This window comes from Canis lupus, chromosome 27 (genome assembly GCF_011100685.1).
Source record: "Canis lupus familiaris isolate Mischka breed German Shepherd chromosome 27, alternate assembly UU_Cfam_GSD_1.0, whole genome shotgun sequence".
Lineage (NCBI taxonomy): Eukaryota > Metazoa > Chordata > Mammalia > Carnivora > Canidae > Canis > Canis lupus.
Window position 1 is genome coordinate 10,927,969 of NC_049248.1, and position 72,089 is coordinate 11,000,057.

At 37.2% G+C, this 72,089-nt stretch overlaps 2 protein-coding genes across 3 annotated transcripts in view; both read right to left on the bottom strand.

Annotated features, from left to right (window-relative positions):
* Nucleotides 1-2,235: 2,235 nt before the first annotated feature.
* On the bottom strand, nt 2,236-31,803 carry LOC100683252 (C-type lectin domain family 9 member A-like). Of its 2 annotated transcripts, XM_038576133.1 has the most exons (8): nt 31,750-31,803; nt 26,554-26,587; nt 21,790-21,886; nt 21,435-21,518; nt 16,152-16,259; nt 15,438-15,589; nt 5,428-5,534; nt 2,236-2,617 (listed from the first exon to the last, which is right to left on the bottom strand). In XM_038576133.1, exons 4-8 carry the CDS (start codon nt 21,502-21,504, stop codon nt 2,497-2,499), a joined length of 558 nt encoding a protein of 185 aa, XP_038432061.1. In that variant the 5' UTR covers nt 21,505-21,518; nt 21,790-21,886; nt 26,554-26,587; nt 31,750-31,803; the 3' UTR covers nt 2,236-2,496. The 2 variants fall into 2 exon arrangements, with proteins under 2 accessions (XP_038432061.1, XP_038432060.1); XM_038576132.1 differs by lacking the exons at nt 26,554-26,587; nt 31,750-31,803 and adding an exon at nt 23,560-26,511 and having other exon boundaries at nt 2,237-2,617.
* Nucleotides 31,804-64,014: 32,211 nt separating this feature from the next.
* KLRA1 (killer cell lectin-like receptor subfamily A, member 1) overlaps nt 64,015-72,089 on the bottom strand; it is an 8,974-nt gene continuing 899 nt past the window's right edge. The window contains 6 exon segments of the mRNA NM_001002986.1: nt 64,015-64,265; nt 64,874-64,980; nt 66,641-66,783; nt 68,589-68,801; nt 70,033-70,122; nt 71,331-71,498. Of these exon segments, the coding sequence (NP_001002986.1) occupies nt 64,103-64,265; nt 64,874-64,980; nt 66,641-66,783; nt 68,589-68,801; nt 70,033-70,122; nt 71,331-71,442 (828 nt within the window). The 5' untranslated portion in view covers nt 71,443-71,498 and the 3' untranslated portion in view covers nt 64,015-64,102.

Consider the following 72,089-nt stretch of genomic DNA (forward strand, 5'->3'; position numbering starts at 1 on the left):
TGTTTGTATGGGAAAAATCTCTCTTTTATTTCTGAAGAATACATTTGCTAGATAGATTGCTCTTATTTGGCATTTTCTCTGCATCATGTTGAATATATCTTCCTGTTTGTTTCTGATCTATAAAGTTTTTGCTGAAAAATCCACCAATAGCCTAATAGGGGTTCCTTCAAAGGAACATATAGGAACAATAACAACAACAACAACAAAAAATAAACTATAGAGCCAATGCAATCCAAACTTCCAATAGCATTATTCACAGAAATAGAGAAAGCAATCCCAAAATTTATATGAAACCACTTAAAACTTAAAATATACAAACCAATCAAGACTGAAGAACAAAACTAAAGGTATCTCAATTCCTGATTTTAAACTATACTACAAAACTAAAATAATTAAAACAATATAGTACTGGCATAATAATAGACAAATGGAACAGAATCAAGAGCCTAGAAATAAACCCATACATACATGGACAACTAATATTGACAACTAAGCTAAGGAAACTCATTGGAAAGAGTTATTATAAGTTATTATAAGTCTCTTCAATGTATGGCGTTGGGAAAACTGAATAACCACAAGCAGGACAGTGAAACTGGACCATATATTATCCTAGTCACAAAAATTAGCTCAAAATATATTAAAGACATAAACATAAGACCTGAAACCATAAAAATCTGTGAAGAAAACATGGAGTAAAAACAACTGACATTGGTCTTGGCAACAGAAGCAAAGATGAGAGTGAACAGAGACAAACCAAGAAATGCCAAGAACTGCCAACAACCACCAGAAGCTAAGGAGAGGAAAGGAAGGATTTACTCAAACAAGTGAAATAAAGAATCTCAAATGGATCATGTTCTTGGTACCTTGATTTTAAGCTTCTAGCCTCCATAACTATTAAAAAATGAATGTATGTTGTTCAAAGCACTCAGGTTATGGCACTTGTCATGACAGCAGAAGGAATAAATATACCACTCATGTAACCAGCACCCAGATTATTATACCCACTATTATCAGCATCTGAGAAATACCCCCTTGGATGTTGTTTCTTTCCAAGGATAACTGTGCACTAATGTAAATACTACTCATTCCCCATTATTATTCCTTTTAGAAAGAAATCCACACTGCAGGAAATTTTGTCCTGATTTCTAATAGGAGAGATTAGACTTACTTGGTATTTAACATTATAAATAAATAGAATCTTATAGGATGAATTATTTTGTCTGATTTCTTTGTTCAAAATTAGGTTTGTGATATCAATCCACAAAGACATGAAGATAGCTTAATTAAAAAAATACCAGAAAGAGATGCTAGCCTCACAAATAATAGGAAATTGTGCATTTAAATGGCACAAGATAACCACTTATGTATTGGTGATGATTTTATGGGCAAAATCAAACAGATTGATAAGATACTGTGTTGGTAAAGAGTACAGAACCAGGAATTCTTGAATGTTACTGTGTGGAGATGATAGATGTACAACTTCTATCGAAATATTTATTAAACTTCAATATACACACCTTGATACAGAAATTGCACTGCTAGAGACTTACACTGTATATATATATGCTTTGTGGTAAATGATCCTGTACTAAATGCTATTCGTTACAACATTTTCCTACAATTTTAAAATTCTAAGACAAACCTAAATATCTATCGGAAATAAAACTGGTAGATAAATTTGATACATCCTTTTAATGTAACATTTTCAGCTGCTTACAAACAGCAACACAGCTCTTTTGGTATTGATATGGAGCAAACTGCAGGGTATGTTTTTAAACAAAAATGTAAAGGAGTAATACTATTGTTTGCAGTTATGTAACATTTTTGTTTGGCAAATAGCATGCATATAGCTGTGCTTTCCTAGAATATCTCTGGAATACAATCTAAACTAGTTACATGTTTGCCTCTGAGAAGGGAACTAGGTGAATAACGAACAAAATAGGTTAAGAGAATTTGTTCATTTTGTATCTCTTATATTTTGAACAATGTGAATGTATTAATTACCTATTTGTATCAAGATCATCTCATTATTTTTTATTTATTTTTTTAAGATTTATTTTTATTTATTTATGATAGACATAGAGAGAGAGAGAGGCAGAGACACAGGCAGAGGGAGAAGCAGGCTCCATGCACCGGGAGCCTGACGCGGGACTCGATCCCGGGACTCCAGGATCGCGCCCTGGGCCAAAGGCAGGCGCCAAACCGCTGAGCCACCCAGGGATCCCCTCATTATTTTTTTAATGTAGAATCTTTTACTCAATCAAAATCAATGTATTTGACTTTCTCTGATTTAATAGTTCTTGAATTCCAAAACAATACATTTATTTTTTTGGATATGTAATTTCCTAAAACCTTTGTGTTTTAACCTTGCTGAGGAAGGTTTGAAAACCCTTAATAAATCATGCATAAAGGACTAATTTGAGTAAATACTCTAAGCTTTCCCCCTAGTAGCTGTTAAAGAATGAAAATATTACAACTTCTATGATAGTAATTATTTTAAGGGACAGTGAACTCCTTTTCACAAATGTAAAGAAACTGTTTACTACAATCAGCAGTAAAAATAGTTGATGACTTGAGATGTCCGCATTTTACATCCAGCAAACTCTGTTGGAAATTCCTGCATCAGAAAATATATTTATTTTAGAAAGTCATCTCAGGCAAAATTTATCACAAATTTAAAACATGTATAATTATTTGAATGGACATACAATGCCTGTGGGAGACATATAGCTGTAAGATTATAAAGTTATTGTAACTAAAACTAATGGAAATGCTGCCAATGGACAATTGGAGAAAGGGAAGAAGTTGAAAGGGTAGTATAGACTGGGATGTATACATGAGTGAGACATGTAAAACTTGAAAAATTCTTCTTCTAAGATTCCTGAAACTTCTAGGAAGTGACCAAATACAATAAAATAATTATGTGACACATTGTAACTGCACATAAAATTTTTTTCAGGTTTCTATGATTCATATTAATGTGCACAGAGTGTGCATTTCCAACACTAGCCTCACTTTGGCATAGAAAGTATTAAATGCATTTAAAACAGGATGTACTTTTCCCCGCTCAGCCTAATGTCTTCCACAACAAACAAATCATTAAAATTTTGTGAAATTGGGCAATGATACTAAGGTATTGGATTTTAAATTTGGGGGCTAAGCTACAGTTCATAGAAAAAAAAATGTTAGAAGTTTTAATTTCCCTCCAAATGTTCATGCATATCTCTGATGGGAAGTAGTAATTTCAAGTAGTAAAATTGTCAGTGAAAAACTCACCAATCTTTTAAAATCTGTTATTATTTGAGTAGTACTTCTTTTTAAAGGATTCCATTAACCTACCTGTTCCTTCATGGTTTTCCTTCTGTATCTTGAAGCATTTTACTCTATAATGATTTCTGGTTATCCTCATCTCCCCACTATCTTATCATTATCTTAAACATTTGGGTGTCCAAAGTTCAGGCCTTCAATTTCCTGAGAATCACTTCCACTCTCTTATTTAACACACTGTCTATGCACTACTCTGTGCAACATCTGCATTCCCAGCATAGACCTCTCACTTGAATTTCATAATCATATATCACAATGGCCTATGTGAAACCCCATATATAGTTAAATGTTTAATATATTTGTTAAATTATACCTAAAACTGAATTCCAAATATGCCATATTAACATTAATATCAGCATCATTCTTACAATTTCTAGACCAAAAACCTTGGAGGCATCCCTGATTGGTCTCTCTCACACATCTTTGAAAGAAGTGTGGAATCTGGCCACTTTATACTAGCACCAACCCTAGCAATCTTCGTCAAGCCACCACATCTCACCTGGATGAGTCCAACACATTCTGAGGTAGGCTCCTGTGTCCCCATATACTCCCTGAACCCTCCCCAAAATAACACACACCATCTAATCTCAACAGAATGTACACAGGGAGTCTCTAAACCAGGAAGCCTTCGCTTTTGTCATTCCTCTGCTCAAAACCCTCTAATAGCTTTGCATTGCCCCCATAAAAAATCCAAGTTCTTAGACTTTTCTCATGTCCTACACGCTCTCACCATCATTGTCTCTCTGACCTACATCTCTTCCTCCTTATTCACTTTGCTCCAGCATCACAGGCCCTCTTGCTATTCCCTCAAGCATGCTAAATACACTCCTACCTCAGAGTCTGCAACAGCTGTGTCTACTGCTAGGATGCTCTCCCATCAGGTAATCCACAGGGCTTGCTCATTCAAGATACTGTGCAAACATCATTTCTCAAGGACTCTGTCTCTGACCATTCCATTTAAAAGAGTGAAATCTCTTCCTCTTACTTTCATATACAAAAGTCCCTATGATATAGCTAACGTAAGAAACTTCCCGACACTCCGTAGTATTTATCTTCTTCTAATGTGCCACGTAATTTACTTGACATATTTGGTTTGTCCTCAGTCATCCCCACCAGCACTATCATGCCTGCATTAGGATGGATTATCTAGGGCAGCCCAGGTGGCCCAGTGGTTTAGCACCGCCTTCAGCCCAGGGCCTGATGGTGGAGACCCGGGATTGAGTCCCACATTGGCTCCCCGCATGGAGCCTGCTTCTCCTTCTGCCTGTGTCTCCGCCTCTCTCTCTCTCTCTCTCTCTCTCTCTCCCTCATAAATAAATAAATAAAATATTTTTTTAAAAAAAAGAATGTATTATCTATAAGAGGAGAATACTGTTGCATGTTTTATATTCATCAATGTAACTTCAATGGCTAGAATAGTGCCTGGCATATTGCAGGCAATCAATAAACAGCATGGTAATTAGCCCATGTCTCTCATACTGCCCGTCATGCTACCTAGATTTAGTTAGATCATTTTCTTCATTTTATAAACTAGTTTCCTGGACATCAACCAACAAATCGATGGGATTTAATCGATGGGAGAGAGGACTGCCATATATTATGTGCACTTGGGTGAAATAATAGCATAAAAGACACTAAGTGACCACATAAGATTACTAAAGGATGTATTGGAAAATGCTCTTTTTTTTTTTTTTTTTAGTTCCTAAATGATACCAAATAAAGAGGTACAAGTTTCACTGACAGAGACATCTGGGTTTAGATACAACTTTTCTTTCCTTGTTATATTTTTACCATTTCCTGCAAGCATACCAGTGAACATACCAGTATCAGAGAACATACAAGAGAAGGATACAAAAACAAAATATCACTTTACTGTTTGCAAGGACCTTCCATTAAAGAACATGAGAATAAATAATGCTCTTTAGGTCTCTTTGAGGCCTGAGATTTGCATTTGATTGCCTATCTAAGAAGCGATATCAAGTGGAATTAAAGATATTCATTCCCTAAGTCCCCTAAAATCCTTTCTTCTTCTTGACCTATAATCTACCAGGCAGTTCCTGAGGACGAAAGGGAGTGAGAAAACTGTGAAATGAAACTTACACCCTCTGAGATAGATGTGTGCCATCCAGCCATTGCCAGGGGTACTTAGCTCCTGCTTTAAATAATCCAATCCAATAATTGTATTTTATTTTTGATTGAATGAAGCGCTGTGGGAAAATTAGAATTATTAGTAATATTCATAGCAGTAATCAAGGATTCATGAATACTGGATATTTTTATCTTCAAATGCTGGTATGCTAAATGGAGGAGGCAAACTACTTTCTCCATGGTGTAGAGAAGAAATGGAAGTGGAAAGGACAAAATCACTCAACTTTTTATGACTGAATGAAAGATATCCAGAAAGGGATATGATGGCCTTAAAAGAATCTCCACCTATGATAAACTAGATAGGTAAATATGATTCCACTAAACCTAGAACTTCTCTCTCCCTCAAATAAAGTGAAAAAACAAGGTTCAATCTGGAGATATCTGCAATAATCTGAAGGACAGATATTTCTGTAAAACAATAAGAAAATTATCCAATAAGAAAAAATGGACAAAACATAAGATCATATTTCAAATAAATAAAGCATATTGCTAATAAATTTTGAAAGATTCTAAGAGAATCTTAGATCAGGAAAATGCAAATCAAAACCACAAGGATAGGGGATCCCTGGATGGCTCAGCAGTTTAGTGCCTGCCTTCTGCCCAGGGTGTGTCCTGGAGTCCTGGGATCAAGTCTCACATCAGGCTCCCTGCATGGAGCTTGCTTCTCTCTCTGCCTATGTCTCTGTCTCTCTGTCTCTCTCTCTCTCTCTGTGTCTCTCATGAATAAATAAATAAAATCTTTTTTAAAAACCCACAAGGATATATTTTACAACTAAAGCAATTATAGTGAAAGGGTTATGGGGAAAGGAGATAAAATGAGTGGGAAAAATCAGAGAGAGTGACAAAACATGAAAGACTAATTCTGGGAAACAAACAAAGGGTAGTGGAAGGGGAGGTGGGCAGGGGGATGGGGTGACTGGGTGACGGGCACTGAAGGGAGAACTTGACGGGATGAGCACTGGATTATACTATATGTTGGAAAATCAAACTCCAATAAAAAATATACCCCCAAAAAGCCATTATTTAGTTCATCTGTTTTTTATAGGTAAAAGTGATTAATTTATATTACTATTTCAATAAGAATTTTATTTTATTTCTTTTTTAAAAACAGGCAGAGGGAGAAGCGGGCTTCATTCAGGGAGCCTGACACAGGACTCAATCCCAGGTCTCCAGGATCAGGCCCTGGACTGCAGGCAGCACTAAACTGCTGAGCCACGCAGGCTGCCCATAAGAATTTTATAAACAAGAGAACCTAAAGGTTGGGTTTTTGGAGGGTAGTTTTTTTCTTGGTTTCTTTGCTTTTTTTGTTTGTTGGTTTTTTATGTAAGCTCTACACTCAACATGGGGCTTAAACTCTCAACTCTTGAGATCAAGTCATCAGTCATGCTCCACTGACTAAGCCAGCAGGTACCCTCGAATGTTGTGGAGATTTTTTGTTTTTTGTTTTTTCCAAACATAGAGCTTTTAATTCATTCTTCATAAGATACTACTAGAAGTAGCATTGCTAGGACAAAATAGTGTAACTAAAATTCAGTGCCTAAATGGAATCTTTAGAGGGAAATCTACAGAATCAAATCAATTGACTTTATGGTCCTAAACTTTATAAGGAATGGCACATATGATTTAGATTGTCTATTCTAGAAAAGAGATGCTTCCTCTGTCATTCTGGATTGTAAGTAAAATAAAAATCCATTAAAAAAATCAATCCAGCTATATTCAATATCTACTTTCATTCTTTTTCCTATGGCTATTCATGAAAGTACAATGTGAATTACCTCTTTAGATTGCTCACACCATTGAAGGAAGTTTTTCTTTGCCCTGTATTAGCTCTGAGAAGTTATATAGCGAACCATCTAATATATATTAAAATGTGATGGTGTAACACACACAATAAAAAGACTGAAAATCAGTCCATGGCACACACAGCAGAGCAATTTCTCTTGTTCATTGTTTAAAACAATGAATCTTGAGGGGCAAGATGGCAGGAGAGTAGGGTCCCCAAATCACCTGTCTCCACCAAATTACCTAGAAAACCTTCAAATTATCCTGAAAATCTATTAATTCGGCCTGAGAATTAAAGAGAGAACACCTGGAATGCTACAGTGAGAAGAGTTCGCGCTTCTATCAAGGTAGGAAGACGGGGAAAAAGAAATAAAGAAACAAAAGGCCTCCAAGGGGGAGGGGCCCCGCGAGGAGCCGGGCTGAGGCCGGGGCGAGTGTCCCCAGGACAGGAGAGCCCCGTCCCGGAGACGCAGGAGCTGCACCGACCTTCCCGGGCGGAAAGGGGCTCCAGGGAGGTGGAGCAGGACCCAGGAGGGCGGGGATGCCCTCGGGTTCCCTGGGACAGTAACAGACACCTGCGCCCCGGGAGAGTGCGCCGAGCTCCCTAAGGGCTGCAGCGCGGGCGGCGGGACCCGGCGGGACCCGGAGCAGCTCTGAGGGGCTCGGGGGCGGCTCCGCGGAGGGGGCTGCGGGGCGGGAGCAGCTCCGGGGACTCGGGGGCGGCTCCGCGGAGGAGGCTGCGGGGCGGGAGCAGCTCGGGGGCGGCTCCGCGGAGGGGGCTGCGGGGCGGGAGCAGCTGGGGGGGCTCGGGGACGGCTCCGCGGAGGGGGCTGCGGGGCGGGAGCAGCTGGGGGGGCTCGGGGACGGCTCCGCGGAGGGGGCTGCGGGGCGGGAGCAGCTCGGGGGCGGCTCCGCGGAGGGGGCTGCGGGGCGGGAGCAGCTCGGGGGCTCGGGGGCGGCTCCGCGGAGGGGGCTGCGGGGCGGGAGCGCGAATCCACCAGCGCAGGCTCCGGAGCACAGGGCGCCGGGACACAGCCCAGGATCCGGCCTCCCCGGGACAGGCAGAGGCCTGGAGGGCTCAGGACAGCGAGGACGCTCCTGCCCCGAGCTGAACAGATGAGCGGCCCCGCCCGGAGCCTCCAGGCCCTGCAGACGGAGAGCTCCGGAGCTACTGCGGGGGCTGAATCCAGGGCTCCAGAGCTGGCCCCGCCACTGGGGTTGTTCCTCCTGGGGCCTCACGGGGTAAACAACCCCCACTGAGCCCTGCACCAGGCAGGGGCACAGCAGCTCCACCAAGTGCTAACACCTGAAAATCAGGACAACAGACCCCTCCCGCAGAAGACCAGCTGGACGGACAAGTTCCAGGGGAAGTCAAGGGACTTAAAGTATACAGAATCAGAAGATACTCCCCCGTGGTTCTTTTTTTCTTTTTTTCTTTTTTTGTTGTTGTTTTGTTTTGTCTGTTTTGCTTTTTGATTTGTTTCCTTCCCCCACCCCTTTTTTTCCTTTCTTTCTTTTTCTTTCTCTTTTTCTCCTTTTTTAAATTTTTTTTCTTCCTTTTTTTCCCTCCTTCTCTTTTCTTTCCTTCTTTCTCTCCTCTCTTTTTCCCCCTTTCCCAATACAACTTGCTTTTGGCCACTCTGTACTGAGCAAAATGACTACAAGGAAAACCTCACCTCAAAAGAAAGAATCAGGAACAGTCCTCTCTCCCACAGAGTTACAAAATCTGGATTACAATTCAATGTCAGAAAGCCAATTCAGAAGCACTATTATACAGCTACTGGTGGCTCTAGATAAAAGCATAAAGGACTCAAGAGACTTCATGACTGCAGAATTTAGAGCTAATCAGGCAGAAATTAAAAATCAATTCAATGAGATGCAATCCAAACTAGAAGTCCTAACGACAAGGGTTAATGAGGTGGAAGAACGAGTGAGTGACATAGAAGACAAGTTGATAGCAAAGAGGGAAACTGATGAAAAAAGAGACAAACAATTAAAAGACCATGAAGATAGATTAAGGGAAATAAATGAGAGCCTGAGGAAGAAAAACCTACGTTTAATTGGTGTTCCTGAGGGCGCCGAAAGGGCCAGAGGGCCAGAATATGTATTTGAACAAATTCTAGCTGAAAACTTTCCTAATCTGGGGAGGGAAAAAGGCATTCAGATCCAGGAAATAGAGAGATTCCCCCCTAAAATCAATAAAAACCGTTCAACACCTCGACATTTAATACTGAAGCTTGCAAATTCCAAAGATAAAGAGAAGATCCTTAAACCAGCAAGAGACAAGAAATCCCTGACTTTTATGGGGAGGAGTATTAGGGTAACAGCAGACCTCTCCACAGAGGCCTGGCAGGCCAGAAAGGACTGGCAGGATATATTCAGGGTCCTAAATGAGAAGAACATGCAACCAAGAATACTTTATCCAGCAAGGCTCTCATTCAAAATGGAAGGAGAGATAAAGAGCTTCCAAGACAGGCAGCAACTGAAAGAATATGTGACCTCCAAACCAGCTCTGCAAGAAATTTTAAGGGGGACTCTTAAAATTCCCATTTAAGAAGAAGTTCAGTGAAACAATCCACAAAAACAAGGACTGAATAGATATCATGATGACACTAAACTCATATCTTTCAATAGTAACTTTGAACGTGAACGGGCTTAATGACCCCATCAAAAGGCAGAGGATTTCAGACGGGATAAAAAAAGCAGGACCCATCTATTTGCTGTCTACAAGAGACTTATTTTAGACAGAAGGACACCTACTGCCTGAAAATAAGAGGTTGGAGAACCATTTACCATTCGAATGGTCCTCAAAAGAAAGCAGGGGTAGCCATCCTTATATCAGATAAACTAAAATTTACCCCGAAGACTGTAGTGAGAGATGAAGAGGGACACTATATCATTCTTGAAGGATCTATCCAAAAGAGGACTTAAAATCCTCAATATATATGCCCCGAATGTGGGAGCTGCCAAATATATAAATCAATTATTAACCAAAGTGAAGAAATACTTAGATAATAATACACTTATACTTGGTGACTTCAATCTAGCTCTTTCTATACTCGATAGGTCTTCTAAGCACAACATCTCCAAAGAAACGAGAGCTTTAAATGATACACTGGACCAGATGGATTTCACAGATATCTACAGAACTTTACATCCAAACTCAACTGAATACACATTCTTCTCAAGTGCACATAGAACTTTCCCCAGAATAGACCACATACTGGGACACAAATCGGGTCTCAACTGATACCAAAAGATTGGGATCGTCCCCTGCATATTCTCAGACCATAATGCCTTGAAATTAGAACTAAATCACAACAAGAAGTTTGGAAGGAACTCAAACACGTGGAGGTTAAGGAAAATCCTGCTAAAAGATAAAAGGGTCAACCAGAATATTAAGGAAGAATTAAAAAGATTCGTGGAAATTAATGAGAATGAAGATACAACCGTTCAAAATCTTTGGGATGCAGCAAAAGCAGTCCTAAGGGGGAAATACATCGCAATACAAGCATCCATTCAAAAACTGGAAAGAACTCAAATACAAAAGCTAACCTTACACATAAAGGAGCTAGAGAAAAAACAGCAAATAGATCCTACACCCAGCAGAAGAAGGGAGTTAATAAAGATTTGAGCAGAACTCAACGAAATCGAGACCAGAGGAACTGTGGAACAGATCAACAGAACCAGGAGTTGGTTCTTTGACAGAATTAATAAGATAGATAAACCATTAGCCAGCCTTATTAAAAAGAAGAGAGAGAAGACTCAAATTAATAAAATCATGAATGAGAAAGGAGAGATCACTACCAACACCAAGGAAATACCAACGATTTTAAAAACATATGAACAGCTATACGCCAATAAATTAGGCAATCTAGAAGAAATCGACGCATTCCTGGAAAGCCAAAAACTACCAAAACTGGAACAGGAAGAAATAGAAAACCTGCACAGGCCAATAACCAGGGAGGAAATTGAAGCAATCATCAAAAACCTCCCAAGACACAAAAGTCCAGGGCCAGATGGCTTCCCAGGGGAATTCTATCAAACGTTTAAAGAAGAAACCATACCTATTCTACTAAAGCTGTTTGGAAAGATAGAAAGAGATGGAGTACTTCCAAATTCGTTCTAAGAGGCCAGCATCACCTTAATTCCAAAACCAGACAAAGACCCCACCAAAAAGGAGAATTACAGACCAATATCCCTGATGAACATGGATGCAAAAATTCTCAACAAGATACTGGCCAATAGGATCCACAATACATTAAGAAAATTATTCACCATGACCAAGTAGGATTTATCCCCGGGACACATGGCTGGTTCAACACCCGTAAAACAATCAATGTGATTCTTCATATCAGCAAGAGAAAAACCAAGAACCATATGATCCTCTCATTAGATGCAGAGAAAGCATTTTACAAAATACAGCATACCTCTCTGATCAAAACTCTTCACAGTGTAGGGATAGAGGGAACATTCCTCAACATCCTAAAAGCCATCTAAGAAAAGCCCACAGCAAATATCATTCTCAATGGGGAAGCACTGGGAGCCTTTCCCCTAAGATCAGGAACAAGACAGGGATGTCCACTCTCACCACTGCTATTCAACATAGTACTGGAAGTCCTAGCCTCAGCAATCAGACAACAAAAAGACATTAAAGGCATTCACATTGGCAAAGAAGAAGTCAAACTCTCCCTCTTCGCCGATGACATGATACTCTACATAGAAAACCCAAATGTCTCCATCCCAAGATTGCTAGAACTCATACAGCAATTCGGTAGCGTGGTAGGATACAAAATCAATGCCCAGAAATCAGTGGCATTTCTATACACTAACAATGAGACTGAAGAAAGAGAAATTAAGGAGTCAATCCCATTTACAATTGCACCCAAAAGCATGATACCTAGGAATAAACCTCACCAAAGAGGTAAAGGATCTATACCCTCAAAACTATAGAACACTTCTGAAAGAAATTGAGGAAGACACAAAGAGATGGAAAAATATTCCATGCTCATGGATTGGCAGAATTAATATTGTGAAAATGTCAATGTTACCCAGGGCAATTTACACGTTTAATGCAATCCCTATCAAAATACCATGGACTTTCTTCAGAGAGTTAGAACAAATTATTTTAAGATTTGTGTGGAATCAGAAAAGACCCCGAATAGCCAGGGGAATTTTAAAAAAGAAAACCATATCTGGGGATATCACAATGCCAGATTTCAGGTTGTACTACAAAGCTGTGGTCATCAAGACAGTGTGGTACTGGCACAAAAACAGACATATAGATCAATGGAACAGAATAGAGAACCCAGAAATGGACCCTGACCTTTATGGTCAACTAATATTCGATAAAGGAAGAAAGACTATCCATTGGAAGCAAGACAGTCTCTTCAATAGATGGTGCTGGGAAAATTTGACATCCACATGCAGAAGAATGAAACTAGACCACTCTCTTTCACCATACACAAAGATAAACTCAAAGTGGATGAAAGATCTAAATGTGAGACAAGATTCCATCAAAATCCTAGAGAAGAACACAGGCAACACCCTTTTTGAACTCAGCCACAGTAACTTCTTGCAAGATACATCCACGAAGGCAAAAGAAACAAAAGCAAAAATGAACTATTGGGACTTCATCAAGATAAGAAGCTTTTGCACAGCAAAGGATACAGTCAACAAAACTAAAAGACAACCTACAGAATGGGAGAAGATATTTGCAAATGACATATCAGATAAAGGGCTAGTGTCCAAGATCTATAAAGAACTTATTAAACTCAACACCAAAGAAACAAACAATCCAATCATGAAATGGGCAAAAGACATGAAGAGAAATCTCACAGAGGAAGACATAGACATGGCCAACATGCACATGAGAAAATACTCTGCATCACTTGCCATCAGGGAAATACAAATCAAAACCACCATGAGATACCACCTCACACCAGCGAGAATGGGGCAAATTAACAAGGCAAGAAACAACAAATGTTGGAGAGGATGCGGAGAAAAGGGAACCCTCTTACACTGTTGGTGGGAATGTGAACTGGTGCAGCCACTCTGGAAAACTGTGTGGAGGTTCCTCAAACAGTTAAAAATAGACCTGCCCTACGACCCAGCAATTGCACTGTTGGGGATTTACCCCAAAGATACAAATGTAATGAAACGCCGGGACACCTGCACCCCGATGTTTATAGCAGCAATGGCCACGACAGCCAAACTGTGGAAGAAGCCTCGGTGTCCAACGAAAGATGAATGGATAAAGAAGATGTGGTCTATGTATACAATGGAATATTACTCAGCTATTAGAAATGACAAATACCCACCATTTGCTTTGATGTGGATGGAACTGGAGGGTATTATGCTGAGTGAAGTAAGTCAGTCGGAGAATGACAAACATTATATGTTCTCATTCATGTGAGGAATATAAATAATAGTGAAAGGGAATATAAGGGAAGGGAGAAGAAATGTGTGGGAAATATCAGAAAGGGAGACAGAACGTAAAGACTGCTAACTCTGGGAAACAAACTAGGGGTGGTAGAAGGGGAGAAGGGCGGGGGGTGGGAGTGAATGGGTGATGGGCACTGGGGGTTATTCTGTATGTTAGTAAATTGAACACCAATAAAAAATAAATTAAAAAAAAAGAATGAAACTAGACCACTCTCTTTCACCATACACAAAGATAAACTCAAAATGGATGAAAGATCTAAATGTGAGACAAGAGTCCATCAAAATCCTAAAGAACACAGGCAACACCCTTTTTGTACTCGGCCACAGTAACTTCTTGCAAGATACATCCACGAAGGCAAAAGAAACAAAAGCAAAAATGAACTATTGGGACTTCATCAAGATAAGAAGCTTTTGCACAGCAAAGGATACAGTCAACAAAACTAAAAGACAACCTACAGAATGGGAGAAGATATTTGCAAATGACATATCAGATAAAGGGCTAGTTTCCAAGATCTATAAAGAACTATAAAGATCTATAAAGAACTCCAAAGAAACAAACAATTCAATCATGAAATGGGCAAAAGACATGAAGAGAAATCTCACAGAGGAAGACATAGACATGGCCAACATGCACATGAGAAAATGCTCTGCATCACTTGCCATCAGGGAAATACAAATCAAAACCACCATGAGATACCACCTCACACCAGTGAGAATGGGGCAAATTAACAAGGCAGGAAACAACAAATGTTGGAGAGGATGCAGAGAAAAGGGAACCCTCTTACGCTGTTGGTGGGAATGTGAACTGGTGCAGCCACTCTGGAAAACTGTGTGGAGGTTCCTCAAACAGTTAAAAATAGACCTGCCCTACGACTCAGCAATTGCACTGTTGGGGATTTACCCCAAAGATACAAATGCAATGAAACACCAGGACACCTGCACCCCGATGTTTATAGCAGCAATGTCCACAATAGCCAAACTGTGGAAGGAGCCTCAGTGTCCATCGAAAGATGAATGGATAAAGAAGATGTGGTTTATGTATACAATGGAATATTCCTCAGCCATTAGAAATGACAAATACCCACCATTTGCTTCAACGTGGATGGAACTGGAGGGTATCATGCTGAGTGAAGTAAGTCAGTCGGAGAAGGACAAACATTATATGTTCTCATTCATGTGAGGAATATAAATAATAGTGAAAGGGAATATAAGGGAAGGGAGAAGAAATGTGTGGGAAATATCAGAAAGGGAGACAGAACGTAAAGACTGCTAACTCTGGGAAACGAACTAGGGGTGGTAGAAGGGGAGGAGGGCGGGGGGTGGGAGTGATTGGGTGACGGGCACTGGGGGTTATTCTGTATGTTGGTAAATTGAACACCAATAAAAAAGCAAAATAAAATAAAACAATGAATCTTGGGGTGCCTAGGTGACTCAGTCGGTTAAGCATCCAACTCTTGATTGCAGCTAAAGTCTTGGTCTCTGGCTTATGAGTTCGAGCCCCATATGGGCTCTAGACTGATTGGATCCTACTTTAAAAATACATAAATAAATAAAATAGTGGTTCTTCTAGGTCTCTGTTACCCCTGTGTCTCCTCTCGAGAGAAATTTATATCAATTAACAAGTGCTTCAAAATAAAGTGGCCAAATAACATTGGAAGAAAGTTGAAACAATTATCCTAATAAAGACATAAGACTTCTTATAAAGCATTTACTTAAGTTGAATAAAGTAGACATACCTGCTCCTCTTTATTATCAATCTTAATGAGACTAGAATGTAGGCCTTGGCATGACTTCTTACTCCTCTCCCAAGTTTTCTCTTCTTTTGAAAAATAGTAACAGCTTTTTCCACAGCAGTACCAATTTTCTTGAAATGAGTCATAGTCTTTATCTTGAAAACAAAAGCCACAATGGTTCTCAACCACAAGACCACTTAGAGAACTGCCCTTTCCACATATTTCTTGCTTGCTGCAGACCAATGTTCAAAAAATTAGCATTTCCCCCACTTCCCAAAAGTCTAATGTTGGGAAGAGCTCTTTGGCCAAATTGTGGTACCAGGGACTATCTCTGAACAGACTTCAGATCATTGTTATGATTACACTGAGAAATCTTGACTTCTCGAGGACAAATATACTGCAACAACATGGAGTAGATATCCTCCTCGCAGGAAGAAATCCACCAAAGTGAATATACAGATATGGTGTTAATTCCAAGGGATCTATTTTGGGGGAAAATTCATTCACGAACATAAATTACTCAATCAAATCAACATGAGTTTGTGAAAGTCAAGAGTTCATTTAGCTATAATAAAGAAAATAGATTTGATTTTTTAAAAAAGTACCTGACAAAGTACAACAGAAAGTTTTAAAATTATATCTTGAAATGGGACAGAGGGGATAATTCTTTAAAAAGAATCCATCTGTAAACTATCACTGTAGGTATTCAGTACATACCTATGATAGGTGGTAAAATTGAGTGATCTTCAACTTCTACAAAGGAAACATTTTTTTCTTTTGTGTCCTTCATATCTTGCATTGTGTGTCCAGAACACCTCTGAAAAACTTAAATCCATATTATAAAATTAAGGTCATGAATGCCTTTAATAGATCATATTATGCTCACTCTAATTCTAAATGGCATAGTGAATGTTGTTGACTAAATGAAATTACAATCAGACAATGTTAGTCTAAAATGTTTGGGAAATATCAGAAAGGGAGACAGAACGTAAAGACTGCTAACTCTGGGAAACGAACTAGGGGTGGTGGAAGGGGAGAAGGGCGGGGGGTGGGAGTGAATGGGTGACGGGCACTGGGGGTTATTCTGTATGTTAGTAAATTGAACACCAATAAAAAATAAATTAAAAAAAATAAAAAATAAAAATAAAAAAAATAAAATAGTTTGAAGTGTCACAGAATAAAACAGAATTTTACATAAAAATGTAACTTGCTATGTATTATTTTTAAGTATATAAAAGATATAAAACATATAAGCATATAAGTCAGAAAATATAAACTTGAAATAAAACATTAACTAGCTTCTATGCCATCTACTCTTCAAATAAATATATTAAAGTTGGTGAAATTTTGTATTTAGTATTTATTTAGCATTTAGTATTCACATGTAAAGCCAAATACAGTGATTTCGCTCTCCTCTAGGATAAGCTTATAATGGATTCATTGAATTTACATGGAGCAAGAGCTCAGATGGTTCCTTCTAATATGCAAAAGGAAAGTTAAAAATCTCTGAAACATTGGCGCCTGCCTTTGGCCCAGGGCGCGATCCTGGAGACCCGGGATCGAATCCCACATCGGGCTCGGTGCATGGAGCCTGCTTCTCCCTCTGCCTGTGTCTCCGCCTCTCTCTCTCTCTCTCTGTGACTATCATAAATAAAAAAAAAAAAAAAAAAAAAAAAAATCTCTGAAACAGTAGTGTCTTGCCAAAGCTCACAAAAAAATGTAAAAGCATGAAGTATACTGCTTTGTGTGTGAACATTAAAAGAAAAATGCTTTAATTTTGTTACACAACTGAGAAACATAATTTTCAATTCTATTACTGCTCACCATCATTCAACTAAGTTCTATTGGATGTCTCTTTGACAAAATCCAATAATATCAATTGCACAGTCTCTTAATTTACTCAATTGCAATAAATGCAATTACTGCTTCAATTCAGTCACCCATTCCAATGTTCATATATTGGATCTGAATTAAGAAGACATATTAAGACCTCTAGTACCTAAATACTATTATTTCTGTGACTAACCAATTCCCTTGTCCTTTCGTTTCTGTCTATCCAAGGACACAGGGTACAGAACTAATCTTGGAAGGACCTCCAAGAACTTTGCAACATAGTCTTTAAAATAACAACTTAAAATAACCAACTTCATTGGGGCACCTGGCTGATTCAATCTGTAGAGCATGTGACTCTTGATCTCAGGGTCATGAGTTCAAGTCCCACATTGAGTGTGGAGCCCACTTAAAAATTTAAAAAAATTAAAAAAATATGAAAATGCCCAACTTCAAAATACTCTTGTCATTCACCATCTCAACTTCACACAAGCTTCTGAAAGTCAGATTCAAAAGAATCACAAAACTGTACACATATGGTTTAATGCTGACCAACAGTTATCTTTCTCATCACTAGTGCACCTCAACATTACACAGTGTTAATTATATAGTTATTAACACTCTTCTCAATTCAACAGCTATTTCCAGTATTTATACTTTTCCTAAATTTTCTAGTGCACCTCCTTGACTCTCCCTCTCAGATGGCCTCATCTGCTATTTCACAAAGAAACAGTCACTGGTAACTATACATTCCTCCCCAACTTCCTGCTTTTCCTCCTATAAATATACAGGCATCCCTCACTCCATCTCAGAAAAAAAAAAATGCTTCTCGTTGAACAAGTCTGAAACTCTCATCCCTACTGAGGATTTCATCTTCTACTGAATCTTTGGTGATTGTGATCTCCTACTATTATATTTCTCCCTTGAGCGCTCAACATTTTCCTTCTCATGGCTCCCATCTCTTGGATATACTCATCTCCAGTAAATTCTCCCACAAAATTTCCTGTCCTCTTTCATATTTTTTATAACAGAACTGTTTTCCTAACTCTTAGATTAGGGATAGCATAAGATTGTTCATAATACTTCATCCATGAAACACTCTCAACATTACTCTCAGAGCTTCTATTTACTTTTTATTTAGCTGATTTGTTAGCCATCCAGAATTTTAGCTAGTACTTTAACCATTACATTTATCTACTTTTTAAAAAAAAGATTTTAGTTATTTATTTGACAGAGAGGGAGAGAGCATAAGGAGGCAGAGCAGCAGACAGAGACAGAGGGAGAAAGAGAAGAAAAATCCGCCTAAGTAGGAAGCCTGATGTGGGACTCCATCCCAGGACCCTGGGCTCATGACCTGGGCTGAAGGCAGATGCTTAACTGACCAAACCACTCAGATACCCCTTCATTTATCTATGTTGATATTTCATTTCATCCCATCTTTGTACCTCTCTCAAACAGTGTAGCTAAAACTCATTACAATCACCCCCTTGATATTATTAACTCTTTATGTATTTTCTGGAATAATACATTTTATTTTGTTTTTAACTATTTAAGTTTATTTTTAAAAGTATGATGATATACAAGAAATTATGTGATTTTGCTCTTTTTTCATTTCATATTATTTTGCTAAGATTTGTCCACATTGCTGTGTGTCATTGTAGTTTGTTTTGACAAACTACATAAAGTCCATTGGTAAATAAATTGCAGAGACTTCATTTGCTCTGCCATTAATGATCATCTGCATAGTTTTGAGATTTTAGATATGGAGAATGGCACCGCTAAATACAGTCCTGAAGTTGTGCATTTCTGTTCCTGTGCAAGTGTATCTGTTGGATATATACTTAGAGTGAGAAAAATTGACTCATGTTCAGCTTTAGGAGATAATAACAAACTGACAAAGTGCTATGTGAGTTTCTAGTTCCTTTACAATGTATGAGATCATGTAGATCCTTATACTTTTAATACTTGATAATTTTTTTGCTTAGCCATAATTTAAAAAAATAATTTTCTGTATTCACTGCCTCTGCTTCCTAATGTTTGAAGTTTTAGCCATTGCAATCAGGCTTTGACCATACCCACCATTCCACTGAATCTACTTTAGAAAATGTGATTAGTGACCTCTCTCTTGCTAAATTTAATAAAAATAGTGTTGGTGATGGTTTTACTTGATTTTCATCTACTATTTGGAACCCATGACTATCTTTGGCCTCCTTTCCATATGATGCCATAATGTTTTGGATTCCCTCCTACTTATTTAACCAAAGCATCACTGTTTTTCACTGTTTACTCATCTTCCACTTTCTTCTAAATACTGGTTTATCCTAAGGATCATCCTCTCACCCTTGTTCTTCTAGCATAATCTACTCTTCCTGGTTCTACAAGGTAGAACATGGTCTAGCTTATGCTTTCTTCTATTTTTTTTTATCAATACATGTTAGACTAATTGATGAAACCACAATCAATTCATATCTTTACTAGGCATCTCTCGTGATTTCCAGACTTTTAAAACTATCTTATATGTGCTGATGGTTTTACCTACTGCCAAAACTCACTCTAGAAGACTCATACCAATCTAATTCTTCCTGGTCATCTCACTGGTATGCCACAAGCTCCTCACTCTTCACAATTATTACCACACACACACACACACACACCAATTCATACCTGATGTTCCTCTTGTTCTTACTATAACATTTAGTGGAATATATTTGCCAAAGTGCATAGCCTGATGTCAAATGGTATCACTGATTTACTTGTATCCCTTCCACAATCAATAACAGGCATATCCTAACAATTCTACATGTTAAAATTTCTCACATATGGTCCCTATGCTTCATTACTTCTTTCATGACACTAATTCATTCTAAATAATCCTGATTCCTGAAATATCCTCCTATCTGATCCCCCTCACCCACTTTCCAGTCTATTCAGATTGACCTTTCCAAAATTCCTATCTGTTCAGGGGACATGAATCATGTTTTTTCTTTGTGAAAATCTTCCAACAGTTTCTTTTGTTTTTAGAACAAATCTAACATTTCTTAAAATGATATTAAAATTATCATAAATTACATACCGAGCAAAACGTATTTCTAGCTACTTCTTTTATTTTCCCAGAAACCTAATTTTTCTAACACATCATTATGTTCTTTTGTTCATGTTGTTTTTGCCGAGATGACTCTTCTCTACCCTGAGCTTCCTGATTAAGTCCTATCTAGTCTAATATAATAGATAATATCAATTACTATATCCTGGAGGAAAGCTTTCTTGACCTCCACATGGAATATCCAATCCTTATGATATCTTCATACCATTGTCCCAGCACTAATAATATATATTTTAAAAACTGCTCATTTAAAAAAAATCTTCCCTTTAAACTGAGTTCATGAGAGCTGATTTTTAAAATTCTTGTATCTTTAGTTCCATACAGAGTTCCTGAGCCAAAATTATGTTGAATGAATGAACCAAGGAATTAATAAACATCAAGGAAAAGATATTAGAAGTATTGTATACATATTTGTAGAAATTGAGATGAAATATATAGAAAGTGATATACAAAACAGACCAACTTGATATTCCTCCATGATTTAAGCAATATTGTATTATGATAGGGAATGTAATAATCAGGGCAACTGGGTGGCTCAGATAGTTAAGTGTCTGCCTTTGTCTAAGGTCATGATCCCAGGGTCCTGGGGATCAAGCCCCACATCAGGCTCCCTGCTCAGTAGGAAATCTGCTTCTCCCTCTGCCTCTCCCCCAGCTTGTGCTCTCTCTCTCTCACTCTCTTTCAAATAAATAAATAAAATAAAATCTTTTTTAAAAAGGGTGTAGTATTCAAATAAAAATTTTTCCAATTCTCTGATTATATGGAAAACCTCGTTCTATATAAAATATAAGGTTGAATATATATATGTAAGCCTCACTGTACATTTCAGCCAAATTTTGTGCCATTACAACTATTATATACCCTAATTTGTGTAGCATAAAAAATAAGTGTTAGCAAAATAATAAAAATCATCATCATCAATATTATCATTGATACCATCATGATTATTAACATTTCTATAGGACTTTGTGATTTACAAAGGCTCTGAAGAAATTCAGTTTTTATAACATCTCATTTATCATTTTGGCTCATTTTTCTTATAAGAACTGTGTATGCCCAATACTCACACATAGATCCTAAGACTGTGATTGCCAGCAGGAGGAAAAAACATATAACTCCTAGGATTAATGCAACCATATGCCATGGAAATTCTGTACAAATCAGAAAGCAAAATATAGAGTAAATATTGAGCATAGCAAAACCCCTGGAATTAGAACGAAATGGAAATTCATTCTAGAATTTAAAATGAATGTCACTATTCACTGTGATAATAAATCTTACCTTTAATATATCCATTGATATATAAAGAGCCAGACATAAAATATCAAATACATATAGACATGATTATCATGATTTCACTTTTTCTTATCTGACTTCATAATGTTTTCAGAAAACAAGAAAACAACCTGAAAAAACCTTTACCTCTCCTTTTACCCACTGGATGTCTTTTGTCCTGTTTCCTTGAATAGGGTAATTTCAGCTTTGCATATACCAGTCTGTCTTCACTCACTTTTGAAGTCTGCAGGCAAAGAACACAGTTCAAATCCTATGCAATGTTCATAAGGCATAAAAATATTCATCATAAAGTATCAAGGACAGCTAAATAAATGCTAAGCATGATAAACATGATAATCTAAAATAGCAAATTTAAGTAAATATCTCGGAATATTAGGAAGAAAATTGTTTTCAACTTCTCTTTGTAATGCCTTACAACAATGATCCTACACTATTAAATAAAGGTCCATTACTGTTTATGGACATGATATGCTAACTTTCACTGTTTTTTAAAATAATTGAATTCATTGCCAAAATTTTAAAATGTATATTATATTCCAAACTCATCTAAAAATCTAGATTTATACCATCTTTTGAAAAATTATGTTTGATCACTTAGTGTCTGTTTTATGCTCAAAAGGGCAGTATTTTGACAACAAAAAGAGTCACTCCCTCTTTAGTAATACACACGCAAATTTGACAAACACCGTACCCACCACATTGTTGTCAGACCCCATTCATTCATTCACATGAACTTCATAGTCACTGGGTCATGACTCCATTTCAGAGTGTGAGAAAAATGTGGAAATCATGGGGTTCAAGGAAAGGGAGTTTAGGAAGTAATATTAAATGAGGGAGGAATGACTTGTCATTCTAACAACAATGCTGTGCAGTGGTGATCTCTTTTCTATTTGTAGATGGAAGAAAACAGTCTCCAAAACAAGTAATATATATAAATATATATTTAGTTAAAGTATGTATATTATATATATAGCTTATATATGTTTATCCAAATAATGATCCTTCACTTACACTTAACTTATATAAACAATACTTTCCAAAAAATACTTAATAAATTCTCTCCACTAAAATATAAATATGTAGCGATTAAAGAAGAGAAAGCATTTTTCCCAAAAGAAATTTTTGTTAAGTGTAGAAAGACTATATAACTGTTCTTCCTAAATAGATTTGATTCTTGAGTTTTAAAAATATCTAATATTTCATCATTTAATTGCTTTATAACTTCACGAAACTTGATTTGAACCATCACCTAATACATATCTAATATGTAAAGACACTGCCATTTGTTTTTAATAAATATTCTCTCTGCCAAAGTGCCAAATCATAAGGTAAATTTTGTCTCGAGGTCATGTTTTCCTAGGTAGCCAGTTTCTGTTTAGTTGTATTTTAACTGCATATCTGTATAACAAACTAACAAGAAAAGAAATTTGCAAATATAAAACTAGATTTACTTTGATAGAAAATAATCTTATTCTCAAGGCATCAAACTTTTGTATTACATTTAACTGAAAGATAAGAGAATTTAGCCTTTGGATAATTAATTGCTAACTGGTTAGGTAGCACCCATAGAGATAAGGTGGAAAAAAACACAGACTTATGTTGTCTAAAAAAGAATTAAGTATCCCTTAAAATATTTAAAGATTAAAGAAATCATATTCTGCATAGGAAATATTTTGACCCACTCCCATTCTGATCCATTCCTGTCTTCACTTGTAGAATAAAGTTAGCATTTGGTATGAATTAACACAGATCCCAAAGTCAGTTATTTTCTGCAACATTCCTACCCCACCCCCAACTTTGTATATAGCTTTCCTGTAGCAAATTCTACTTTATCCCTCTTTGCTCCTCAATGGAACAGCACAGGCATGGGTCACACAAGCTCCCTGGCTGCAATACCTGCATCTGTGCCTTGGGATTTCACCAGCTGGAGAAATAGCTTGGTCAGGAATACCGCTACAATGTCCTGGTTCTGCAGACCTTTCACCTCTGCTTTGACTCTAGGACGTACTTGCTGATATGTTTGACTCTCAGAGAGATCATGTCAGAAGAAAGATAGACAATGATCATGTGACATTAGATATCCCACACACAGCTTCCACTGGTGTCAGTATCTCATTAAGTCCTGCACTCTACTGTGTAGACAAGAGTCATTGAGAACTCAAATGCTAAATTTTATACACATTTCTGAAACATTTCTGGCTTTAGCCCAGTTACCTTGAGATTCAGTTACCTTGAATCTTGAAAAAAAAAATCCTTCTCAAAATCTCATGAGATTAGGAAATACTTAACAATAAAACTGAAAAATTATAAAAATAAAAAGGGTAATATGCATATTCTACCTAATGTGATTCATGATTTCTTTTTATGGAGTGACAGTTAGATAGCAACTGCTACATATATACAGTAAAAATAAGAGAATGTCAACATGTGTACACATTTTAGCCTCTATTTTTAACAAACATCCTAAGAATATCCAGATTGTTTAATATATCACATTAAATCTAAATACATAAAAGTTGAGATAATTTGAAGAAAACCACATTTCTACTTATTTCCTGTGTTCTCTTCAAATTGCCTGAAGAAAGTAACTCTTTAAATAATAAAATTAAGACAGAAACAGAGACACAATTAAAATTTGGAATAGGTTTCCCTATAGCCCTTTTAAAGCTTCAAAATCAAAGTAATCTGTTCTGTTAGTTCTATCAGAGCATGTTTTAAAATGTTTAATTCAGTGAGCAGCTCTAAAGCCCTATGTAACCCTAGAAGTCAGTGTCAGACTGGAACAAAAGCAGTTTTGCTTTGTTTTTCACATCTACCACATTGATCTGTGATCCTCAAGGGCCCAGTGCTCTACTGCTTTAAAATACTTCTTAGAAATACATAGTAATAAGAACTGAAATTCAACTCTATGTCAGCGACACCAGGCGAAGTCTTTTCAAAACACTCTTTCGTGGTTTGAGCTGCCTTTTCCATCACTCCCAAAGCACAATTATCTTATCCTCTTCTAAATAATGGCAGTAGCACATTGAGAGTCTCTAGCTTTTTCTCTTGTACGTTTGCCTTTGGATCACACTTTTTCTTTGCTAAGATCTAACTGTTTCAGGAAGTAGGTTTCTGACATAAAGAGAGAAAGCATTCTGCAAATTCTGCATGCAGCAGGGCTTTCTCTCAAGGTTAAACATGGTCTTTAGCCATGCCTATGAACTATGATGTTCCAGGCTCCTGAGTGGAATTACTCTGCATGGCAGCTGCACATCGCTCTCTATGCCTTATGTCAAATTCCCCAATACCAAAATATATCATTTAACAGAAATATATTTGATAATTCTTTTTTTTTTTTTTGCTACTAAATACTATATATCTTTCTGGTAAAGGATGACTAAACCAGAAAACTGACTGTGAGCATGTGTTTTAGAGGATAAATAGTATGGACTTGTAAACTCTCAGGGCAGCACTGTCTTCTGGGATGTGGAGCATTAACACCTGACTGTAGTTCATACTTGTCTGCTTCTGAAGCAGCAGCTGAGTGAAGTGACTGACTTTGGAAGTCCCCTCCTCTCCAGCAGCATTCAAAATACCTACCATGCAAATGAGTTAGCTGGGAGATTGAACTTTAGGATCAGAATCTTTTAGGAGGTATTGAATAACATTTGTATAGCTTAGAAACCAAGTGGAAAATTGACTCTCAGGGTTAGCATACATTTACAGGAATATATTGCCTCTGATCTTTTTAAAAGTTGCCTAGATTGTGTTTATCATTTTTAATGTTAACAGGTCAATCAATACGTATATATCCTTAAGAACTTGGGGCAGAGCATCAATGAAAAATACTTATTAGTGATTTTAGTTGTTAGGGCATTTTTAATAAGATGCCAGGTTTATCATAACTAAAATAGATGTAACAGGTTGTAGAAAACCTATGAAATATATAGCTTTAAATATTTCATCAATAATATTTAGAGCAAGTAAAAACAATAATACTTTGGGCATATGACTCTTGTTTTTAGGATTGATTTTTAATTTTCTAACTATTTTGAGAAATGAGGCTATTACTAATTAGTTAGTTATAGAGACATTATATGCAAAAATCTTTCTGTCTTTAAATCACCCACACACTTTTATAACCAATGTCAGTGTATTTTTAGTGTTTCTTAAAATGTTTCCTATACTTCTTTTCTACTTCAACTTTTATTTATCATATAAGGTTTCAATAAAATATCAGTTGTATTCACTATTTTTACATTCACCAAGCCTAGCCTGTGTCAAAGAAAAATAAACACTATAATGATATTGAATGAAAAGATTTAAAGTAGTAGAAACCACAGTTTAACCTGAAGATGAAATAATAAGTAAACAAACCAAGGAGAGAGACAGAAGTGTTCGTGATAACATAGGTAAACAGAATAGAGCAGAATGACAGCTGACCCAACTAAACTAATGTGAAGTTTATAATAAAGCAACTAAAGTGTATAAAATTTTGAATATTCCAAAAGCAAAGGTCAAAAAGAAAATTGGTTTTATTTTTAATTTTTTATATTATGCTTTTCTTATATATTATTTTCACTTATTTTTATAATAAAATTGATAAAAGTTAAGTGAGTGTGAAGAAATCAGGAGTCCAAAATTCTTGGTTACATTACACGGCAAGGAACAGGGACAAGTGATTTACTTTGAAAACTAATAAAAGCTTGTGTAAACAGAAGTGAAAATTATAAAAGGAGACAGTTTACTTTACATTTTCATGTGTAATTTTTGATCAATAACATAAATTGGTACATTAAATCTCAAATTATTTGGGAGCATTTCTGTTACACTTTTGCCTTTAGTAGCTAAAGACTTAAGCTCTGATTTGCCTTCTCCTATCACCATAACTATTGGTATTTTTCTTACCTTAGTTTCAAGAATAATCTTTATTTCAGTAAAGCTGTCAGCAGAAACAGAGTATCATTTTAAAAAGTGCTGTTTCCTCTCATACTTTTGATTTTTGCAATTTCCCCATCATATATCCTATCTTGAAAAATTATGAATAATAGTTATGTTTTTGCAGGAAATGTCAAAGTAGACTTGCCTGTTTTCTAGTAACCTATGTTTAATGTTAGTTTGGAAGAGGAAGCAATGTAAAACAGACCTTTCTAAATTTTCAAATTACCTAAAAATATGAAAGGTACTGACTTCATTATCAGTTGAGATTTAAATCAGAAGATAGCCAGAGGGAGCTAAGATGGTGGCATGATAGGAAGACTCTAGGTTCATTTCATCTGTCAAAAACACCTAGATAACTATCAAATCATTCTAAATACCCAAGAAATTGATCTGACTGACAGAACAAACTCCACAACTAGAGAGAGAGAGGAATCCACATTGAGGTAGGTAGGAAATGAAGAAACATGGTTTGAGGAAGAAACGGATCATAGGAGCTGCAGAGGGGAGAGAGCCCTGGTCATGGAGAAATGTGAAAGGGAGATGCTCAGAGAGGAAAGTACAAGGAGAACACTTATCCAAAGCATGAGTATATTTCCCCAATGTCATTGACAGGAAAAATGTGAGGGGCTGATTTTCATGCGTTTTTGCAAAAAAGTAGGACCTGAAGACTAGAGTTTTAGCAGACAATGGCTTGGCTAGAGCACCTTGGATAAAGCACCTTGGATAGAGCACCAAGGGCACTCCCTGCTCCTGGGGAAGCAGGAAAGCAACCCCTGGGCAGATGGTTTGATCTGAGGATCTCCTAAGGCACACAGAGAGAGACTATTCACTCTTCTTGGAGCATATCTGAAAGAGGTGACATTTGCAGAGTTACCCTTACTGGGACAAAAGAGGTGATGGGCATCATTTTGCCACTCTGCCCCTCACCATAGGCACAAAGTCACCCATGGAGGATGGCAAACCCAGACACTACCTGCCTAGCCAGTGCACTCTGGCACAACTGGCCTTCTCAGTCAAACCTCCCTCAATCCCAGCACTCTGAGACTCTCCCCAAGAAGACCAGCATGCTCCTGCCCAGGTCCCTAAAGCCAAGAATTTTAAAAGTCAGCAGTCTCAGCTAGTATAAAGCCGAGAGGGCTCACTGCTCTTGGAGAGAAGGCAGACAAACAATCTGGGGTAGACAGTATGAATACTGCAATCTGAAAAATGCCTGGGATGCACAGGGAGAGATTATTCATTTTGCTTGGAGTACTTCCCTGACACCAGCAAGCATGGAAACCCCTCTTTGGGGACAAAGGAGTTGGTGGCCATTTCCTACCCCTCCCCTCAGCATAAGCACAGAACCACCTGCAATAAATAACAGAGCACTGGCACAGGCCACCTAACCTCCCTACACCAATTCACACACCCTTGTGCTCTGGCAGTATGGCCCTTCTCAGCTGTGTTTGTTTCAGTCCCAGTGCAGTGGGCCTCTTCCCCAGAAGACCAGTAGAGACACCTGCCCACATCATGTCTCCCAACCAAAGAATTCTACACAGCTTCAGTTCTAGTGAAAATAGCATCAGGTCTCATTTAACAAGCAGACCAGAGCATACTTGGTGTGGCCAAGAACCAAACACTGCCCAGAGCCAGCAAGATGAGCCTTTAGAGATGCCTGGCCCGAAGGATAGAAGAGCCAGAACAGACCAGTAGAGTGCACATAGCACACACCAAAGACAATTCCCGCAGTGCCAGGCCCTAGACATTATATGACCTCCTCTTTATAAAGCTGGTACTCTCAGGGGCAGAAATCATAACAGGCTTTTCTAACACAGAGAAGAAGACAGAGACTTAGAGAAAATCCCAACATGGTAGAATTTGTCCCAAGGGAAACAACAAGGAAAGGTCGTGGCCAGAGATGTAATAAAAAAACACACATAGTAATATGCCTGATTAAAAATATGCCTGATTAATAAAAAAAATTTTTATTAAAAATAAAAAACACACATAGTAATATGCCTGATGGAGAATTTAAAGCCACAATCATAAAGATACTCACTGGACTTGAGGAAAAAATGGAAGACCTCAAGGAGTCCCTTATTGAAGAGATAAAAGGTTAAAAAATGATCCTTCAGAAATGAAAAATGCAATAATTGAGATTTGAAACATACAAGATGCAATGAACACAAGGGTAGGAGAACCGAAGGAATGGATAAGGGGTATAAAAAATAAAATAATGGAAATTAATGAAACTGAAAAAAAGAATAATTATGGAACATGAGAATGGATGTAGTAAACTCTATGACTCCATCAAACATAATAACTAATATGGGATTCTCAGTAGAAGAAGAGAGAGAAAAGGGGCAGAAATTTTATTTGAGGAAATAATAGCTGAAAAGTTCCCTAATCTGGAGAGGAAACAGACATCTAGATCCAGGAGGTACAGAGAACTTCCATCAAAATCAACAAAAGCACGCTAATACCAAGACATATTATAATTAAATATGCAAAATATAGCAATAAAAAAAATCCTGAAAACAGCAAGACAAAAGAAGTCCCTTACTTACAAGGGAAGAACCATAACACTAGCTGCAGATGATGTCTCAATAGAAATTTGGCAAGCCAGAGGGAGTGGCATGATATATTCAAGGGGCTTAATGGGAACAATCTGCATCCAAGAATACTCTATCAGCAGGGCTGTCATTCAGAATAGAAGGAGAGGTAGAGTTTCTTAGATAAGCAAAAGCTAAAGAAGCTTGTGACCACTAAACCAGCCCTGCAAGAAATATTAAAGGAGACTGTTTGAGTGGAAAGGAAAGACCAAAAGCAACAAAGGCAAGAAAGCGACAGAGAAAAACTCAAGAAACAATGACAAAACAAGTAATAAAATGCCACTAAATACATATCTATCAATAATTCTCTAAGTGTAAATGGAATAAGTGCTCCAATCAGAAGCCATAGGGCATTAGAATGGCTAAAAAAAAACCAAAATCCATCTATGTGCTGTCTACAAGAGACTCATTTTAGACCTAAGGACACCTGCTGATTGAAAGTGAGGCCACAGAGAAATATCTATCATGCAAAGAGATGTTCAAATAAAGCCAGAGTAGCAATACTTATATAAGACAATCTAGATTTAACCCAAAGATTGTAACAAGAGATGGGGAAGGGCATAATATCATACTAAAAGGGACTATTAATCAAGAAGATCTTGGGGCACCTGGGTAGCTCAGTCAGTTAAGCATCTGACTTCAGCTCAGTTGGTGATTTTAGGGTCCTGAGATTGAGCTCCGTGAGGGCTTCCCATTAAGTAGGGAGTTTGTCCTTCGCCCTCTGCCCCCCTTCCACTCATTCTTGCTCTCTCTCTCTCTCAAGTAAAATATTTTAAAAAAGGCTTATCAATTGTAAATATCTATGCTCCCAAAGGGAGCACCCAAATATATAAAACAATTAATAACAAACATAAAGGAACTCACTAATAAAAATTCAATAATAGAGGAGGAGGGGCAGGATGGCAGAAGAGTAGGGTCTCCAAATCACCTGTCTCCACCAAATTACCTAGAAAACCTTCAAATTATCCTGAAAATCTATGAATTCGGCCTGAGAATTAAAGAGAGAACACCTGGAATGCTACAGTGAGAAGAGTTCACGCTTCTATCAAGGTAGGAAGATGGGAAAAAAGAAATAAAGAAACAAAAGGCCTCCAAGGGGGAGGGGCCCCGCGAGGAGCCGGGCTGAGGCCAGGGCGAGTGTCCCCAGGACAGGAGAGCCCCGTCCTGGAGACGCAGGAGCTGCACCGACCTTCCCGGGGGAAAGGGGCTCGCAGGGAGGTGGAGCAGGACCCAGGAGGGCGGGGATGCCCTCGGGCTCCCGGGGACACTAACAGACACCTGCGCCCCGGGAGAGTGCGCCGAGCTCCCTAAGGGCTACAGCGCGCACGGCGGGACCCGGAGCAGCTCGGGGGGCTCGGGGGCGGCTCCGCGGAGGGGGCTGCGGGGCGGGAGCAGCTCGGGGGGGCTCGGGGGCGGGAGCAGCTCGGGGGGCTCGGGGGCGGCTCCGCGGAGGGGGCTGCGGGGCGGGAGCAGCTCGGGGACTCGGGCGGCGGATCCGCAGAGGGGGCTGCGGCCGGGAGCGCGAATCCAACAGCGCAGGCCCCGGAGCACAGGGCGCCGGGACACAACACAGGATCCGGCCTCCCCCCGGGACAAGCAGAGGCCGGGAGGGCCCAGGACAGCAAGGACGCTCCTGCCCCGAGCTGAGCAGATCAGCGGCCCCGCCCGGAGCCTCCAGGCCCTGCAGACGGAGAGCTCTGGAGCTACTGCAGGAGCTGACTCCATGGTTCCAGAGCTGGCCCCGCCACTGGGGCTGTTGCTCCTGGGGCCACCGGGTAAACAACCCCCACTGAGCCTTGCACCAGGCAGGGGCACAGCAGCTCCCCCAAGTGCTCACAACTGAGAATCAGCACAACAGGCCCCTCCCCCAGAACACCAGCTAGACGGACAAGTTCCAGGGGAAGTCAAGGGACTTAAAGTACACAGAATCAGAAGATACTCCCCCGTGGTTCTTTTTTCTTTTTTTTTTTTTGTTGTTGTTGTTTTGTTTTGTTTTGTTTTGCTTTTTTGTTTCCTTCCCCCACCCCTTTTTGTCCTTTCTTTCTTTTTCTTCTTTTTTTTATTTTTTTTCTTCCTTTTCTTTCCTCTTTCTCTTTTCTTTCCTTCTTTATCTCCTCTCTTTTTCCCCTTTTCCCAATACAACTTGCTTTTGGCCACTCTGCACTGAGCAAAATGACTAGAAGGAAAACCTCACCTCAAAAGAAAGAATCAGGAACAGTCCTCTCTCCCACAGAGTTACAAAATCTGGATTACAATTCAATGTCAGAAAGCCAATTCTGAAGCACTATTATACAGCTACTGGTGGCTCTAGAAAAAAGCATAAAGGACTCAAGAGACTTCATGACTGCAGAATTTAGAGCTAATCATGCAGAAATTAAAAATCAATTGAATGAGATGCAAGCCAAACTAGAAGTCCTAACGATGAGGGTTAACGAGGTGGAAGAACGAGTGAGTGACATAGAAGACAAGTTGATAGCAAAGAGGGAAACTGATGAAAAAAGAGACAAACAATTAAAAGACCATGAAGATAGATTAAGGGAAATAAACGACAGCCGGAGGAAGAAAAACCTACGTTTAATTGGTGTTCCCGAGGCACCGAAAGGGACAGAGGGCCAGAATATGTATTTGAACAAATTCTAGCTGAAAACTTTCCTAATCTGGGAAGGGAAACAGACATTCAGATCTAGGAAATAGAGAGATTCCCCTCCCTAAAATCAATAAAAACCGTTCAACATCTCGACATCTAATAGTGAAGCTTCCAAATTCCAAAGATAAAGAGAAGATCCTTAAAGCAGCAGGAGACAAGAAATCCCTGACTTTTATGGGGAGGAGTATTAGGGTAACAGCAGACCTCTCCACAGAGACCTGGCAGGGCAGAAAGGGCTGGCAGGATATATTCAGGGTCCTAAATGAGAAGAACATGCAACCAAGAATACTATATCCAGCAAGGCTCTCATTCAAAATGGAAGAAGAGATAAAGAGCTTCCAAGACAGGCAGCAACTGAAAGAATATGTGACCTCCAAAACAGCTCTGCAAGAAATTTTAAGGGGGACTCTTAAAATTCCCATTTAAGAAGAAGTTCAGAGAAACAATCCACAAAAACAAGGACTGAATAGATATCATGATGACACTAAACTCATATCTCTCAATAGTAACTCTGAACGTGAACGGACTTAATGACCCCATCAAAAGGCGCAGGGTGTCAGACTGGATAAAAAAAGCAGGACCCATCTATTTGCTGTCTACAAGAGACTCATTTTAGATAGAAGGACACCTACAGCCTGAAAATAAAAGGTTGGAGAACCATTTACCATTCAAATGGTCCTCAAAAGAAAGCAGGGGTAGCCATCCTTATATCAGATAAACTAAAATTTATCCCAAAGACTGTAGTGAGAGATGAAGAGGGACACTATATCATAATTAAAGGATCTATCCAATAAGAGGACTTAACAATCCTCAATATATATGCCCCGAATGTGGGAGCTGCCAAATATATAATTCAATTATTAACCAAAGTGAAGAAATACTTAGATAACAATACACTTATACTTGGTGACTTCAATCTAGCTCTTTCTATACTCGATAGGTCTTCTAAGCACAACATCTCCAAAGAAACGAGGGCTTTAAATGATACACTGGACCAGATGGATTTCACAGATATCTACAGAACTTTACATCCAAACTCAACTGAATACACATTCTTCTCAAGTGCACATGGAACTTTCTCCAGATAGACCACATACTGGGTCACAAATCGGGTCTGAACCGATACCCAAAGATTGGGATCGTCCCCTGCATATTCTCAGACCATAATGCCTTGAAATTAGAACTAAATCACATCAAGAAGTTTGGAAGGACCTCAAACACGTGGAAGTTAAGGACCATCCTGCTAAAAGATGAAAGGGTCAACCAGGAAATTAAGGAAGAATTAAAAAGATTCATGGAATTCTCATTCATTAATGAGAATGAAGATACAACCATTCAAAATCTTTGGGATGCAGCAAAAGCAGTCCTAAGGGGGAAATACATCGCAATACAAGCATCCATTCAAAAACTGGAAAGAACTCAAATACAAAAGCTAACCTTACACATAAAGGAACTAGAGAAAAAAACAGCAAATAGATACTACACCCAGGAGAAGAAGAGAGTTAATAAAGATTCGAACAGAACTCAACGAAATCGAGACCAGAGGAACTGTGGAACAGATCAACAGAACCAGGAGTTGGTTCTTTGACAGAATTAATAAGATAGATAAACCATTAGCCAGCCTTATTAAAAAGAAGAGAGAGAAGACTCAAATTAATAAAATCATGAATGAGAAAGGAGAGATCACTACCAACACCAAGGAAATACAAATGATTTTAAAAACATATTATGAACAGCTATACGCCAATAAATTAGGCAATCTAGAAGAAATGGACGCATTCCTGGAAAGCCACAAACTACCAAAACTGGAACAAGAAGAAATAGAAAACCTGAACAGGCCAATAACCAGGAAGGAAATTGAAGCAGTCATCAAAAACCTCCCAAGACACAAAAGTCCAGGGCCAGATGACTTCCCAGGGGAATTCTATCAAACGTTTAAAGAAGAAACCATACCTATTCTACTAAAACTGTTTGGAAAGATAGAAAGAGTTGGAGTACTTCCAAACTCGTTCTATGAGGCCATCATCACCTTAATTCCAAAATGAGACAAAGACCCCACCAAAAAGGAGAATTATAGACCAATATCCCTGATGAACATGGATGCAAAAATTCTCAACAAGATACTGGCCAATAGGATCCAACAGTACATTAAGAAAATTATTCACCATGACCAAGTAGGATTTATTCCCGGGACACAAGGCTGGTTCAACACTCGTAAAACAATCAATGTGATTCATCATATCAGCAAGAGAAAAACCAAGAACCATATGATCCTCTCATTAGATGCAGAGAAAGCATTTGACAAAATACAGCATCCATTTCTGATCAAAACTCTTCAGAGTGTAGGGAAGAGGGAACATTCCTCAACATCTTAAAAGCCATCTATGAAAAGCCCACAGCGAATTTCATTCTCAATGGGGAAGCACTGGGAGCCTTTCCCCTAAGATCAGGAACAAGACAGGGATGTCCACTCTCACCACTGCTGTTCAACATAGTACTGGAAGTCCTAGCCTCAGCAATCAGACAACAAAAAGACATTAAAGGCATTCAAATTGGCAAAGAAGAAGTCAAACTCTCCCTCTTCACCGATGACACGATACTCTACTTAGAAAACCCAAAAGCCTCCATCCCAAGATTGCTAGAACTCATACAGCAATTTGGTAGCATGGCAAAATACAAAATCAATGCCCAGAAATCAGTGGCATTTCTATACACTAATAATGAGACTGAAGAAAGAGAAATTAAGGAGTCAATCCCATTTACAATTGCACCCAAAAGCATAAGATACCTAGGAATAAACCTCACCAAAGAGGTAAAGGATCTATACCCTAAAAACTAGAGAACACTTCTGAAAGAAATTGAGGAAGACACAAAGAGATGGAAAAATATTCCATGCTCATGGATTGGCAATTAATATCGTGAAAATGTCAATGTTACCCAGGGCAATTTACACGTTTAATGCAATCCCTATCAAAATACCATGGACTTTCTTCAGAGAGTTAGAACAAATTATTTTAAGATTTGTGTGGAATCAGAAAAGACCCCAAATAGCCAGGAGAATTTTAAAAAAGAGAACCATATCTGGGGGCATCACAATGCCAGATTTCAGGTTGTACTACAAAGCTGTGGTCATCAAGACAGTGTGGTACTGGCACAAAAACAGACACATAGATCAATGGAACAGAATAGAGAACCAGAAGTGGCTGGCCCCTCGACTTTATGGTCAACTAATATTTGATAAAGGAGGAAAGACTATCCACTGGAAGAAAGACAGTCTCTTCAATAAATGGTGCTGGGAAAATTGGACATCCACATGCAGAAGAATGAAACTAGACCACTCTCTTTCACCATACACAAAGATAAACTCAAAATGGATGAAAGATCTAAATGTGAGACAAGATTCCATCAAAATCCTAGAGGAGAACACAGGCAACACCCTTTTTGAACTCGGCCATAGTAACTTCTTGCAAGAAACATCCATGAAAGCAAGAGAAACAAAAGCAAAAATGAACTATTGGGACTTCATCAAGATACGAAGCTTTTGCAGCTTCGTATACAGGATACAGTCAACAAAACTAAAAGACAACCTACAGAATGGGAGAAGATATTTGCAAATGACCTATCAGATAATGGGCTAGTTTCCAAGATCTATAAAGAACTTATTAAACTCAACACCAAAGAAACAAACAATCCAATCATGAACAGAAATCTCACAGAGGAAGACATAGACACGGACAACAAGCACATGAGAAAATGCTCTGCATCACTTGCCATCAGGGAAATACAAATCAAAACCATGATGAAACTACCTCACACCAGTGAGAATGGGGGAAATTAACAAGGTAGGAAACCACAAATGTTGGAGAGGATGTGGAGAAAGGGGAACCCTCTTACACTGTTGGTGAGAATGTGAACTGGTGCAGCCACTCTGGAAAACTGTGTGGAGGTTCCTCAAAGAGTTAAAAATAGATCTGCCCTACGACTCAGCAATTACACTGCTGGGGATTTACCCCAAAGATACAGATGCAATGAAACGCCGGGACACCTGCACCCTGATGTTTCTAGCAGCAATGTCCACAATAGCCAAACTGTGGAAGGAGCCTTGGTGTCCATCGAAAGATGAGTGGTTAAAGAAGATGTGGTCTACGTATACAATGGAATATTACTCAGCCATTAGAAACGACAAATACCTACCATGTGCTTCAACGTGGATGAAACTGGAGGGTATTAATAGTGAAATAAGTCAGTCGGAGAAGGACAAACATTATATGTTCTCATTCATTTGGGGAATATAAATATAGTGAAAGGGAATAGAGGGGAATTAGAAGAAATGGGCAGGAAGTATCAGAAAGGGAGACAGAACATGAGAGACTCCTAACTCTGGGAAATGAACTAGGGGTGGTGGAAGGGGAGGAGGGCGGGGGGTGGGGGTGACTGGGTGGCAGGCACTGAGTGGTGCACTTGACGGGATGAGCACTGGGTGTTATTCTGTATGTTGGCAAATTGATCACCAATAAAAAATAAATTTATTATTTTAAAAAAAGTACAAAAAGATTGAGAAAATACCATGCATACTTCCTAATCACAATATTATGAAACTTCAAGTCAACCACAAGAAAAATTTGGAAAGGTAACAAATACATGCAGGTTAAACAACGTGTTACTAAAGAATAATGAGTCAGCCAAGAAATCAAAGGAGAAACTTAAAAAGCACATGGAAATGAAGAAAATGAAAATACAACTATCCAAAACCTTTGGCATGCAGCAAAAGAAGTCCTAAGAGGAAAGTATATAGTAAATACAGGCCTACCTCAAGAGGCAAGAAAAATCTCCAATAAAAAACAAAAACAAAAATCCACCTAATCTTATACCTAAAGAAGCTAGAAAAAGAACAACAAACAAAACTGAAAGCAAATCAAAAGGAAGGAAACAATAAAGATCAGAGCAGAAATAAATGACATGGGGTGGGGAGGTAGAAGAGATCAATGAAACCAGGAACTGTTTCTTTGAAGAAATTAATACAATTGATAAATGCCTAACCAGACCTACCAAAATGAAAAGAGAAAGGAACCAAATAAATAAAAGCAACAAATGAGTGAGGAGAATTAATACCAACACCACAGAAATGCAAACAATTATAAGAGAATATTATGAAAAACTATATACCAACAAATTGGACAACTGAAAAAAAGGAATAAATTGCTAGAAACATATAAACTACCAAAACTGAAACAGGAAGAAATAGAAAACTTAGATAACCAGAAAGAAAATTGCATCAGTAATCTAAAATCTCCCAAAAAACAAAAGTCTAGGGCCAAATGGCCTCACACTGAAATTCTATCAAACATTAAATAAGAGTTGATACCAATCCTTCTCAAATTATTCTAAAAAATATAAGTGAAAGAAAAACATCCAAATTCATTCTACAAGGCCAGTATTACCCTAATTCCAAAACCAGACAAAAGACTCTAGTAAGAAAATATCTCCAGGTCCATATCATTGATGAACATGGATACAAAATTCCCAATAAAATATAGGGCAAATCAAATCCAACAGTACATTAAAGGAATCATTCATCAAGGTCAAGAGGGACTTAATCCTGGGCTGCAAAAGGGGTTCAATATTTACATATCAGTGTGATATACCACATTAATCAAAGGAAGGATAAGAACATTATGATCCTTTCATGGTGTGTATAAAATGCATTTGACAAAGTACAATACCTTTTAATGATAAAAACTCAACAAAGTAGGATGAGAGGGAATATACCTCAGCATACTAAAAACCATATATGAAAATCCACAGCTCACACTATCCTCAATGGGGATAAACTTTGAGTTTTTCTTCTATGGTCAAGAACAAGACAGGAATGTCCACTCTCACCACTGTTATTTAACATAATACTGGAAGTCCTAGCCATAGCAATCAGACAACAAAAAGAAATAAAAGGCTTCTAAATCAGCAAGAAAGAAGTCAAACTTTAATTATTTGCAAATGACATGATTCTCTCTATATAGAAAACCTGAAAGACTCCACCAAAAAATTGTTAGAACTTATACAAGAATTTAGTAAAGTCACAGGATAGAAATTCACTGTACAGAAATATGTTGTGTTTCTATACACAAATAATGAAGTGGCAGAAATAGCAATCAAAGCAATCCTATTTACAGATGCATCCAAAACCATATCTAGGAATAAACTTAACCAAAGAGGTAGAAGATCTATGCTCTGGAAAGTATAAAACACTGATTAAAGAAACCCAAGACGGGGGTGCCTGGGTGGTTCAGTAAGTTCAGGATCTGAGTCTTGGTTTCAGCTTAGGTCATGATCTTAGTGTGGTTGAGATCCGGTCAGGAGTTAGATGCTACACTCAGCACAGTCTACTTGAGTTTCTCTCTCTTTCCCTTTATCTCTCCCCCCACTAGCACTCGTTCTCTCTTTCTCTCTCTTTCAAAAATAAATAAAATCTTAAAAAAAAAATAAATTCAAGACAATCCAAAAAAATGGATAAACATTTCATCACGTCCACAGATTGGAAGAAAAATATTGTTAAAACATCTATGTTACCCAAAGCAATCTATGTTACCCAAAGCAATTAAATCCCAGATTTAATGCAATCTCAACAAAATGTGAACAATATTTTTCACAGAGCCAGAACAAACAATCCTAAAATGTGTATGGAATGAGAAAAACCAAATAGCCAAAGCAACCGTCAAAAAAAGTAATAGCAGAAGGCATCACAATTCTATACTTTAGGTTGTAACATTATAACTATAATATTACAAAATTGTAGTGAGTAAGACAGTATAGTACTGGCACAAAAACAGACAGATACAAATTAATGGAACAAAATAGAAACCCAGAAATAAACTCACAACTGTATGGTCAATTCATCTCCAACAAAGCAGGAAAGAGTATATGGAAAAAGTCTCTTCAACAAATGATTTTGGGAAAACAGGACAGCAACATGCAAAAAAATGATACTGGATCACTTTCTTACACCATACACAAAAATATATCCAAAATGATAAAAGACCTAACTGTGATACAGGAAACCATCAAAATCCTTGAGAAGAACACAGGCAGTAACCTCTTTGACATTGGCCATAGCAACTTTTTCCTAGATATGTCTCCTCAGGCAATGTAAATAAAATAAAAAATAAACATTTGGGAATTATCAAAATAAAAAGTTTCTGCACGGAAAAGGAAACAATCAATAAAACTAAAAGGCAGCCTATGGAACATGAGGAGATACTTGCAAATGATGTATCTGATAAAGGATTAGTATCCAAAATATATAAACAATATATCAATCTCAACACTCAAAAAGCAAACAATCTGGTTAAAAAATGAACAGAAGACATGAAGAGACATTTCCCACAGAAGTCATAAAGATAGCCAACAGATGCGTGAAGAGATGCTCAACATCACTCATCATCAGGAAAATACAAATCAAAACTACAGTTAGATATCACCTCACACAGTCAAAATGTCTAAAATCATCAACACAATAAATGGCAGGTGTCAGGGAGAATGCAGAGAAAGGGGAACCCTCTTGTAGTGTTGGTGGGAATGCAAACTGGTGCAGCCACTGTGGAAAACAGTATGAAGGTTTCTCAAAAAGTTAAAATTAGAACTACCTTACAATCCAGCAATTACACTATTGTCTTTCAAGTTCTGTGCCCATTTTTTAATCAGGATATTTATTTCCATTGTTTTTGTTGAGTTGTAGGAATACTTCGTTATATTCTGGTTATATATCAGATATAAACCTGCCACCCTCTCAGTTCTCTAAGTTGTCTTTTCATTCTGTTGATGGTATCTTTTAATGAAGAGAATTTTTCCGTTTTGATTAGTCCATTAATTTAACTCTACGCTTCAGTGTCACATATAAAAAATCATTGACAAATCTAATGTCATGAAAATTTTCTCGTTGGTTTTCTCCTAAGATTTTTATGATGACATGTCTTTCATTTAAGGCTCTGATCCATTTTGAATTACTTTTGTATGTGATATAAGTTAAGGGTCAGATTTTATTTTTGTATGTAAATAGCCAATTTTTCCAGTATCTCTTGTTGAAGAGACTGTCATTTCTTCCATCAGATAGTCCTGGCACTCTTGTTAAAAATCATTTGACCAAAAATACAAAGGTTTGTTTCCGGGGTCTGTATTCTATAACATCAGCCTATATTTCTGTCTTTATGCCAGTACCATCCTATAGACTGAACAAAAATTACAAGTTGACCTATGATGGGAGAACTTATGATTCTATGACAATGATTTTATAATGACTTTATGGTGATGGAAAAGTGATGCACATTCAGTAGAAACTATATTTTGATTTGGATTTTTCATCTTTTTCCAGGCTAAACCATACTCTCATGATGCTGGACAGTGGCAGTGAGCCACACCTCTCAGAAAGCCATGTGATCCCAAAACAACTTATGTACTTACAACTACTCAGCACCCATACAACCATTCTGTTTTTCACTTTTCACTTTCAGTACAGTATTTAACAAATTACATGAGATATTCAACACTTTAATATAATGGAGGCTTTGTGTTATATGATTTTGCCTGACTGTAGGCTTATAATTTATATATGTAAATATATACTATATTTATATAATTTTATAAATTATATATATATATATTTGCCAGTTAGATTATTCTTGTTTGGGATGCCTGGGTCACTCAGCGGGAGTCCCCAGATCGAGTCCCACATCAGGACCCTGCATGGAGCCTGCTTCTCCCTCTGCCTGTGTCTCTGCCTCTGTGTGTGTGTGGTCTCTCATGAATGAATGAATGGATGAATGAATTAGATTATTCTTGTTTGGCATTTTTTCTGTCAGGTATTTGAATATATCCTCCCTTTTATTTTTCTAGGCTGTAAAGTTTTTGCTGAAAAACCTGCCAAAAGCCTAATAGGAGTTTATGTGTATGTTACGAAGGGAACATACAACAACAAAAACAAAAAGCCATGTACAAATTCAATGCAATCACTGTCAAAGTCCAATAGCAATATTCACAGAAATGGAGAAGGCAATCACAAAATCTGTATGAAACCACAAAAGACTTTGAATTGAAAAAGCAACCCTGAGAATGAAGAACAAAACTATAGGCATCCCAATTCCTTATTTTAAACTATACTACAAAGCTATAGTAATTAAAACAGTATAGTACTGGCGTAATAATAGAGAAATGGAACAGAGTCAAGAGCCCCAAAATAAACGCATGCATATGTAGACAACTAATATTAACAAGTAAGCCAAGAAAATTCACTGTAAAAAGGATAGTCTCTTCAAAATGGTATTGGGAAAACTGGATAACCACATGCAGAATAATAAAATTGAACCCTATATTAAATTACTCACAAAAATTAATTTAAGATGAATTAAAGACAAACATAAAACCTGAAATCATAAAATTCTATGAAAAAAACATAGAGGAAAAACTCCTGGCATTGGTCTTGGCAACATTTTTTTTTTTCAGAAATGACACCAAACGCAAAGGAAACAAAAGTAAAAATTAAAATCTTGATATTAAAAAAAACAATAAAATCTTGATATTGTAATTCCCACTACCTGTAATAATGGCCTTTTTTGGAAATAGAATCACCACAGATATAATTAAGCTAAAATGAGGCCGTTAGGGAGGGACCTAATCAAATATGATGAATCTCCTGATGACAAGAGGGATATTTGATCAATGACATACAGGAAGAATGCCATGTGATGACAGAAGCAAAGATGAGAGTGATACAGAGACAAACCAAGAAATGCCAAGGACTGCCAACAACCATCAGAAGCTAGGAAGAGGAAAGGAAGGATTTACTCAAACAAGTAAAATAAAGAGTCTCAAATGGAACATAGTCCTGTCATCTTGATTTTAAACTTATAGCCTCCACAACTATGAAAAATGAATGTATGTTGTTCAAAGACATTCAGGTTATGACACTTGTCATGACAGCAGAAGGAATAAATATACCAACCATGTAACCAGCACCCAGATTATTACACCCACCAATATCAGCACAGGAGAATGCCCCTTGGATGTTGTTTTCTCAAGGATAACTCTGCACCATGGTAAATACTATTCATTCCCCATTATTACTTTTAGGAAGAAATCCACACAGCAGGAGTTTTTCTCCTAGTTTTTAATAGCAGTGATTAAACATCCCTAATGTTCAACCTTATAAATAAATGCAATAATAAAAGAATGAGCTATTTTGTGTCAGGCTTCTTTTGCTCAAAATTAGGTTTGTGATATTAATCACAAAAACATGGACAGATAGTTTAAATAACAGAAATACCAGAAAGACGTGCTGAGACTCACAAATAATAGGAATTTGTACATTTAAATGACAGAACAAAACCACTTTTATTGGTGAAGATATTATTGGCAAAATCAAACAGATCAGTAACACACTGCACTGGTAAAGAAGTGAGGAAGCAGGAATTTTTTTAATTTTTTAATGCTACTGTCTGGAGATAATAGGTGTACAACCTCTACTGAAATATTGCATGCCTATTAATCATTTTATTAATTTGCCTATCATTTATAAATGCCTATCATTTATTTAGTTTGACAGAGAGAAAGAGAGACAGAGAGAGAGAGCGCGCACAAGCAGGGGGAGTGGCAGAGGGAAAGGGAAATGCAGGCTCACCACTGAACAGGTACCCCAATGTGGGGCTCAATCCCAGGACCTTGGGATCATGACCTGAGCCAAAGGCAGATGCTTAACTGACTGAGCCACCCAGGTGTCCTGATGTACAGCAGTTTTTGACACAGAAATTTCACCGCTAGAGATTAACCCTACACATATGCTATATGGTAAATGATAATGTATTAAGTGCTATTCATTCAGGCATCTTTCTACAGTTTAAAATTCTGGGACAAACCTAAATATCCATTGGAAATAAAACTAGTAGATAAATTTTTGGTCCACCTATTTAGTGCAGCATTGGCAGCTGCTTACAAACAGTGATACAGGTCCTATGTACTGATATGGAACAAACTGCAGGATATGTTTCTAAACAAAAATGTAAAGAAGAAGCACCACTGTTTGTAGTTATGTGACATTTTGTTTAGCAGACAGCACGCATATGCTTGTACTTCCCTAGAATATCTCTGGAATACAATCTAAACTAGTTACATATTTCCCTCTGAGAAGGGAACTAGGTGAATAGCAAACAAGATGGGTTAATAAGAGGATTTGTTCATCATTTCAAACAATGTAAACGTATTAATTCCTATTTATTTATATCAAGATCATTTCATTATTTTTTAAATGTAAAATCTTACACTCAATCAAATTGACTTTATTTCCCATTCTCTGATACATTGACTCTTGAAATTTCTAAACAATAAGCTTATTTTGGGGTGCATAATTTTACTATTTATAAACTTCAGTGTTTTACCCTTGCTGAGAAATGTTTGAAAGATCATAACCCTTAATAAACCATGCATGGTGGACTAATTTGAGTAAATACTCCAAGTTTTTTCCCCTAATAACTGTTGAAGAGTGAAAATATTAAAATTTTGATGTCAGTAATACTTTTAATAATCAGAGCCAGTGAACTTTTCACAAATGTAATGAAAGTGTTTACTACAATCAACAGTAAAAATAGCTGATGACTTGAGGTGTCCACATTTTACATCCAATAAACTCTGTTGGAAATCCCTGCATCAGAGAATATATTTATTTTACAAAGCCATTTATCAGGCAAAATTTATCACAAATTTAAAACATATATACAGGGGGATCCCTGGGTGGCTCAGAGGTTTGGCGCCTGCCTTTGGCCCAGGGCGTGATCCTGGAGTCCCGGGATCGAGTCCCACGTCGGGCTCCCAGCGTGGAGCCTGCTTCTCCCTCCGCCTATGTCTCTGCCTCTCTCTCTCTCTCTCTCTCTCTCTCTATGTCTATCATAAATAAATAAATTTTTAAAAAAATAAAATATATATACAGTTATTTCAATGGACATACAGTGAGTGAGAGGCATATAGTTGTAAGATTAAAGAGTAATTGTAACTAAACTAATGGAAATGTTGCCAATGGACAATTGAAGAAAGGGAAGAAGTAGAAAGGGTAGTACAAACTGGGATGTATACATGAGTGAGACATGCAAAATGTGAAAAATTCTTCTTCTAAAACTGAAAAAGTCTTCTTCTAAGACTCCTGAAACATCTAGGAAGTAACCAAATATAATAAATTCATTATGTGACACACTGTAACTGCACATAGAGTTTTTTCAATTTCCTATGATTCATATTAATGTGCACAGAGTGCACATCTCCAACACTAGCCTCACTTTGAGCATAGAAGATGCTTATATGCATTTAAAACAGAGTGCATATTTCCCCCTCAGCCTAATGTCTTCCACACCAAAAAAAAAAATCATTAAAATTTTATGAAACTGGGCAATCAGAAGGAATAAGGTACATGGATTTTAAATTTGGGAGTGAGGTTACAATATACAGGAAAAAATATTACTTAGTTTTCCTTTATGACTGTAACTGATAGGAAGTAACAATTTCAGGTAGTAAAATTGTCAGTGAGAATTTGCCAACTTTTTAAAGTCTGCTATTGGGGTGCCTGGGCTGCTCAGTTGATTAAGTGTCTGCCTTTGGCTCAGGTCATCATCCCAGGGTCCTGGGATAGAGTCCCACATCGGGCTCCCTGCTCAGCTAGGAGCCTGCTTCTCTGTCTCCCTCAGACCCTCCCAGCTTGTGCGCTCTCTCTCTCTCTCTCTGTCAAATAAATAAATAAAATCTTTTAAAAACAAAAACAATAATAAAGTCTGCTATTATTTCAGTAGTACTTCTTTTAAGGGATTCCATTACCCTACCTGCTCCTTCATGGTTTTTCTTCTGTATCTTGAAGCAGTTTTCTCAATAATGATTTCTGGTTATCCTCATCTTATCTTATCATTATCTAAACATTTAGGTGTCCAAGGCTCAGGCCTTTCATTTCCTAAGAATCACTTCCACTCTCTTACTTTTCACACTGTCTATGCACTGCTGTGTGCAACATCTGCATTCCCAACACAGACCTCTCACTTGAACATCATAATAACGTATCACAATGCCCTTGTGACTGACACATCCATATATAGCTAATGTTTAATCAATTTCTGAAAATTATATCTAAAACTGAATGCCACATGTGCCCTCTTAACATCAATATCAGCATCATTCGGGCAGCCCTCTTGGATCAGGGGTTTAGCGCCGCCTTCAGCCTAGGGCATGATCCTGGAGACCTGGGATCGAGTCCCAGGTCGGGCTCCCTGCATGGAGCCTGCTTCTTTCTCTGCCTGTATTTCTACCTGTGTGTATGTGTGTGTGTGTGTGTGTGTGTGTGTCTCATGAATAAGTATATCAGCATCATTGTTACAATTTCTGGACCAAAAACTTTGGAGGCATCCCTGATTGGTCTCTCTCACACATCTTTGAAAGAAGTGTGGAATCTGGCCACTTTATACTAGCACCAACCCTAGCAATCTTCATCAAGTCACCACATCTCACCTGGATGACCCCAACACATTCTGAGGTAGGCTCCTGTATCCCCATATACTCCCTGAACCCTCCCCAAAAGAATACACACCATCTAATCTCAACAGAATGTACAGAGGGAGTCTCTAAACCAGGAAGCCCGCTTTTGTCACTCCTCTGCTCAAAACCCTCTAATAGCTTCACATCGCCCCCATAAAAAATCCCAAGTTCTTAGACTTTTCTCATGTCCTACACGCTCTCACCATCATTGTCTCTCTGACCTACGTCTCTTCTTCCTTATTCACTTTGCTCCAGCATCACAGGCCCTCTTGCTATTCCTTCAAGCATGCTAAATACACTCCTACCTCAGAGTCTGCAACAGCTGTGTCTACTGCTAGGATGCTCTCCCATCAGGTAATCCACAGGGCTTGCTCATTCAAGATACTGTGCAAAAATCATTTCTCAAGGGTGCTGTCTCTGACCATTCCATTTAAAAGAGTGAAACCTCTTCCTCTTACTTTCATATACAAAAGTCCCTATGATATAGCTAACGTAAGAAACTCCCCGATATTCCATAGTATTTATCTTCTTCTAATGTGCCACGTAATTTACTTGGCATATTTGGTTTGTCCTCAGTCATCCCCACCAGCACTATCATGCCTGCATTAGAGTGTATTATCTATAAGAGGAGAATACTGTTGCATGTTTTATTCATCAATGTAACTTCAATGGCTAGAATAGTGCCTGGCATATTGCAGGCAATCAATAAACAGCATGGTAATTAGCCCATGTCTCTCATACTGCCCGTCATGTTACCTAGATTTAGTTAGATCATTTTCTTCATTTTATAAACTAGTTTCCTGGACATCAACTAACAATTTTAAGTGATTTGCTAATGAAACACAACTACCTTGAGTACATGGGTGGCTTAGTCAGTTAAGTGTCTACCTTCGGCTCAGGTCATGATCACAAGGTCCTAGGATTGAGTCCCACATTGGGCTCCCTGCTCAGCAGGAGACTATGCTTCTCCTTCTCCCTCACCCCTCCTCCCAGTTCTTGCACTCTCTCACTCTCACGATCTCCCTCTCAAATAAATAAATAAAATTTTTTAAGAAAAGAAACAATTCAGAAATTATGTGGACTTGTGCAAAATGATAGCATGAAAGATAATAATGACCACATTAGTGATGCAAAATTGCTAAATGATTTTAGAAGAAGCTCTTTTCTTTTAATTCTTAAATGATACCAAGTAAACAGGTACAAGTTTCATTTACAGAGATATCTGGGTTTTTGTTTTTGCCTTTTTAAAAGATTTATTTATTTATTTATTTATTTATTTATTTATTTATTTATTCATGAGAGACACACAGAGAGAGCAAGAGACAAAGGCGGAGGGAGAATCAGGCTCTCTGTGGGGAGCCCAATGCTGGACTCCATCCCAGGATGCTGGGATCACGACCTGAGCCAAAGACAGATGCTCAACCACTGAACCACCCAGATGCCCCAATAAAGTTAACTTCTGAGATAAGAAAACTCAATTCATTTAGGAACTGATTGATACAACCGAGGTTTAAATTAATCAAGCTGTAGCTGGATTTTTTTAGATTTATTTGATTCCATATGCTATTATTTAGTTCATCTCTTTCTTATGGGTAAGAGTGATTCACTCATATTGTTATTTTAATAAGAATTTTATAAACAAGGGATCCCTGGGTGGCGCAGCGGTTTGGCGCCTGCCTTTGGCCCAGGGCGCGATCCTGGAGACCCGGGATCGAATCCCACGTCGGGCTTCCGGTGCATGGAGCCTGCTTCTCCCTCTGCCTATGTCTCTGCCTCTCTCTCTTTCTCTCTCTGTGATTATCATAAATAAATAAAAATTAAAAAAAAGAATTTTATAAACAAGAAGATATAGGTTTTTTGGTGGTGTTTTATTGTTTTTTGTTTACATAAGCTCTATGCCCATATGGGGCTTGAATTCACAACCCTGAGATCAAAACTCACATGCCCCACTGACTGAGCCAGCCAGGAATCCCTGAGTGTGTGGTTTGTTTTTTTCCTTTTTTTTTTTTTTAATTTATGATAGTCACAGAGAGAGAGAGAGAGAGAGAGAGGCAGATACATAGGCAGAGGGAGAAGCAGGCTCCATGCACCGGGAGCCCGATGTGGGATTCGATTCCGGGTCTCCAGGATCGCGCCCTGGGCCAAAGGCAGGCGCTAAACCTCTGCACCACCCAGGGATGCCTAGACCATCAGTTCTGTATCATCTCTGATTAGAGCTTAAAAATAAAGTCTATGACACATATATGTTAAACACTTGATAGTCATATATCAGAATACTATACGTTTAAATGTACATTTAATTTGCTTATACACATTTAGTATATTTTTAATTATATACCATTTTAATTTAATTAGAAAATTATACGGGGTAGGGAACTAATCTCTTAAAAAGTAGTGATCAGTGTTAACTGAAGACTCATATTTGCTGAATGAAGAAAGAATATATGAATGAACTAATGTATATGAGTGAATATATAAATACAGACAGAGTTACAAGGCTATACCTCTCGCTGTTTTCTTTTTCTCTGAGTTCTTTTTTCCCTCTCACTTATACCCTGAAAGGCACTCTTTCTCACCCAGCCTGGGACAATGCTGAAATGAATTTATGAAGAAAGTACTCTAAAAGACTAAAGTAGAAGTGTGCTTGTTGAACCTGATGTTTTCCTCCAGGCACTGGGGAAGAGAAAGTAGAAAAGTAGAGTGAGTATAAGATGATGTGCAAACACTCGTAAAACAATCAATGTGATTCATCATATCAGCAAGAGAAAAACCAAGAACCATATGATCCTCTCATTAGATGCAGAGAAAGCATTTGACAAAATACAGCATCCATTCCTGATCAAAACCCTTCAGAGTATAGGGATAGAGGGAACATTCCTCGACATCTTAAAAGCCATCTATGAAAAGCCCACAGCAAATATCATTCTCAATGGGGAAGCACTGGGAGCCTTTCCCCTAAGATCAGGAACAAGACAGGGATGTTCACTCTCACCACTGCTATTCAACATAGTACTGGAAGTCCTAGCCTCAGCAATCAGACAACAAAAAGACATTAAAGGCATTCAAATTGGCAAAGAAGTCAAACTCTCCCTCTTCGCCGATGACATGATACTCTACATAGAAAACCCAAAAGTCTCCACCCCAAGATTGCTAGAACTCATACAGCAATTCGGTAGCGTGGCAGGATACAAAATCAATGCCAGAAATCAGTGGCGTTTCTATACACTAACAATGAGACTGAAGAAAGAGAAATTAAGGAGTCAATCCCATTTACAATTGCACCCAAAAGCATAAGATACCTAGGAATAAACCTCACCAAAGAGGTAAAGGATCTATACCCTCAAAACTAGAGAACACTTCTGAAAGAAATTGAGGAAGACACAAAGAGATGGAAAAATATTCCATGCTCATGGATTGGCAATTAATATCGTGAAAATGTCAATGTTACCCAGGGCAATTTACACGTTTAATGCAATCCCTATCAAAATATCATGGACTTTCTTCAGGGAGTTGGAACAAATTATTTTAAGATTTGTGTGGAATCAGAAAAGACCCCGAATAGCCAGGGGAATTTTAAAAAAGAAAACCATAGCTGGGGGCATCACAATGCCAGATTTCAGGTTATACTACAAAGCTGTGGTCATCAAGACAGTGTGGTACTGGCACAAAAACAGGCACATAGATCAATGGAACAGAATAGAGAACCCAGAAGTGGACCCTCAACTTTATGGTCAACTAATATTTGATAAAGGAGGAAAGACTATCCATTGGAAGAAAGACAGTCTCTTCAATAGATGGTGCTGGGAAAATTGGACATCCACATGCAGAAGAATGAAACTAGACCACTCTCTTTCACCATACACAAAGATAAACTCAAAATGGATGAAAGACCTAAATGTGAGACAAGATTCCATCAAAATCCTAGAGGAGAACACAGGCAACACCCTTTTTGAACTCAGCCACAGTAACTTCTTGCAAGATACATCCACGAAGGCAAAAGAAACAAAAGCAAAAATGAACTATTGGGGCTTCATCAAGATAAGAAGCTTCTGCACAGCAAAGGATACAGTCAACAAAACTCAAAGACAACCTACAGAATGGGAGAAGATATTTGCAAATGACATCAGATAAAGGGCTAGTTTCCAAGATCTATAAAGAACTATAGAGATCTATAAAGAACTCAACACCAAAGAAACAAACAATCCAATCATGAAATGGGCAAAAGACATGAAGAGAAATCTCACAGAGGAAGACATAGACATGGCCAACAAGCACATGAGAAAATGCTCCACATCACTTGCCATCAGGGAAATACAAATCAAAACCACAGTGAGATACCACCTCACACCAGTGAGAAGGGGGAAAATTAACAAGGCAGGAAACCACAAATGTTGGAGAGGATGCGGAGAAAAGGGAACCCTCTTACACTGTTGGTGGGAATGTGAACTGGTGCAGCCACTCTGGAAAACTGTGTGGAGGTTCCTCAAAGAGTTAAAAATAGACTTGCCCTACGACCCAGCAATTGCACTGCTGGGAATTTACCCCAAAGATACAGATGTAGGGAGACTCCGGGACACCTGCACCCCGATGTTTCTAGCAGCAATGTCCACAATAGCCAAACTGTGGAAGGAGCCTCGATGTCCATCGAAAGCTGAATGGATAAAGAAGATGTGGTCTATGTATACAATGGAATATCACTCAGCCATTAGAAATGACAAATACCCACCATTTGCTTCAACGTGGATGGAACTGGAGGGTATTATGCTGAGTGAAGTAAGTCAGTCGGAGAAGGACAAACATTATATATTCTCATTCATGTGGGGAATATAAATAATAGTGAAAGGGAATATAAGGGAAGGGAGAAGAAATGTGTGGGAAATATCAGAAAGGGAGACAGAACATGAAGACTCCTAACTCTGGGAAATGAACTAGGGAGGTGGAAGGGGAGGAGGGCGGGGGGTGGGGGTGAATGGGTGACGGGCACTGGGGGGGCGGCACTTGATGGGATGAGCACTGGGTGTTATTCTGTATGTTGGTAAATTGAACACCAATAAAAAATAAATTTATTTTTTAAAAAAGATGATGTGCAGATGGATACCAACAAGAGAACTTTTGAACATAATGGAACAGAAAACAGGAAATAGCCCAGTTGACCTGGGTCATGCATTTTCTACCACCTACCTCTGGTCTTTGGGTGATTTAATATCTCAGCAGTTCTGGACACTTTTAAGCTCTCCTCCAGAGAAGGTAGGATACTTGGTCATCCTATAGGGAGGTTGGAACCACAAAGGGATCATTTTGACCCCTGATCCAGATGGAACTGAATTGAACTTGTTCACAAATGAGATTCCCTTGAGAATAAGGCAGCTACAGAAGGAAGGAGTGAACCTTAGTGAAGGAAAAAAAATGTAAACCTTCATTCTGAGAGCAGATCCTATTGTGGAAATAGCATTTAATCAGAAAATATGGCTCTGAAATGGAAAGGCTAATGGAGACTTTGAAGAAATGAACAACAGTTTCTCTGATCAGAAAAAGCAATTCCAAGGAAAGAATCTGAGACACACCATAGGGAATTGGCAAATATAGCTAATACTTTCATTGTGAAATAATTAAAAATAAACAATAACAGAAGGTCTTGAAGTGTGGTCCTGGGACCAGAAACATCACCTGAAAACTGTTTAAAATGTATTCTCGGGTTCCATTCCAGAATCACTGAACAAGGAACTGAGGTGGGTCCCAACGATTGTACTTTAACAAGCTCTCCAGGGGATTCCGAGGCAAATTAAAGTTTGAAATCTACTGGTATTGACATCAGAAGCAAGTGAGTCATAGCCGTGAAAAGTCCCTAACCTTAAATCTATGAGTGGGATAAATAACAAAGAGAAACTAAAAAGTTAAATAACCAGAGGCTGACCATAGTTCAGAAGCAAAGATGTCCCTAAATATAAAATCCCTTCTTAACACAAAATGGGAATATGTTGAATCATTTATGTAGCATCTCATTATATTTCTATAGAATAAGAACCAGACTGTGGGCTCCCTAAGTGGCTCAGCAGTTTAGCTCTGCCTTCGGCCCAGTACGTGATCCTGGAGTTCTAGGATTGAATCCCACATAGGGCTCCCTGCATGGAGCTTGCTTCTCCCTCTGCCTGTGTCTCCGCCTCTCTCTCTCTTTCTGTGTGTCTCATGAATAAATAAATAAAATCTTAAAAAAAAAAAGAAGAAGAAGAAGAACCAGACTGAATTACACTTTATGTTTCTGCCTCCACACACGATTTTTGATAACTGAAAAAGGTCATCTCCAGGCCCAGGCTAGTAGAGCATCATCCCTCACTTGATGGTAATACACCAAGAGCAGGCACAGTGTCAAGAGGGATTCTAGTCATAGCCTACAGAGTTACAGCTCTGAACTCACCTGTCAGTGTTATATCCCAAAGACTTATCCACTTAGTGGATTTACATTTGCATTTTCTCATGCTCACCTAGTTACCTACCAGCACTTCACTCTTCTTGGTCCACCTTCACTAATTACTAATTGGTTAAAACTCAGATACTATCATCATTTGGTATTGCTTTATCAAAGTGTATTCAAGCCAATAGTAAAAATATAAAATATAATTAACACTTCAGTAAATTTTAGGTCCCCTGCTACTTGTCTCTACAACCTCAACCCTCCACCACCATTAGGATAACTTAAAGCCCATTATAAAAGACACTATCAGCACTGGGAGTTATACTATATGTTGGCAAATTGAATTTAAATTTAAAAAAATAAATAAAAATAAAAATAAATAGAATAAAAGGCACTATCAAATACTCTATGAAAATAAAATGTAAAAATAGACCCAGATACTTCCTGAGAGAAGATTATCAACATATCTAACCCAGCAGCTAGGGACTGCCTCAGTATTTTAGCTAAAACCACACAGGAAGTCTCAAGCTCAAGAATCTCACTGTGTACCATGAGGCCTAATGCAGGCCCTGTTCAGTGTGTGGAGGCACAGTGACCCTGACAAGGGCCTCCTCTCTTCCCTCATTTTCCCGCAACGTCTAGAAACAAGGCAAATGGTAAATTTTTAAAATAACATTGATTCAATATGGACCTTTAAATCCTTGGCTTACTTTAAATTTGGCCTCTTGGGTATGGATTCTTCCAGTATGGGCAGTAATCAACATTCATATGAGAATCTGATACTGTGTTAAAGAGACTGATGCTTGAAAATGCTGTGTTTGTGGCCAGAACTTGTTTTTACCTTATTGCTTTTGTGTTTCAGTATTTTTTTGTCTCTCTCCAATCTTGTGGAAATCTGTATTAGAAAAACTGATTCCAGGGATCCCCAGGTGGCGCAGCGGTTTGGCGCCTGCCTTTGGCCCGGGGTGCGATCCTGGAGACCTGGGATCGAATCCCACGTCGGGCTCCTGGTGCATGGAGCCTGCTTCTCCCTCTGCCTGTGTCTCTGCCTCTCTCTCTCTCTCTCTCTCTGTGTGTGACTACCATAAATAAATAAAAATTTAAAAAAAAAAAAAAAAAAAAAAAAAAAAAAAAGAAAAACTGATTCCAGCCTCAAAATCCAAATGGCAAACTCAAAAGCCAAGACTTTTTAGTAACAGTTTTCTGTACTGTAATCTACCTGGATAACAGTGTCAAATAATCTATTTCTCACAGGTAGATAATATCTTTTCCATCAGAAAAATACTTGCAAATATTATTTGCTCATGTATCATGTTTCCTCTTGGAAATCTTTACACAATAAAAAAATATGTACAAAGTTCAGTATGTCACACTCATAGATAGAATATTTGACAGTTCAAATTGGGAAAATTGAGACTATGAAAATGTATTATGCTGTTACTGATCTTTTGCATCTGTCACCTTACATTACAGAATATCCGCCTCTCTCTCTCTCTCTCTCTCTCTCTCTCTCTCCCATATGTTCCCTAAAGGCAGAAATTGTGTCTTACTTCTGTATAACCAGCACACAGTGTGATATCTGGCATATAAAAGACACTAGATAATGAAAAATAAGTGAATACTTTTATGGTTTAACATAGTAGAGGACAAAGAATTTAAATTATGGTAAGTGAAAAAAAGCTTCCATTCCATTGCCTTGTTGTCCTCACACGTGACTTCTTACTGATAACACACAATGTTACTTCTAGCTAGCCATTGTTAAAAACTGGGGCAATAAAGAAAATATGAAGAAAAAACCTGATAAAATATATTTCTATATATTTTCATCTCATATTTTCTATATATATATTTTGTACATGATAGGGACCACACATTATTTTGCAATCCATTTTTTAATTAACATTAGTCAAAAGCATTTGTCATATCACTGAATACTTCATAAAAATAATTTTAAAGTTTTCATATTTTTCAATTCAGATGGTTGTGTCATATATACTTAACCCTCCCACTACTGTTGGACATGAGATTTTCCCTGGTATTTGGCAATTAAAATAATGCTGTGATAAAAATCTGAGTGTGTACGATTTTGCTCACATATTGTTTTCTGAAGACAGACTTCTAGAAGTAGAATCATGAACTGAAAAAGTAATACCGTTTTTAATACTAAAATATATTTTGCTAAGTTCATTTCAGTAGTGGCCTGCTAACATTGCCAATACACTTTATGAGAATAGATATTGCTTTATTCTTTGGAGCAAGACTTATCTCTAAATTTAAGAGCCCTGATTTTATTTTATTTTTTTATTGGAGTTCAATTTGCCAACATATAGCATAACACCCAGTGCTCATCCCATCGAGTGCCCCCTTCAGTGCCCGTCACCTAGTCACCCCCCACCCCCCGCCCATCTCCCTTTCCACCACCCCTTGTTCCTTTCCCAGAGTAGAGCCTTGATTTTAGAGCTAAGTATGTGCAATGATGCCATCTGGTGGTCATACTACAAAATTACAACATCAGAAATGAAAAAGATCTTTTGGAAACTATGTAGTAAGCAGAATTCAATTTATATATCAGGTCTCATAAGTTTTCAAAAAGCACTCTTGTTATCTGGGTTTTTAAAAACTATCAGTAACCAGATAAAATAAAGCTTAAGTAAAATTCATGGTGGCTATTGTATCAAGTGCTGGATAAGAGATGAGTCACAGTGCACCACCTCAAAGAGTTTATAGTTTAATCAGGACACAAATTAGGAAGCAAACTGACCAATACAAACTTGATCAACGGCTTTTGCAAATGGAAAATAATATTTTCTAAAATTTATAATTTGAAGTATTTAATTTAAAATTGCCTCCAATCATCTTCCCCACCTCCTGGTATTAATGCCATTGTGTAATCCTTTTCTCAGTAGTGTGAACTAGTTTCTATATCTCTCCCCCATTTCCTCCCACCCCCACAAGAAACAAACAGCTATGATGTGAATAGCCCTATGGAGAGATCCATGGAGCAAGAAATTGAAGTCTCAGGCAATAGCCAGTGAAGTCCTGAGGCCAGCCAATAGTCACATGAGTGAGCTCCAAAGCAGATCCTTCCTTATCAAGCTTGAGTTAATACCCGAACTGTGGCCCACCCCTGGGAATGGCTTTGTGAGAAACCATGACTAGCCATGCCTAGCTGCTAATGCACCAACACTGTGAGATCAGTTGTAGGATAATTCATTACACAGAAATAGCTATTTCACAAATACAGGAATTTGAAACCTGCTTAAATATTTGAACATTAATTTCAACTTAATTGCTCAAGTCCTATACAAAATTTAAAATGCAGTAAGAATCTCTTTTTAATACCTCAAATGCCTTGAGTGCTAAACATATGCAAATAAGATTATTTCAAAATCTATTGCTATTCTTACACTTAAACTCAACTTAAAACATAACTAGTTTTTAAGCTTAATTTTGCTTGTTATTCATATAATTTTTTATACTTCTCTAAGTCAATAATTGTACTTTCCAATTACTATGTCCTTTGATACTTTCCTGGGCTTACAGTAATATCCTTAGAACAAAAAGTAAAATATTTCAGGAAATGTTTTCTCAAACAACTGAGTGTAGGACCTGTTTCCTTTTCCCACTGTGATCTAACTGAAACTATAGACAATTAAATTACCTACTGTTTTAGGGTTAAAATTTAGTTGTTACAAAAATACCATACTTAAAATTCTTATCTTTCACATAGGTTTCGGATTTTTATAATCTAAAATCTTTACTATAAATAATATGTGTTTTAAATCTCATTTAGTCAACATTTCATTATGCATTATTCTATTATTATTATATACTAATATTATGTGTTACACTATTTCAAACTATGTACAGGCATACCTCAGAGATATTGTGGGCTCAGTTCCAGATGACCCCAATAAAGCAAATATCACAGTAGGGTGGGTAATGAATGTTTTGGTTTCCTAGTGCCTAGAAAATTATGTTCACACTATACTGTATTCTTTTAAGTATGTAATAGCATTATATCTTTACAAATTTGTATGCCTTAACTTTAAAATATTTCATTTCTAGGGACAGCCTGGGTGGCTCAGTGGTTTAGCGCCACCTTCAACCCAGGGCGTGATCCTGGAGACCGGGAATCGAGTCCCACATCAGGCTCCCTGCGTGGAGCCTGCTTGTGTCTCTGCCTCTCTCTCTCTCATGAATAAATTTTTAAAAAGAAAAAAATATATCATTTCTTAAAAATGCTAACCATCATGCGAGCTTTCAGTGAGTCATGATCTTTTTGTGGTGGGGGAACTTGATCATGATGGCTGCTGACTGGCTAGGGTGCTGGTTGCTGAAGGCTGGGTTGGTTGTGGTAGTTTCTTAAACTAAGATAACAATGAAGTTCACTGTACCAGTTGACTTTTCCTTTCATTTGAACACAATTCCTGACATTAGTATTTATCTCCTTTTATGACAAAATGCCCTTAAATACCCCAAACACACACTGACTATATGTCAAATAAAGTAAGATTATCTTTCCTGTGTTTTCTGTACTATGATGAATTCTCAGACCCAGGAAGAGATGATGACTTATTCTCTGAGAAGTTGGACTCGGTCTCAGAAGTCATGAGGCATGTGAGACTAGTATTAATACTTCTTCACCATTAAAATGCTTCTCATGAGTAATTGTTCAAATCCGATGCAAGAAGAAAAATTTTGATCCAGAATAAAGAAGAATATTCTAGAAGCAGTTAAAATCTGTGATTGACTAGCTTGGGGGAAAAAATGAATTTTATTTCCCCAGAAGTGTTCAAACATGCTAGATCACCACTTAGCAAGGACTTTTGAACAGAGAAGGTCCTGTTCAAACACTACAATTCCCCAAAAATAAATGTTAACTATAATTGTATTTCCTGTTAGAAGTCCTGGATTGTATTCTCTTCCTTTTGTCACGAGAGTTCACATTGTGTAAATATCCTCCTCAGTCATTTCTGGAAAGTAGAGAAACATGGAGATAAAATATGACGAAGTAAGAACCTCTTCCATAATGGTTCAAGAAAAAAAAAGTCATTACATACAATTCCTACATCCCATGTGACATATGGAGTTTAGTTGTCAAGAAAAAAATAATATATGAGTAGGCTTTCTTCCTTTTTGATGACAGTTCCTTTGAAGGGCCTTTCTAATAAAGCTTACATTCGAATTTCCCATTTGTTATCCTCTGTAGATCTGAGGGATGCTACTATACCAATCATGGATAGAGAAATAGCTTAACCTAAGGAGGGTGGAAATATTAGGTGTTAGGACAAGGCATCATAATCAGAAAAATTAAAATAACAGGTCAGGAACTAAAACACATAAGAACAGACCTATCAGAGAAAAAGCAGGCTGAGAAGCTGTGGCTTTGGCTGCCTGAGATTGAAAGCACTTTTATTTCTAAGCCACAAATCACAAGATTTCCATTTGTTTTGCCTTGTTTTGTTTTTAATCTTAAACCATCTTGTTTTATAGCACAGCACATCCTCTGTACATTGTAAAACCAGATGATAAGAACACAGTGTATAGCTACAATAATAGGAAATACAGAACTCTTCTGATTTCTCCACCCTGTCTTTTCCATGTGTCAAATTATGTGTTTATGTTTTCAATTTAGTGCGAGTTCCCTCTTCTGGGTGATCAGGAACCACCTGAAGTTGACAACCATGGGCAGGTGGTTCTTAGACATAAATTTCAACCTAGATAACAAATCCAGAGATCAAGTGACTAAGCACTGCTCTGAGAGTTCAACAACATCAGCAACGCCATTGACTCTCGAAATCTTCCTAATCTGTCCCTGGGCATGTTGACGACCTCATTGCTACAGTATAGCTGCCACAGCTCCAGGAAACTCAGTATTCTGGAAGAGAATAGAGAAAACGCAAGCCATTCCAAAAATCTAGCAAACTTTGTCTTAAGTTTCAAAGGCCAAAGTCAGGCTCTATGGCCACTCTCACTGCAAAGGGGAGCCAGCAAGGGGAATAACCTATGAGAATGACAGGAAGGAAGATGATTTACAGTGGCTCATGGATAGGCCAATAGTCTCTGCTACCCTAGGCTAAGGCTAACACAAGATTGAACCAGATATCAACAAATGTTTTATTTACTTACTACTTATTCCCCCAAATAAATGTAGAAGTAACAGATCAAGAGGTACTTTTACCTTTCAGAAAAGGAGCTGGGAACTATATACCACAGATTATAGGGAATAAAGAAAAACCTTCTCTGTGTTACTTGGGTATTGTTACCCTCTGCTAGTTTACCTATAGCAGTCATCAGTAAAAAAATAAAATAAAATAAACAAATGAATTAATAAAAGGCAAACTGTAAAAGCAAAATAATCTAAATAATTGCCTTTGGTGCCTGGTGTGAGGTGGTAACTCATTGTCTTCCCCTAAAAGTTTTATTGTCCTGAGTTTATTCCCCTGCTTTTGAATTTCAAATATTAATCGCCATCAGGCAGAATTAAGGATGTCAACAAAATCTCTAGCAACAGCGGCTGATCACACCTCTGACATGATTGGAAAGTACCACAGTTTGGTCAGAAATAGTGGTGAAAGCGATTCACTTTCCCTCCTATAGTCTGAACAGAAAGAAAAGATCTGAGGTGCAGGACAACTGACAATATTCCCTAGCAGTAGGACAGGGGATCTCAACATTCAGAGGCATCCTGAAAGTTTCTGTTCTCATCATAATTCTTCCCTATATTTAAATTTTTCTTAAAAGACCCTTGCTCCTCTCTTCACCTGGGGCACAGAGCCAAAAACAAGTATTACTCAGTAGTTTTTTGACTAGTAACTGGAGGAAAAAAATAATAATTTAATGATAAGGTAATAAAAGAAAGGAAGGAAGAAAGAGACATAAAAATGAGAAAGGGAAATGGGATATAATTTGGTCAAAATCATGAGCTAGTTAGCTGGCAATCTCTGTAATCAGTTTGCATGTCGTTTGCATACAGAGCTCTCATCTTTCCCTGATGTTTGCATGACAGCACAGGAAATCCAGGAAGAACTAAGAGGACAAGAAAGTTCTGACAGCACCCCCATCAGGCCAGACAGTTAAAGAAAACAGACAAGAGAATTCTCTGCTTAGAAAAACTTACAAATTCAGGCTATAGGAAAATGGGAGAGAAGAAAAATTACCTAAGTAGAGAAAAGATTATTATGATGATTTTAATCATGAAATATTGTCCTTTTATAATTACTCTTATGGTTTTACTTTCTTAAATTGCTGGGCAGAAAATAGCGCAATGTTTCTTTTCTTTCAATAAAAGAATAATGGTCAAATATTTAAATTATACTATAAAATATATGTTATATTACATGTACAACATTACCACCATGTCTGGAAACATAAACACAGTTATATAATAAGGGTTTACTATTATCTCTTCAAAATACCACATTACATGATATGTGCTCTGTGTGTTTCCTCATTAGCAATGTGTTATGCAAACAAGAATAAACTTCCTACATTAATGTAACATTTACATCCATTCCTAAACATGTTCTGTGAAGAGCTGCCTCTTCAGTGAGGAGCGGCTTATTCTTCTCCTTCTGGCCCTTCCCTGCTCATGCTCTCTCTTTCTCTCTCTCTCTCTGAAATAAGTAAAATCTTTTTTAAAAAAAGGTTTCAGTTAAGAAGCCAGGAAAATAAAAGCAGTCAGCCAAAATTAAGTAGAAGAGAGAAAATAATAAAGATAAAAGATGAAATAAATAAGACGGAAAATAGACAAATATAAATCAATGGAACAAAAATCTGGTTTATTGGCAAGATTAATAAAATTGACATAAAGGCTAGACTGATAAAAACAGAAAAACACAAATAACAACGATATCAGAAACACAAACACTATCAGAAAAGAAATGACAGGAATTATAGATCCTACATACAGTAAATAGATAATAAGGGAATACTACTCTTATGGGTTAAATTGTATCCTCTGAATAGATATGCTTAAGTCCTAACCCCTACATCAGTGAATATGACCTTATTTGGAAGTAAGGTCTCTGTAGGTGTAGTCAAGTTGGAATGAGGACATTAGAGGGCTCTACTGCAGTATGGCTGGCATCCTTACAAGAAGAGGAAACTGTATGTAAAGTCAGAGATGCACATGGAGAATTCATGTGATAACAGAAGCAGGTAGTGAGACACAAAGCTGCAAGCCAAGTAATGCCATGAATCACTGGCCACCATGAAAAGCCAGGAAGAAGCAAGGAAAGATACCACCCCAAGTCTCAAAGGAAGCATACTGACACCTTGGTTTTGGACATTTGTTTTCTGAAACAGTGAGAGAATAAACTGTGATGGCTTTAAGCTGCCAAATTTGTGACATTTTGTCACAACAAGCCCTAGGAAACTAATATGACTGTGAGAAACAAGAAAATGACACATTTGGTGATTTAGACAAAATTAACAAATTTCTTGAAAGGTAAAGATGATCAAAACTGACAAGAAACATAATGACTAAAGAGCCTCTGTTAAAGAAATGGTATTCCTAATGAAATATCATCTCCCAAGAAAACTTGAACAAAGATTATTTCTCCAGGACATTTTAAAAAACATTTAAGGAATGAAAACTAAAATCCTACCCCAAAAATAGATATTCAGTATTGAGCGTGCTGCGGCAACATGATCAGGGTCCCGAGGATAAGGGGATGAGGAAAATAAAAGAAAAGTAAAGAGATGGGGACAGGAGGGACACAGTGGATGATGTCCAAGCAGTGCCAGCTTTATTCAAGGTTTTACAACATTTTATAGCATGAGCAAAACAAAGCCAAGAAGGTGTTTATTTTTAGCAGGTTTGTGAAACCCTCCAAAGTTCCCCTTTCTCAGCATGCAAGACAGACTCACAGGTGACAGAAGACCTTGGTAAATAGATAAGCTTGTTGCTCCAGATGTGCACACTTCAAAGGAATATTAGGTATGGTAAACAGACCAGCAAGGACAGACAGAGTCTTATTTACATTTATGCCCAGGTCAGAATAAGTTGTATCTATTGCGTTATGTGGGCGACCACGTACAAGCGAGCCCTGAGAACCATTGCTCAAGCCCATTCTCAAGCGTCTACCAACTATTCACCCTTTAGGCTCTCGAGCCTTTTGAGTGAATGAGGGACGCAAGTTCGGGCCTGGTTTGGTTCAGTTACTCCAGCTAGTTCGTGGTCGCCCACATTTCAGAAACATCTCAAATGAATACACAAGGCCAGTATTTCTCCAATATCATAAACAAAAAAAGATATTTAAAAAAGGAGGGGCACCTGGGTGGCTCAGTGTGTTAAGAGTCTGACTAGTGATTTTGGCTTAGGTCATGATCTCAGGGTCACGAAATGGAGCCTCATATAGGGCTTCTGGCTCAGAGGGGAACCAATCTTTTCCTCTTGCTCTGCCCCTCTCCCTACTCACACATGCTCGCGCTCTCTCTCTCTCTCGCTCTCTCTCTCTGTCTCTCTCTCTCTCTGTCTCTCTCAAACAAATAAATAAATGTTTTTTAAAAAATAAATAAATAACAAGTCAATATCCATCATGAATATTAGTACACAGTTTTTAACAAATATTACCCAAACAAATCTACCAATATATAAAAAATAGTGATAAATACAACATGACCACATGGGAATTATCCAAGAAGTATAAGATTGTTTAACATGGAAAAAATCAATTAATACCATCTACCATACTATAACTATAAGAAGTATCTATAGAAACATCTCAAGAGATGCAGAAAAATTATATAACAAAATCTAACTCCCATTCATGATAAAAATCTCAATCAACAAGAATAGAAGGAAATTTCTTCAACAAGATAAAGAGGGTCTCCATAAAAACTGCAGCAGACCTCACATATAAGACAGAAGAACTAAACATTTTTGTAACATGGGGAACAAGACATGGATGAGTACTATCATCAATCTCTTCAACATTGTACCAGAGGTCGTAACCAGTACAATAAAGGAAGAGGGGAAAAAAAAAAAAAAAAAACAAGGAACGGAAGAAGTAAGCCTTTCTACAGTCTATTTTTAAGATTTATTTATTTACTTATTTATTTATTTAAGAACACGTACAGCTCAGTAAGAAGACAGATAAACCCAATTTAAAAAAAGATTGAACAGGGGTGCTTGGATGGTTCAGTCAGTTAAGCATCTGCCATTGGCTCAGGTCATGATCTCAACATCTTGGGGCCAAGCTCCCTGCTCAGGGAGGAGCCGGGTTCTTCCCCTCCTTCTCCCTCTGCAGCTCCCCCAGCTTGTGTTCTCTTGCTCTTTCTATCAAATAAATAAATCCTTTTTAAAAAATAAAAAGATTTAATAGACACTTCAAAGCACAAAACCTAAACAAACACTTCCCAAAAGAAGACATACAAATGGTCAAAAAACACATGAGAAGATGTTCAATATTATTAGTCTTCAAGGAAATGCAAATTTAAAAACACAATGAAATATCATTGCACACCCACTACCATACTGGTGAAAGTTCAAAAGACTGACAATATCAAGTATGAGCAATGATAGGAGCAACTGGAACTCTTGTGTGTTGCTACTGGGAATATAAATGTTGCAACCACACTGGAAAACAAGGTAGAAGTTTCTTATCAAATTAAACATGCATTTACCATAGGACTCAACGATCAAACTCCTAGGTATCTAATTTAAAAAAAGGAATGAAAACACATGTCCACACATAAACTTGCACATCAGTATTCATGACAGGTTTATTCATAATAGCCAAAAATAGGAAATACATTATAAGTCCTTAGAGAGATGAAGAAATTGTGGCATATACATACAATGGGATATACCTCAGCAACAAAAGGAATGAACTAGTGATACATGAAAGAACATAGATTAATTTTAAAAAACATACTGAGCAAAAGAAGTCAGATACAAGAGTACATGATTATGAAATTCTATATGAGGCAAAACTAATTCATAGAGACAGAAAGGGTAGCACTGATTGCCTGGGCCGAGCGGATAGTGAAGGGGAGGAAAGGAATTTTTGCAGGTGATACAAATATTCTGTCTTGACCTAATGACGTTTAAGAGGTGTATACAGGCTCCCTGCATGGAGCCTGCTTCTCCCTCTGCCTATGTCTCTGCCTCTCTCTCTATGAATAAATAAATAAAATCTAAAAAAAAAAAAAAACGAGGTGTATACAGTTGGTAAAAATCCATTGACTTCATGACTTAAAATGGAAGAATTTTCTTGCATGAAAGAAGGACTCAAAAAAATTAATTTTTTAAAATTCAAGGTCAAGGGGCACCTGGGTGGCTTAGTTGGTTAAGTGATCAACTATTGTTTTTGCCTCGTGTCACGATCTCAGAGTCATGAGACCAAGCCTCAGGGAGGGCTCCACGCGTGACATGGACTCTGCTTTAGATTTTCTCTCTTCTCTCCCTATGCTTCTCCCCCTGCTCACATGTTCTCTCTCGAAATAAATAGATAAAATCTTTTAAAAAATAAATAAAATGTCAAGGTCAAGAAAGACAAATAAACCTGAGGAATTCTCCCAGATTAAAAGAAACCAAAGAAATTTCTCAGTTGAAAAAATTCAAATATGGGCTATCGATGAAATTACAGTACTTTCTCAATGTTAAATTTCCTGATTTTGACCTTTTTGCTATGGTTATACAAGACAAAGTAATTGTTCTTATAAAATGTTTAGACAATAGGACATAATGTCCCCAATTTATTATCAAATGGAACAGCAAGAGAGTGGGGAAGAGAGAGAGAGGAGAACTGTAAAGCACAGATAAAATATTAACAAATGGTAACTACCTGTCAAGGTTATATGAGAGTTTTTACACTATTGTTTCAACCACTCAGGAAGTATGAAATTATAGCAAAGTAAAAACATTTTAATTAGAGTTGATTATTTTTATGAGAAGGGTGGCAAGATAGCTATTTTTTAGTTCTTAATTATGCCATCTCTCACACCCAGAGGCTATTGGAATGATTTATCCTATTAATCAGGAAAAGACCCAAGCTATTAACAAGGACAAAAACCAGGCTATCAAGAGGTGTCCAATTAGTTCTATGGGTGGTTCAGGGAAAGAGAAAGAGAGAATTTCTCAGGGCCATTAAAGAAAGGGGAAACTGCTCTTCAAAGAAAAAAATCATGCCCTCTTCCTCAAGAAGACAGATGACATCTGATCTCTTAAATCATAGTCCAAAATTATGATTTCTTCTTTTGTCAGCTCATCACAGCAAACTAATTCCTACTATCAGAAACATTACTTCATAAATAATCACAAATTATCACAGAAACAAATGAACAAAAAAATGACAAAATTCCATTTCACCTTTTCTTCTTGTATCTTTGGAAGGAGGTAGACAAAACATTATCAATTCTCTTCTCACAGATACAATAGTATGAATTAGAGCAATCAATATTTGTTACTCTTGTTGAGCTCAAAAATGCACATTGTCCTCTTCCAGAAAAACCCATGAAGGTAAAATTACTGTAGAACAGAAAACACAGCATCAACTGTTTCATTCTGAAGCTTACAATAACATAATTTATCGTTTTTTAGTTCATTGCCTAAAGGTCTAGAATATGGAAATGTTATAACTTCATCACTAGCAGATTTCCTTTTGGCAAGGCAAAGATCAAATTAAAAATTAAAGTACAGTTTCTACTGAATCCATATTTCTTTCACACCATTGTAAAGTAGAAAAATTGTAAGTCAAACCATTGTTAGTCAGAGACCCAATATAAAGGAGTTTCAGATGAATTTGGTTGGGGGATCCTCAAAATACTCATTTGTGATTGTGGGAGGGATAACTAGCTGAGTCACGATGATACAATCACTTCATATTACTTTATGATTTTGTGTACCTCATAATGCATTGTCTGAGCATGTGTTTACCATAATAATTTTGTTAATATCTCTATGACATTTCTCATCTTTTTTCATTATACTTCCCAAAACATTTTCTTAATCATTCTACTTACTCTTACCAATGACCTCTGTGTGAAAACCATGTGAAATAAGAAAAGATATTTTTAGACACAATCTTCCCAATCTCAACACCACTGTTGGAGCTCCAATGCATTCCAGACACTTACATCCCAAAAGGTAGGTCAGTGTCAACCCATTTCCATTTTTCTTCCTTTATATCATATAATAATCCAATCCAGTAGTTTTTCTTATAAGTTTGTGCTTGAATGAAGGTCTGTAAAGGAAATAAAACATTTCATGTGGCTAGTCTCATCTGTTAGATGAATGCAAAGAAGGAAGGTTAAGGCCACAGCTCTTTCTATGGCCAGTACTCTGCACTCTCCATACCATCCTTCATCTCTACTTCCTAGAAGACGCTCTCTCTCCTCCAGCCCCTTGCTTGTATTTTCCAAAGTAGTTTTTTTTTTCCTTGTAGTTTATTTACTTAATGTTAAAAATGCCCATCTGTCTCATGGATTATTTAAAACATAAAAAATTTTAAATCTAAATATCTAACAAAAAAACATAAAATAATGTATGACACTTGAAACTACTCAAAATCATGCTCCAGAAAAATATTTAAGGATGTTAAAAGTGATCATTTCATATTCTTAACTGAAAAATGAATCTTTACAACAAGCATATGTGGGAAGTTGTATATCAGAGCCTTCAGCCTCTTAAGAGAAAGGTTTGCTGTAATTTACTAGTTAGAAGGAGTGAAGGGAAGAGGGGTAGGATTTGGAAATATGTAGTGTCAAAAATGTAATATATCAAAGTGACATTTTATATAATGTCTGATTAAATGGTTAATGTATTTCAAAATATAGGTTTAAATATAAGTATGTTTTACTGCAACAAACATTATTATATGACTTGCTCTCATAAATTCTTTTATGTTGTGATTTAAAACATCTATTAGATTTGCATATAAACTTTGTGTTGCTTTCCTAAGTGATAAATAGAGGTTTCAGATCTTTAAAAACATTTCTCTGTAAAAAAAAAAAATGTGTGTGTGTGGATAGTTTTTACTGGTTATAAATTTAAAAGATAATTTTGATATTGTTGTCACTTAATTTTCTCTTTTTATAATTCTGTTTTGAAAGATATACATCTTGATACAAGTATATTAGAATATGGATCAAGAAAATATTACCTAAAGATGCAATGAAAATCACTATGAGGCTAATTTGTAAAGTAATCATTACTTGAGCACTGGGTGTTATGCTATATGTTGACAAATTGAACACCAATAAATAATAAATTTTAAAAAATAATAAATAATCATCACTTTTAGGTTCCTCATGATTATGTTCATACTGCAGATGGAAAGACTGAGACCCAGAGGGTAAGTAATTCACCCAAGGTCACTCAGCTAGTAAGTGGCAGAACTGGATTTGCCTGATCCCAGGCAATCTGGCTCCTGGATTCCTAATAGCACCTTCTGGATTAAGTTGCCTCCAAGTTTTTGGTTGCCATTTTGTAAGGATAAATAGCCACTGCATCCAGGCTATAAATAACAAAGGGTTAAGGACTCCATCAAAGGAGAGTTATGCTTTTCAGGGAGCTTACCTACACACACCCTAGAAAAGGAAATGAATGCAAAGACCCAAACCGAATCTTCAAGGGGATTTCCATTTTCAAAATAATCATGGTCATCATGACAGATAATATATATTGAATGCTTGGTAAGTAGCAAGATCATATATGCCTATCGGTAGGCAGGGTTTTCCAGAACCCAACTTTCTTAACTACAAATTTTTAATCACTCAACAGACACAACACAGAGAATAACTGAAGCTCCCTCTTTCTGGACTCTCCCTGTTCTTAATATCTTGGGTCCCAGCATGAAAGACATAGTCCAGAAAAATAAAAGTGAATGTAACAGTCCACAATACCAGTTCATCTTCATCACTTATCTTCAAAAGAGATGAATTACAACTTTGGCATGTCTTTTTACATCCAATCCATTTTTCACTTTTAGAAGTGAAATAATAATACTTTATTCTATGACAGGACTGGTGGTTTTCATGGAGTTTGCCTACAACATATAAGGTGAAACATTATGTGGTATTCTGTTAAATAGAGCAATGTATTTTTCAGCCCTCCATAACTAAAAAAAAGTTAATAGCTGTCAATAATGATAACTTTCAGGTCATTAAGATTCTGGAATACCAAGAAATATCTCCCATGTCAATTGCTGCATTATTCACAATAACCAAGATATGGAAACAACCCAAATATCCACGATAGATGAAAGGATAAAGAAAATGTGGTATATACATACAATAGAATACTATTCATCTTTAAAAAGGAAATCCTACCAAACGTAACAGGATATTACATTAAGTGAAATAAACCAATCACAGAAGGACAAATACTGTAGGATTCCACTTATATGAGATGCAAAAAATAACTTTGGAGAAACAGAAAGTGGAAGGTGGTTGCCAGTGGCTGGGGCAGGGGGGAATAAGGAGCTTTTCTGTTCAATGGGTAGATAGCTTCAGTAATGCAAAATGAGTAAGTTCTACAGATTTGCTGTATGACATAGTGCCTATAGTTAAGAATACTTGTGAACTTAAAAAAAACTTGTTAAAAAGTTGGATCTCATGTTAAGTATTCTTAACCAGCCCCCAAAAAAGAGAAAAAGGAAAACTTTCGGAAGTAATGGATATGTCTATTATTCTAATTGTGAATGATTTTACTGACATATGCATATATCCAAACTTGTCAAATATATACATGAAATATATGCAATTTTTATATGTTAGTTAATCTCTATAAAGTTGATTTTTAAATAATAAAAGTAAATTTTTAAAAAGATTCTGGAATGCCTTCTAAATAAAAGAAGCATTATTCTTTGGAATTTTTTCTTTTCCTCATTTATTTTAAAAAGTACCAAATTTTTAGAATACTATTGATTCTTTCATAACAGAGAAGATAAATTCCTACCATATCTAAATGATATTAAATATGCAAAATCTTTTTGTAAACTCCAAACCTATACAAATATTTAATAGTTATAGATTAACCAGGTCAATTCATTCCACAATTTGCATAATAACAGATTTTATTATATGAGATTTAATATCTTATCTCTTGGATGTTTTTAATGGTTTTATTACAAAGAGTTCACAAACATTGACACTTGGGCAAAACTTGCAGAAGTACTGCAGAGAGCATATAGACTAAATATCTGAGGTCAAGGCAGAATGGAAATACACATTCAATTATCTTTACAGAAGCCTCCAAATCAAAGGCTTGTGCCCATTTTAGGCTGAGTATATTTTTACTAACAGCCTCCATATTCTTGTCAGCAACAAAGTGAGTGTCTAATTTGCTCACATAACCAAAATGATCCACATTTTCTAGGAAGCTGACAAACTATTTTACCTTCTGGGAGCAGTAGGAATGCAGGAACTGCCACTAATCTGAACACAGATCCTGGGGTCCCAGTCTCACATCTGACACAGGCAAACACAAATACTCATCTTACATCTATGATATACAAATGAAAAGGTGTCAGGACACCTGGGTGGCCTAGGAGTTGAGCGTCTGCCTTTAGCTCAGGGTGTGATCCCCAGATCCGGGATGGAGTCCCACATCAGGCTCCCTGCATGGAGCCTGCTTCTCCCTTTGCCTATGTCTCTGCTTCTCTCTCTCTCTCTCTCTCTCTCTGTCTCTCACGAATAAGTAAATAAAATATTTAAAAAAAAAATTAAAAGGTGTCTAGTAGACCTGATCACTAGCATATACCATAAGCCTGCCTATTAGGCCTCAAAGCTTCCGGAAGGTGAAGAAATAATAGTAAATCATGCAATCTTTCATTCAAGATTCTCTTCATACCTTTATTTTTGCTCTGAAACGTCCTATTTGTAAAGAGTAAATCCTGTTCCTTTTTCTGCTGAAGCATTTCATTTTTGAGAATGTTATATTCTAAACTCTTATTTGTCAAAAGTTGGTCCTTTAAGTAGCTGTCATTTTGCAAAATGTGGTACTCTTGAGTCAGGTTTCCTATCATTTCCCCCAGGTGATGGTTTTCTTGAATAAACTGAAAAACTAAAATAAATATCACAGATATAATACAAGAGTGCTCATAATGCTTCAATGTTAAAATTTAAGACAAAATAAAAAGTCTCACTTTGACAACCAACCCCTTCCATTACCTTAAATGGTTATTGTGACATTTAGAAAGTAACACCTCTATAAACCGACCATAGAAATGGAAACAGCAAACCCCACACTATAAACAACTTACCTTCAATCGGAGAAGAACAAACATTATATGGTCTCATTCATATGGGGAATATGAAAAATAGTGAAAGGGAATAAAGGGGAAAGGAGGAAAAAATGAGCAGGAAATATCAGAGAGGGAGATAGAACATGAGAGACTCCTAACTCTGGGAAACGAACAAGGGGTGGTAGAAAGGGAGGTGGGCGGGGGTTGGTGGTGACTGGGTGACGGGCACTGAGGGGGGCACTTGATGGAATGAGCACTGGGTGTTATGCCATATGTTGGCAAATTGAACTCCAATTAAAAAAATCCCCCCCCAAAAATAAACAACTTACCTGTAGATTAAATAAAATAAGGTGTCTGAATAAAATTATGATGGTAACACCTTAGCATTCAGTTCAGCTTCTTTTTAATAGTTAGGACATTATTTATAAATAGGTACCAGAGTAAAAATGAGTCAACACTTAGCAATACATCTTCTAAGTATGAAAATCTGTACTAAGAAACATGAAATAATAGTATCATTGCTATTGGAGTAGATCAAATATCCACAGGAGAAAACAGAGGAATGCTTAAATATGTACATTTATCTTAGTGTCACACGTTAGTGATTTTCTCTAAAGATGTCAAGAAATTCAAATAAAAGATAAAAGTTGAATTCATCTTCATCTAAGATCCACAAATAGAATCAATCTTTTTACTAAACTATATTCACATTACATACTTGGAAAAAAATCAAGAGAACTTCATAATTTCTTTTGAAAAGTTGTTTCTCAAAGAATGTGTATGTAAGATTCACAATGATCTAAACTCAGAAGGCATTAAATGACTAAGTCCTGTACCTGAAGGAATGTTATCATGTATTATACAGAACGAGACAGCTCATTAAAGTACAGAGTCATTGGAATAGGCAAGTAAAATGAAGGTGACACCATGACATGTCTGGGACATTCCCTGATGATAGCCAGGGAACAAAAAATGGAGCGAGGTTAATATTTGCACAACTAGTGATCACTGCTATTACTCAAACTTGAAGCATGTATTTTAATTACTTACTCTTTGTCCCCAACACGGCAACAATGATCAGTAGTAGTAAACACAGGATCCCAAGAATCACTACAATGAGATGTCTTGGCACTGGAAACCCTTTAAGTAAAGAAAGAAAATCATCAGGAATAGAGCCTAGTCTACTACTAACCTTAACCTGAGATGCCATTTGAAACAAAGAGACAATCTTCTCTAAATTTTTACAAAAAAAATCATACAAATTGATATAAATTTGCAACCTAGTAATCACAGTTTTAAAGTCTCACATTTCTGACTGATACACACCCACTGTAGAAATCTACACAAGAACAGTCCTTTAGGATTTTAAAAGAACTTCCCCTACTAAAGCACAGATGGCATAATAGAATTGTCCAATCACTACGCTGTACACTTGAAATTTGTGTACATTGTGAATCAACTATAACTCAAAAAAGAATTCAACCAACTTTTTTTTTAAAAAAAAAGCACAAATGAGAATAAACATAATACTCATTTATAATAATTTACACTGATGTGTTTACTCTTCCCTGTGATTACAACTCATCATGAAGAAGAAGGAAAAAGCAGTCAAAATTCTTGAGGAATTGGTAGTCAATAGTGGGTATTGTGAGGCTGGAAATGTAACTGAAGTCCATCCTTAAAAGAATTAATAGAAATCAATTTTCCTTTCTTTTCCATCAATCCTATTTTTCCCTAGCCAATATTACATTTATCCTCATACTTTTGAAGTCTTGCACCTGAAAATTCTATTTTTGACTGTCACTAAATTAAGACAATAAATGTTATTCTCAATTTAGAGGTTGTGACAATATTTGAAGGTAGAAAGCTAGAATAGAAAAGACAACAGAGTGAATGCTCCTTTTGAATAATTTTCTATTTCGTCATTGCAAGTTAAGGATTGGTAAATAATTAAGACACTTGAAATTTTTTGTCTGAATTAAAACATTGTTTCTAATAAATATTTTCATTTTTCAAGAATTCTCTAAGACTTTTATTTCTCTAGGAAATTCAGTGTTTTCTTGAGACTCTAATCTGTCCTTTATTTCTAAAGGCCTCATGGATTCCTCTTTACCAAATTTAATTAAAAATTTTTATTGGCCTTGCAAATTTAAAGAATTTGTTAATTTCTCCATTTTCACACACACACACACACACACACACACACACACACACACACAAAGAGGCTTGTTCTCCTACTCTACACCATTATGGCTTATTATTACCATTTAAGAACCTGAAAGACAGACAGGAACTTTTTTTGAAACATCAAAGTCTGACAATCCATAATAGATGCTTAAGACATATACCTTTGCCATCCTTTTTCCCAGGGCTTTGAGTCGTATCTGCCCTTAATCTATTTTGTGACTCTGGAGACTGAAGAAATCTCAGGGAAGAATAAATTACTTTCTCATTGCTCATCTTTACAGTAAGAAGGGAAATATGCTTGGCATTAAAACCTCACAATGGGATGACTTCTGAAAAAAGAAAAATTAAAATGTCAAGCAGTAGAAACATACCAGGGACAAGTCTAGAAGCATGTGTGTGTATCTGTATGTGTGAATGTGTGCTTAACTCCTTCAAATGCCTAAAGTATGTAGACTAACCCTGATTTATATAAGAAACGGGAAACCTTTCAATCTTTCTGTTAAACTCATTTATGTTCCTAGTGATTTTTTCCATGATTATTAGAAAATATAGAAATAATTTTTTAATATCTCAATGGATTGAATAGGCTGGGTCCTATTCACCCAGCCAACTTAGTTCAAAATGTTGAACATACGTATACAAATGTTGGGCAAATCTGGCACCAGTATAAATCACTGAGACACTTTTAAAATTATCAATTCAAACAACAAAAATTTTGTTGAAAATTTATAAATATATAAATTTTTATATAAATAAAATTATAAATTTTATATTAATATAAATACTGATTTATATTATAAAATATAAGTATCCTGGTTTTAAAAGCTTTACTGCACATGTTCAGATCTACATATAAATATTTAAAAGTTTTTGTATTCTTTTAAATTATGACATAACTCTAGCAGAGTGTTTCCCAAAGT

Coding starts and splice junctions, on each gene's coding strand:
- LOC100683252 (XM_038576132.1), bottom strand. Junction 16,260..21,434: donor CACAGTCTTAGGATCTATGT/GTGAGTATTGGG, acceptor TATGGATTTAAG/TTTTTCAGAGGTGTTCTGGA. Junction 2,618..5,427: donor ACACATCTATCTCAGAGGGT/GTAAGTTTCATT, acceptor TTTCTGATGCAG/GAATTTCCAACAGAGTTTGC.